General features: G+C 33.9%; 2 protein-coding genes across 4 annotated transcripts; one reads left to right on the forward strand and one right to left on the reverse strand.

The window, feature by feature from the left end:
• Positions 1–5,220: 5,220 nt before the first annotated feature.
• On the forward strand, positions 5,221–10,912 carry LOC138331713 (tereporin-Ca1-like). The gene is made up of 3 exons (XM_069279462.1): positions 5,221–5,634; positions 8,398–8,616; positions 9,793–10,912. Exons 2-3 carry the CDS (start codon positions 8,401–8,403, stop codon positions 10,177–10,179), a joined length of 603 nt encoding a protein of 200 aa, XP_069135563.1. The 5' UTR covers positions 5,221–5,634; positions 8,398–8,400; the 3' UTR covers positions 10,180–10,912.
• A 3,137-nt stretch (positions 10,913–14,049) lies between these two features.
• Positions 14,050–43,504, reverse strand: LOC138331714 (uncharacterized). 3 transcript variants are annotated; one of them, XM_069279463.1, is made up of 4 exons: positions 43,153–43,504; positions 20,758–23,274; positions 16,326–16,382; positions 14,050–15,848 (listed from the first exon to the last, which is right to left on the reverse strand). In XM_069279463.1, exons 2-4 carry the CDS (start codon positions 21,492–21,494, stop codon positions 14,918–14,920), a joined length of 1,725 nt encoding a protein of 574 aa, XP_069135564.1. In that variant the 5' UTR covers positions 21,495–23,274; positions 43,153–43,504; the 3' UTR covers positions 14,050–14,917. The 3 variants fall into 3 exon arrangements, with proteins under 3 accessions (XP_069135564.1, XP_069135565.1, XP_069135566.1); XM_069279464.1 differs by lacking the exon at positions 43,153–43,504 and adding an exon at positions 30,039–30,323; XM_069279465.1 differs by lacking the exon at positions 43,153–43,504 and adding an exon at positions 27,181–27,316.
• Between the last annotated feature and the right edge of the window lie 28,585 nt (positions 43,505–72,089).

Consider the following 72,089-nt stretch of genomic DNA (forward strand, 5'->3'; position numbering starts at 1 on the left):
TAGTATTAGTAAATGGGAGATAAAAACCTATTGAATATATATATATATATATATATAAGATCTAAAAATCCCACGTCATGATGTTAGTCTAAGTACCTTGCTGTATCAGAATATGCTGCTGTCGCTGGCTGAGAAAATCTATCAAGACATTGAAATCGCGCGCTAAGATAAACTTACCAGCGATCACGTGACCGAATCTGACCAATCACCGCTTGTCCGGCGCCGTACAATAATCTCTTCGCCGGACAATAAAATCAATAACATGACAAAATATCCAAATAATTGCCTATCGCTTGTCCGTTTGATCTACGATTAATTTACACATAATAAAGTACTTGAATATGACGGGTCCTTCAGAATTTACACAATAACAATGTTTAGTCACTACGTAAACAAAGATGGCGCCCGCGAATCGGACAACTCTGGTAATCGCGCATCGACTGACGATAATGCCTCAGTTACACCTCACAGGTCGTAGTATAAGGATGAGAATCCAATATCACAAGTATGTATAAGTCCTTCCAACTGACGAAAGTCTATTTTGACGTAAAATTACAAGAATTACTGACTTTGTTACTCCGACTCACTTCAGTTCACGAATCCACGTGGTCCATAAAAATCCATTTAGATGCATCACAGCTGTGATTATCTGTAAACTATTACCATTATGTGAATATATATTCGTAAAAGCTATGTCCTGACTCCCAACTTTTCCCATGTACAATAATTTGGTATCTCGAGCTCTAAATAACAATCAGAATCTCTCATGAAACACACGCACATTGCAAATGGCTAGAGTATAAACATTACTGGGAAATACAAAGTCCTACGTTTATTAAAATACATATTTTTCCCCTTATCCGTATACAAAAATCGAAAGACCACTTCTTTGGATCCCTCAATTCTGTATGCTCTATTATAAAGCAGCAAGCTCCGTTTACTCAAAATGAATAATCAAGAATAAACAAACGCAACAAGGATTTTTGGTAGAAAACTGGCTCACCTTTTATGAAGGCGGCCGAAAATATTTATTTTGACTTAACCCAAATTATTCATCGAAAAGAATTTTGAGTGAAGGTGCGGCCTAAAGGGCGCCAAAAAGTTACTTATGTATTACCTTAATACATATGGAACTGCCGCCACCCTTGTTTTTTTTAATATATTTTTATGTATATATGATTATGGAAAAAAAAATATCTGCAATTACTCATTAATTCCATACTGATATGTATCACAGCAAAAGTAGGCTAACTACAGGTGTTTTGGGCTGCAATATATATTTAGTTGTAAACTATATGTAGGCTTAGTGATAATAGATCTCATTCCGTGTAAAGGGAAGTAACCCCGAAATAAATCTCTGACGACAGGAAATTGTCAAAGGGAGGTAACTTCTACCGAAACAGGGAAATTTGTAAAAAAATTATTGGGCAAGAGCATAGATAATACCACCTTTTACTGAGCGATAATAAGGTTTTAAGCAATGAAAGTGCACACCATCTGATCCTAACAAGTCATGTTCATCCCAGATCTCCCTGGTATGACGCCAGAAGGTAACATCTTGGAAATTATTAAGTCTATGAAGCAATAGCTCATTGGTTTCGGCCACAAGAGTTCCTCGGTGAAAGACATAATAGCGTCAACCACACGATCAGGCAAACCTCGTGGCCTACTTAGGTCATTTCCGCCGCATTGTAAACAAATGACGTCGTAAAAAGATGTCGAACCGGGAAGCTCAAAACGAGAAGCGATACGTTGCATATTAGCCCCTGGGATACCCACGAAATCCACAAGATCACGAGATAAACCAAAATTAGCCCGCGATGGGGAGTCATTGATATATGAAGCGAGACGCGCAATGAAACTGTGGCCGATAACCAAAACTGGAACAGGGTCTGACATTTGTGTGATAACTGAACCGTAAAATAACACAAAAACTTACCCAATTTGTAATTGACCAATCAGTGATATGAATCTCGTTACTGGTAGTGGTATAACGTCTTCAACGCCGATATAAACGAACGAAATTCCAAAATTTCTTGTCTTACAAAATGGCGTATTACAATTTTTTTCTGTCAGCAAAGAATGACATATGCGCATGTCCGTTACGTATATGACGATCACGTGATATAAACTGACCAATCAAAGAACAAAAACATAAAACCTAAAGCGGGAAATACGAATTGTGAAAAAATTCGTCTATTGCATAGACTTTTTATATATTACCTGACCCCACATATGAAATGCCAATAAGATTTACCAGTATACCTAGATGATTGACAAAATGAAATTTCTTCGAGTATGTGAGAGTCGTAATGACTTTACAAATATTGTTAATTTTTATCTAATTATTGATCCTCTATTGAAGAGGACATATCTTACATACAACTATGAAGAATAATTTAAATGAAAAATGATTCATCCCTGATCAACATTTGTATAACTTTGTTACTTTTGTTTTAAGTCATTAGATATATAGTAAACTACATGTATTGACCAGTTGATTCCTTGCGGTATTCGTACCTTCTCTGCTTTAATGTTAAATGCTATGAAAATACATCATAAAAAGCAAATTCTGACCTTAGACAACAGTGATCATCGCTGGTCATGTTTTGATTCATACAGTAACATTATAATCTAACACTTTATTTCGATCTCAACCTTAAAGGCATAGTGACCTTTATATCATAGTTACATGTAAGAATACACATCAAAGCAATTGAAAGCTGAAAAGTATAAATATTTAGATCTGTGATACAAAAACCAGGTTCAATAAATATGTCCTGTTGTACTATCACATAAGATAACAATGTTTGGTATGCTATATAAAATAGAAACCAGGCCGACGTCACGACGTAATCACTACAATAAGGCTAATGCTTTAACGGTGAGAGTAACAGTTATAGAACCCAACTGTACGGGGGAGGCCTTAAAATATATAGGCCGAGGTTGAAAGTCTGCATTTTAGAAACGATGTTGACACAGTTTCTAAACAAGTAGAAATGTTATAATTTAACATTACAAAATGCGTGTGATCAGAATTTCATTATTATTCAATTTAAAACGTCTTTATCTGATTGGTTACAGTGCCCTTATCGAGATAAAAACCAAACGATGGATAATAAGTCGATGGTTTTTATTTAAGTGATTCCGTTTGTTCCCTCCCGCCTAACCCGTCACAGCTCAAACGACGCTTACTTCCAACCAAGAAGAAAGGAACAAAACAAAAACGGTGTTCCTAAATGACAATAGCTGTTGAGAAGGACTTTAATCATAATGAACTAACGAACCAAAGTAACCGATATAACTACTGCATGTTATATATGTTGAACGTCTCTGATTGGTTTATTAAGTTTAAGGTTCTATCGAAGGCCATGATCATTTAAGGACGACCTCTCCTCATCCTCGATACTCCAGGTGTTCCGATCACATACAGTCTCTACACCCGTGGATTACCTCATAGTAAAACTGGAGGCAACGGAACAGAACAGGTATTTTAATCCTTCCATGTACATCAAAAGAGCCGTACAACAGTACACTGTGGTTGACTGTGTGGCTTTGAAGTTGGGCGTCGCTCTCACTGTAGTCTTCAAAGAAAATTTTTTGCAGGCCTGTGATTGCTTCAGATTTGTTCCCTTGAGCTGCATTCAGTTTTACTATAAAAATAGTCCAGGGGTGTATAGATCGTAAGTGATCAGAACCCCTAGAGTTTCGAGGATTGCCTCGCCTGTGTGCATTACGTTGCGTAAATGAGTGTTAAAGGTAGATTGAACAAATGTGTCTTGAATACAAAATTGAAGGATATTCTTGATTTATTACGATCGTCAGACTGACAGGATTGTATGCAAATGAAGCTGCGATGGAGTATGTTGTCGAAGTTTCGCGCATGCGCATTGTTACGCACTAAAAGTAAACAACATGGCTGAATGAAAGCGTGTAAGAAAAAAAATCTATCAGAATCGGCATCAAAGAGTAGGAAATAAGAATGGATCGGTAGCATCCTAGGATATCTCTATCGAATGAAACTCAGAGATGACATGTAGCAATAGAAGAAACAGAAGCCACATCTCAAGAGGAACTCTCCCGGATTCTGTTGGGTCGTGTTCATGTTGCACGTGGAGAGTTAAATTTCAACACAAATGCCAGCGTACATACAGCGACAGACTAACTGTTTGATGTACTAACCTAGCTAGCGTATGTCAGTAACTTGAAGTGGTATATATTGTATGGCATATAGGGTATAAACAATCCATCGTACTTCGATTTGTTGTGGTTTTTTAACTAAACATGCCGTGGCAAGACTGTCACTTCTATCTGACATTTTGTTGCACCTCTCCGTTTGTTGATGCGGCTTCGCTTTGGGGGAAAATACGTCATGTTCTATGGAAAGCTTGACTTCGCTCTATTTTTAGAGGAGTATTTTCCTGGTCAAGCTAGACAACTGAACACTAATATTGTTCGATGTATGCATCGAAAATGATCTGAACATAATGTCTATGAACAGGATAAATTTCAATTTCGTAAAAATTTATTTTTCATTGGGCGAAACCTGCCTTTAAAATACTTCATGAGGCTGCGGTATATTTAGTGTTGTGTCTCCTTGTGATAACAAAATTATTGTCCCTTTTTAAAGCTATCTCACTATGCCATGCCGACGTTATAGGCATTTATTAACCAAATACATATGCACCAAAATCTATACAGTAGTTAATTAACACATTGCTTGATATTATTTTTAAGAACATTAAGTGTAATAGTATAATTCGATTGCTACTACTTGTTTAGGATATATGTGCTGCACTACGATAAAAGAATACTGTAATAAACACCGCCGGGACCGACCACAGGACACTATTAGATATAGGAGCATTTACTTGTACATAAATATAAACCACGATACAAGTAGATAAATGTCAGATTTAACAACGATACTACAGACCCAATTACACAGAATGACAGTTTGACATTTTTATAAATCTTGACAGCCTGTGTTTAAATACGGCAAGCAGTAAAAAAAAAATTGGTGAGTAAAGGGTGCTTGTTTTGTTTGTTTGTTTGTTTGTTTTGTTTTGTTTCTTTTTTATATTTGTAAATCAACAAATAACAGAAATTATTTCTTGACATCATTAGAAATGTATATGATGTTTTATCTAATTCGTGAATCTTGATAAAACAAAATGCATTGGGTAGTAATATAATTATGACAATGTTGCAAGAGAAAGTGGAACAATTTTTAAATTTATACAAATAAACTTTTAGAACATTTTTTTCTAATAAAGTATGTTAAGCTTTACCAAATTCCAACCAAATAAATGTATTTCTAATTCCGCTTTCCGCAGTCAGCGATCGGAGACATAAAACGAGTATAGCTCAGTCCCCAAAACGTGTATCAAGCTGATAACCTAACTATTCCCTGTTTCACTTTTGTCTGCGCTTGATTCATCATTTAATACAGTGCTTGTAGGTTACACTTATAATGTTCCAGAAAACAATACACAGCCAATGAACGCGATGGTCATCTACTTAACTGACATGTTGGGTGTATATACAGTATCCTCAGCTCCACTTTCACTTAACTTTACAAGAGGGAAAATATATACACCAACGAATAAGTTGGAAACACTCTAGGACAAATCAGTGAGTATTTTGCTTTAAGTCTTATAATCAGTCTTATTATTAGGTGAAGATATCTTTTTTGGTTTTTTTTTTCTTTTTTTTTGTTTTTTTTTTTTGTTTTTTTTTTTGTTTTTTTTTGTATTTCATAGTTATTTTGTTTTAACTGGAAATTATTTTTCTATTTCAATTTCCAACCCTAAACGACCGTTTAAACAACGATTGTTTTTTAGAATGCTGCCTATTTTTGATATTAATATGTTGTAAATGTTTATATTATTATTGTAGTTAAACCTTTCATTTCGGCCTTAAATGCCCTTGACTGTCGATGGACCGTAAGACACAAACAAACATGATTAATATTATTGAAACTATGGTGCATTATTGTTTCATAGTGATGATATCTAATAATATATTAGTAATATTTGAAAGGGTGTACTCTTAATGATACTGAGAAGCCAATAATTTAAAAAAACATGGATATTGTTTGTGTTTTTCTATGTTCAAAATCAAATTATATTCGAAAATCATAATAAATTACATAAGATTCATTCAACACACAATCATATGGTTTTCATACATTTAAATTCCTTTAACATTAGTTTTGTTCAATGAAATGACAAACATACGTATTGTACATATAAATACCTCTCAACTCCAGGAGCATTCCAGATCCCCCCACCTTATCTTTTCATTCACTCATGTGTAACAAAACAAGGTACTAATCAATGAGGATAACTTAAATTATGATAACTCAATCAAATAATCAATTTGCCGAAATGTGTTGAATATAAATTGATCGAATTATTATCATATTTGCATCATGTACATTATATCTGGACTGAAACATAGCTATAGTATACATAAAACACAGCTGTCCCGTCAACGTGTCCTACGTTATGATGGATATGTATGTCCTCCTAGACACACAGGCTAACAAACGTGATGTCAAAAGGTGAAGATGTCGTGAGATTCAGGTACAGGTCACAACGCTAAAACTTGATACTACGTCAAATTAGTTCCACGGTATGAAACAAAACGGGACAAACTTCGAGCAGGTGCATCGTGACAGCGTATGGACACTGGTCAAAACGTAATGTCTAACAGAGGTCAGACGGCTGACAAGGTACGATTTTGTTAACGCTCTTCATAAACTATTGTCTATCTAATTATTCATCTTGTCGGGAGAGTTAGGTCAGGAGAGCAAAGGCGACATCAGCCAACGACCAGACAATTTTTATGATGTTCGCTCATCTAATGGCTCTGCTAGCTCGCTATTCGTACACTGCAAACTAAAACGTTTTGATAAATTATATTCAATACTCAACGCCCTGGTCAGCATTTCGTATAAGAGTTTATCACAGGAGGGAAATTCTGATGCCCAGAAGACTGTACAGTAAATCTGGATATCGGAACCTTGGTTGTTAATTTTTTTGACTTCATAGACTAAAAGATATATGTTGATAATGTCACTTAAAATCTAACTGCAGTGTATTACTCATAGACTTGCGTCCCATCCGTAGTGAGAGGTAATTTTATGTATGCTGCTACATAAGAGAAAATACCCGCAAATGTCGTTATAATATGATGATATTACAAAAATCACACTCTCCCGCGCATACAATAAACTTCACTCTTAAAAATAATATATTTTTCCCGTTTCCAGCTCCATATATTATATATCTATGTACGTTTCCAGCTGCTAAATTTTAGCATAATAAAACATTATAATAATAGTTTAAAATTGCACTTGGCTTGCGAAAAAAATGTTAAAGAACACAATATTAAAGAGCGATGTCCCATTATTGAGGCGGCCTTTGTCCTCCGTCTACATTATACCGTCAAATGTTGTTAAATGAAATACTATAGTTTGATTACCTTATTATGAAGGGAAGTATTTAGGCCGTAGCTGCTTGTTTTCGCCATGTGCTGGTATAAGAACTGACTATTTGAAGACGTGTGCAAAAATGAAAATACGAATGCGTTCAACCACCTTCAAAGATGTAAAATATTTAAAAATAAAATTGTTTTCAAAATTTAATATATTACAAGAAAATCATTTCTTTTTAGAGATATGTGCATAACCTGTACAAATTTGAAGGTCTGAATAGCTTGTGGTTTAGGAAAAGTTTGTGTTTTTATATAAGTCAAAAGGACGCAAAACAAATATACACACAAAAGTGGCCTTATTCAGCTTGACCTATAATGCCCCGACATAGTTAATTTGAGCGTAAGCTGATACTATTACCATTGTTTTTGTCCCTATAAAATGCATTTGGGCAATAACTGGCATGTTTATGTGGCTATTATGCAGAACGATTTTGATCCAGATATTTCGAATTCAAAGTACAGTTTGAACTTAATTCAAAATGTACGAGCATTTGGACAATAATTAATAATGTAATCGTATATCTACATATGTATATGTATGTCTGATAATCCACAAAAACACATAAAATAGATTGGTTTGCTTTTGCTGTCTGCACAATTTCTACCCTTTACATATGACATAGTGTCATTATATATTTTTTTTCGGGATGCAATTAATTTTTATGAACTTTTATTTTGTAAAATAAATGTAAGAAGTTTAAACTTTGACATATGGTATTAATGTAAGAAAACTTTTTACAATTCTATCGGCGATATAACATCTTTAAGAATTAGTGAGTTGTTTATTCAATACAAAGAATTATCTACATTTATATTAAAAATGACAAAAAAGAATCATATAGTATGGGTCCGTATTATGTTTTTAATTGTTTTAATTCTAATTCTGTTATGATACAGACAATGATCGCGGGCGTGGCAGCTGCTGTTACCGCTGGAGCCTCTCTGGCCGGTTCGACAGTGAGTGCCCTGACAGCTGCCGGTGGTTACAGCGTATCCTGTGGTATCGAGACCTCCAACTGGACCAAATACATCATGGAACGTCCAATGGCCATCAACAATGGTGGTCTGATTAAGACACCACCTAAAGATATACTTCCGGGGGTAAAAGAGGTCATGGTACGTAGTGACACTATCATTACATGACCATAAGATGCGACTAAATACTGCATTTAATATGGTTAGTTCTTCCTAATTTCAATTATTCTTTCTTACGCCTCCATTGGCACTGCGTAACTTTTGACTTTGAATTTTGCGTTCGGAACTGAACGAATAATTCTGGTTTTATTTTCTAGCCGGGATACATCATAGTTTCACATTGGAAAGCTTATCACTTACTTACCTAGGTACATATTATAATAGTTAAGCTGGCATGTATTACGAATAACTAACAATTAGTTAGCAAACTAACATGTTTGGTCCACTCTGTACATCTAAAAAAGAAAATTGGGCTGCTGATTTTCCTATTGTGAGTATAATGTGACTGAAAGTGCAAGACGAACGAAACAGCCAAATCCTAATTCTCTTTACTGAGTCTTTTTGTCCGTATCGTATTCTACATTATTTGTATTTCTATATATCAAGTTGGTTCGCTTTGACAAAATAGAACGAAAAATATGGTTTATTTGGGGTATTATTCTTATTTTATCATGCATTTCGTTTTTGCACTCACTTTGAAATAGACAAAGGGGCAAACTAAATACAGAGAGAAAATACTTAAATCTACGGCAGATATAAATCTATAAAGTTTGCGTATAAATCCCTCAACAACACCCCTCGGTTGCCGTCATCAGGAATATCGGGTACCTTTTTCAGTCAACTTGAATTTGAATCAACTTATTATATGTGTTGATTGTTTATGTCTCAGCTGATCTTACTGCTTGCTTCGTGTTTGGTTTTGAAAGACTACTTGGATAGGGTTTTTTTTCATGTTGAATTTAGTTTATAATGCAATTATATATATGCACATGTATATTTGCTGAATCTTTGTATTTGTATGTTGTTTTTTGTTTGTTTGTTTGTTTGTTTGTTGTTGATGTTTTTGGTGGTTTTTTCGGGGCTTTTTTTACAATTCATTTTTCATCGTTCAACATTTGTTCTAATTATTTTGGTTTGGTATTAAACGAAGGTAGTTTCTCACGAGTAGGAATACCATTCACCCTAAATTAACCGACCAAAATGCAGAGTATAATCAATAAAATTTATAAAATGGTTTTATTGAATAGGAATAAATGGACATATTAAAGACTCATATTGCATTAAACAGAGAAAAAAAATTAAATATACATTTTGCAGGTAACACACAAGACAGGCGGAACCGCTTCTGGAACGTATGGTTCAGTTTCCTGGCTTGTCAAGGACAGGCGCGCGGTAGTCATGTGGTCAGTACCATTCAACCATGACTACCATACCAACTGGCTTGCTGTAGGTTTCACCAAACGTGGCCACAAAGACCATGACGAGAACTGGTATAACACCATGTATTACGAATCCAATACGCCTGTTTTGGCGTTCAAGAGAAAAGATTTCTACAACGATGTCAATCCCGTCATATTCTCTGATGGAGAATATGAAATCGAAGGAAACATGGGATCTACCCATATCGCGACTGTGAATATCATTGTCCGACCGTGCGATTCCAAGAGCTATGCTCCATCTCTTTTAAAAGCTTTGAACAATTAAAAAAGTAACATTACTTCTATTGTGGTGCTTAAATCAATTTAAAATAGCGTTGCATTGTAATATTACTTTTTTATTATCCATCGTTTAATGCATTTGTTTACTGCTTTTTGTGTCTGCCAGAAATCAAGTTTGACATTATACGGCTATTTGCGAAAAAAAATAGGAATTTCATGCTTGTGTTTATAATTATTTGTTTTGCTATGTCAGTGTAACATTTTCTATTAAAACTAGATATGAATTCCTACTCCAAAACGATTTGCTTGTCTCCGAATTCATTAAAACAGTTCAAATAAAACTTAGTACGGTTAACATGAACCGGTGACAAGCGTCTGATTGAAGACAAGAGACAGACATAATATCACATTGGTACTTATGTTACAGGAGAAAGAAGATGTCAAAAAAGTGCTAAATATGTTTTGTAGATAGCGTAGCCATGGTTAAATCGATTAAACTGGAGTATATGGAATGTATCCAATATTGTTTACAGTAGATACAGGCTATATAAGAATAACATGTCAATGGGGTTATGATCTGTTTGATTTACTTCCCTTTGTTTAGTGACTGCATGAAACGAGAATAAATAACTCTAATAGACCAAAATACTCACGGAAAACTTTAAAGATCCAATTACAAAAATACAGATATCCATGAACGATATACCGATATTTACATTAGATGTTGTGCTTGTCTTTAAGTCAATTAACTTTTATAAATACATATATACAAAGCAAGATCGAAACGGTTTTGTTTTCTTTTAAATCATTTCTATGGAAAAGTCTACAATTTTCTGCTTAACTTGATACGATAAAGAAATAAATAGTCGGCGATTGCAATATAAGTATAATATAAGAGTAAGTGTAAATAAATGCGACTGCAGGTATTTTCTTGTGATACATTTATTCAAGTGTATATTTTTTCTTTGTAAAAATTAAAAAAAAAAAACCAGTAAAGTATAATGACACCAAAAACTCTTACATTCTAAATACACTATCTTTTGGTGTAGTATATGCAGTAGCAAATGTAAACCATTTTTCGTCTATAACAAAATTGCAAAAACAAAAAAAAAAAAAAAAAGGTTTACAGGTTTATTGAAAAATATTTCGATTTCCATCCCTTTAACCTACTCTTTCATTGTATTTTCTGTATAATTTACCGGTAATAATGGTAAGCATTTCGGTCCAAGATGTTATTGTCTCAATGGCAATACGTCAGGTTCCATTACCCAGAGTCATGTGCGGGATATGATCAGTTTGATTCAAGGTGGTGCACTTATTAAAGTAAATTAAATATTTTATGTAATGAATTGATATCGAGCTCAGAATCCGGAACAATAATTAATATTATTTGTTAAGCAAATGAAATAGAAGACATGTTAATATATCGTTTGAAATCCATTGAGAAATATAATACTACATGTAAATTTGCACTCAGTTGTCACAATTACTATAAACTAATCTAGCCAAGATGAAGTCTATCTGGATACATGTATAAACGGCACCCAAATCGTCACCAATGCTGCCATGGTAACATCAGTTGTTCACCTTCCATTTCAGTATGTCGTTGTTTATAGCTAACACAATCTGAATTCAGAGGCCCCAAGATGATTTGATAATGTAAATAAAAGTCAGAACGCTAGTAGCTATATAGACGATGTCTAATGTTTCTTCTTTTTTATGTATATATACCTTCGTAAGGTACATTTGTTTCGTATAAATATAGGGATATAGGTTCGTCGGGAGGTAAAACGTTTAGAAACAATGAAATGGCATTATCTTTATCTTGATCAATTTTTCATATAAATAGAACTACGATTGCATATTCTGTTGATTTACCTTCATCATTTAAGATAGAAAAATAATTGTTTAAGCGCAATTTGGTATAATTAAGAGGTTTTGTATTTTTTACTATGGCTTTATTTTTACTTAATACATATTTTTTTGTATTTTTTATAAATATTACTATCTCGAGTGAAATAATTATCATAAAGAACTATATCAACTCTTTGTAGCTTATATAATTCAATTAATTAAAGTAAATCGACCATGAGTATGTATTAATATAAAGTGCGGATGTCAAACTGATACGAATACCACAATATATAAATAACGGGAAATAACTCTACCTCGCTAACAGCAACTAGAGCAAACCTTAATTATAGCACGGATGATTCTCTCCTATGTATTTTTCGAGTTACAAGAATGTTTATGATACAAACATATATTGAATAAGATTTTGATTTGATATGAGAGTAATCATGTAGTCTAGCTAAAATTTGGTGACTGAAGACTTTTAGACCGATTTTGATTAGATGTTTAGACCTATATAATGTATAGTTAGTGCCTACAGTATTCTGCTAGTGGAACAAAGAAAAAAGGTTATGTGTACTATGAATCAAATTTATATATGCATTTATCTAGATGCATAAAATAAATATGAAACTTAAAAATACCATAGAACATTGTGCCTAAGTGATTTACTGGGGTAGTGCTCTTCACCTCTCTTCATACCAGGCCGAAAAATATTGTAGGCACTCCCATGCATAAAAGGGTTTAACTATTCTTCTGTCAGCAATAGTTATAATACCGTTCAAATATTTCAACTGCTTCTGTCAAATTAATGTTATTTTTTATATTTATATTGGTATTTGTGATATCTATTTTCTATGATACTTTCTATTTTGGCGACGGAGTGGAGAGTAAGTAAGGTAGAAATTAGGGCTGGTATTTTATCAGAAACATTAGTGAATTAATTGAGAAAATTACCTCACAGCATGATTTACAGTGTACAAGCAGAATTATTTATTAGCCTATATGTACATGTCTCTATCGAATTAATATATGTACAACTAGAGGGAAAACATGATGTTGCCATTTAATACGTCGCTTCTGATTGGATGATACAATGGCGTAATGATTTCCGAGAAAACAAGTCCCTCAATAAATCTGGAATTTTGAAGATATTATTTTTTAATGATAGTAGATTGAATTGAACTAGATTCAAGTTCATATTTAATTGTGATTGAATTACCAAAATCAACATGCTGCATAATTCTTGATTTTCTCGTGCTGACAGGATTTTAGTGGTCTGCGTTACGGCAAAATTGTGGTAGATGTTACACTGTTGTTTTCTAAATATATTCAAATGGTGTTAACATGTTTCATGTTTACGTCGCATAATGGTTTAAATATTTATTATATCATTTTCATTTATCGGCTGATGATAAAGAATAAATTCCTTAACTCTATTTGACGTCACAGGAAAACAATACCAACATATGATTGACGAAGTTCACATTATTGTTATTTCGATGACTATGTATCTCAAATGGTCTGAATAATTTTATGTAATGTATTATAAACTTTATTTATTTTACATCGATTACGAAACAAGTTATACATTTTATGTAAATCACTCTCGATGACCTAGATATAAGCGCGCGAGAGATCTTAGTGAGGAAACCGGAGTGCCCGGAGAAAACCCACGTGATCGGGCAGGTGACCCCTAACTTTTTCACGTCCGTGCCGGGGGTCGAACCCCGGCTGGCTAGGTGAAAGGCGAGTGGGTTAACCACTACACCACCCGATCACCCATGTAACGTTTGCCCGGCCCATTACAATAAACAATATCGTTGTTATTGTTGTTGTTGTTTTGTTCAGGGACTTATAAGTTCTTGTTTTGTCGTTCCGCCAGCTAGTCTTAGTTCTGCCGATATTGAAACGTGTTCAGGTTTTGAACAGAGACGATTTTGTCTTTCAGTTAGTTTCAGTCAATAATGTTAATGTCTTTGTTTTTGTTCATTTCTTTTGTAAAATCAGCTCTATTGCGACAATGCCGTTCCTATACTTTAAGAAAGTAAGCAACACGATGAGATATCAGTAAAAATAATTTAATCTTAATTCAACAAAAACAATATTGTCTTGCGTTAGCTTTATTTGTGCTGGTCCACTCGACAAACATCCGGGAATTTAGTTTGTATTATTTCACAGGGCACACAACACACACGTACATCTAAATAAATAGGTCAAATCTTCCAAACAAATACTCATGCACAGTTTGTTTTCGTTTTGTTTATCGATGTAAACAATCAGGTCACGATATTAGCTTGTAATATTAAAATATTCAAAATAATTTTTGTTCTACATATTTAAGATTGTTCAAAAAAATTGCTTCGGAATTATTTACGTAAACAAATTGAATGCGGAAAATAAAAAAAAAACTTGTAATATTACTTTTATTTTCATCCTGATTTTCGGTAACAGTCGTACATAAGATTTACTAAAATTGTGTTAAAGAAGTTTCCTAGAAAAAATACATCTCAAATAAACTAAACACTGTAGGCTTATCAATAGAATGAGAAATCTATCAAACGGTACTTTTACACTACATGTATTATGGAGATTAAGTACCTTTTCACTGTAATGACTTCCAACAACAATTTAGCATCTGAAATACAAATTTAGCCAAATTTTTTTTTTCTTTTTTTAAATCAGACTTGAAAGTGATATTCAGGAGTATATTCATGTATCAGATTTTTCTCCTATCGAAAGAAATCAAGCATCTGACGTACGTCACTGTAAATACGTTTCACAATATCGTTGCTCTTATAACTTTCTTTTATAAAACAAATTACGTTATTAATTATATTTTATAAGTATTTAATTTTTACAGTTTATTAATTCAACGCCATTCGCTCATCACATTATTCATAAACAAAATGACTTAATTTTGAATTTTTCTTTCATGTTACGGCGGACAGACCGATACGTCTTTCCCTGTCTCTCTTGAGTCTGTAACCAATGGTTACACGATCTTCACCATTGCACGTGCGACCTCTGATCCCAAACGATCCTAACGGCACTGGAATAACGGTGTCGTTTTTTACGCTATCACTACTAATTCGGTCACCTCCTTCCCACACTTTTTGGGCCTGGGGACGAGGAAAAGGTGTCATCTGGTACGGACCTCCGGTTGCGCTTCCATTGAATACGGACTTTCCGTTAACTTTATTATACACATCGTTGGGAAAGCTCGGCAGTATAGTATTTATTCTATCACAACCTTTAGAGTGACGTCCCTTTGTTGGACTAACACTTTGAGATGACCCCCGACTCGCTGCTGGTTCACGTGGACCATGACCATGTCCCGGAGTTGGAGCAGAGTTGATATGGAAAGTATTTGTACGGGAGATTTTTAGTTCGGTGGGACGATGCACAGGAGAACTATCCCGCCCTGTTGACGGTTGCGTGTTTTGCACAGAATCAGCACTTCCGGTTCTGATAAATGTATTTTTACTAGAACCACTTGTTACACGCCGGGTATCAAACCGTGCAGCATATGTGTCCTTCACTGGCTGCACGTTCAGCTGAAGGTCCTTCCGGTGTAGTGTTGTTTTAGGTATCACCAGATTGAGATACTGACTATGTGTTGACCTAGATGTCTTTTTAGGAGTCATCCTCATATTGGATTTACACAGTTTCGGTCTAAATGTAGTAGATTTTCTAACTGGAGCTAGATTGAGTTTTTTACCCCTATCAGAGACAGACAAGTTCTTTTCTGCGTCTTCACAGATTTCTTCCTCGGAGTTGAGGTCGTGTCCAGACTGGTGGTGTCCATGGTGATGGCCCATATTTGAGTTACTATGATACATGTGTTGATTCGTCATGACGTCACTGCAACAAACAATGTGGTGGTATTTATAATGATTGATAAAACACATGTATTTTCAAATATTACTCACATGATGAGAGTTCAAAAGTGTCAAATTGTCAATAATATTATTTTGCTCTAGTTCTGTGTCTTGAGCAGTTAACTACAATATACAATGATAAAGTCGAAATTCCATTTGGTTTGCACCATCTTTGAGGGACAAATCACATCATATTCAAATATTGTGTTCATCACACAAAAATCGACATAAAAGCGTCATTTGAATAAAATGAATTCTCGTCATTCATGATAACCATTATTAAAATGTAAAATCATCATAATTCACTATATAGGTGTGCAGATGCATGGGCATTAAACGTTTTGACTTTCCAAAAAAAAAACACCCGCCTGCTTACATTTAAAATAATTTAACTAATCAATTACAAAATGTGAAAATATCTTTTTGGGACAAACAGAACAAGCTATGCATATGTACTTACCCGTTTTCTCTGTCTACTGACAGTATAGCTAGAAAATCACAGTTCTCAGCAATAGAGCTGTAAAGAAATGGACATCGGCTTTAATAACAAACCACTACTATTTGACATATATATTATGACAAATAATGTTTTATCATATTAATACCAATACTCCAACACAGATTGAATTTGCTTTTAATTCAGACATTATAGGTTTTCGTTCGGTTTCTTTTCTATTAGCTTAAAAATGTACTCTCCTTTAAGGTTATACCCGAGTGTGATATATATATAGATATTTAATGCAGTACTCTAAATAAAATTATTTTAACATAGTCGAAAACAGATCGTACTTTCACATCTTGATTAGCGTACAACATTACAAGGTATGGAACGACTGGTTTGTCCGTTATCAGTAGCATGTGACAGGATTTGTTGTTTTATATCTTTGGCGGCAAACAAGATTACAATATCAGGCGGGCCAGTTATATATATATATATATATATACTGCAGCCACCCAAACCATACAGACATTCACACACGCATCACCTTGCATACAGGGAAGGTAACGTCATAGCCTTAGATAGGGTGTTAAAACTAGTCAACTAAATAAATGACTTATTTAAGTGCAATTTAAGTTTAGAGGAAATCAAAGTGTATGCAAATATACTGCCAGGTTGATAAATATGGCGCTATTTACAATTTCTGAAAATTACACATATGCTTCTGATTTCTTGGATAATAATATATGGATTTACAATCTGCCATGTTTAATCGACGCGTTCAAATATACGCACTTCCTTGTAATGTAATCGATCGACAGACTATTTCGTATACTAAACGTAATATACTTCATTTTCTGTTACATAGAAATGATATATATTGTATTAGAGATCGATGCTCTCATACTGCTATGCCACTTACGAATGCATTATAAGGAGGAGACATCAAACATCATTTGTCATGTCCCTCATTGTCCTGTTACAAGTACAAATGTAATCTCGTCAGCGGTGATAATGTAATGTGCAATCGATTATTCGATTTTTATCATACAAATAAGCGTTTGTCAAAATATTTCTTTAGTCAAATTAACTATGATATAATGCTTTGATATCACATCGTCCATATTGACAGGAAACAACGTCATTAGCACTCCGAAACACCGCTTTATATGACTTGAGTCAAATGTAGGAAACAAACAACCGACAGTTGGTTTCAGCGTTATTAAACGAACATAAACGGCAAAAGGTTTAGGGCCGTCTTCACCCATGTGTTCTGAACGGTACTTACTTCACATTCAAACTAATTTTCAAGTGTCATCAACCTGCTCAATGTTATTAAGATTATACCGACATTGTCTCGTTAATTTTGTGATTGTTTCAAACTTGTCATTATTGGTTCTAGCAAATATAAGTTAATGATAGTTTCGTATTTTTCCTAAGTGTACTTTTAACTATTATTTCCGTAACCATATGCTTTATATTTAACGACTTATTTCATGCATCAGATGCACATTTGTACAATGTAGACTTATGGTCATAACTGTCATTTGGGACTCTTGTTTGTAAAAAGTCGTTATTTTGACTTTCTACGAATTTAGAAGAGCAATTGTGCTATTTTGTAAATTAGTCGTACAAATTAAGCTTTGTAAATGGCAATACAATTTGTAATAAATAGTGTTGGTTTAATATTTTCGCCTGATTTGATTACAACAAAAGGTATGTTTTTCTCGTGTAAATACGATCTAAGGAGTAATATCTCATTGAGGCGTATTATTAAACGGCTGACGTTTCATAAAATTACAATACAGGTACATGCATGACTGAATCAATCGGAGAGGATTAGTAGGGATTATATAAGTTAACCCCTTTAATCTCTATAATTAAACCTGGCATTTATATATATCTATATATTTGTGTATGTTAAAGTTGGAATTAACAAATCATTGATAAATCAAGCACAATATTATGTACATGGATTATGAGTAGACAGTTGAGAGAAAGATATATCTTGTGAAGGTAAACAAATCACATTATAACGAAACGTGTCGTGAAAATCAGTTCAATTCGTGTCGATGATATATTCTGGGTTTTTTTTTCTTATTTTATTAAAATATTTAAACGTCTAGAGACAATTAATAAAATAAATCTACGACTGATTGTCGCTTACACTTCACATAAACTTTTAATTAGCATGTGATACGTGCATCACAATATCGTCTCATATTGTAAGTTTTCGTTTCCTATTTTGTAATGTTGATAATCTTGTATATATGTATGTTGTGGAAATGTTGAACTTCAACGCAGATTGAGTGGATGGTACGATACGTTTTTTGGAGTCTTAGAAGTCGACTCTGTACAGAGATTACTGGCGAGTTAATATAGCAGTACACCGGGATAACAAATGTCAATATTTGGGTATGATACCCCATACCTGGAACATTTGATACCAATGTAGCTGCTGTATAACATAGGGAAACATGGCTAATCATTAGGACTTATCCTGTATCATAATTAACAACATGGCTATGTAATAAGTAGTCATACAATGACCATAACAGAAGTTGGTTTCCAATAGACTTTACATGTAAAGGTGTACGTACATATACTATTGTAAATATGAAACACATGTGCTTGACCTACACAATGTAACATATTTGAAAGCCGCGAATGTAAATGTAGACAATTATATATTAGTCCAAATTTCAAACTCTAAATTTTTTATCATTAATATATTATACCACAGTTTTAATACTAATACATTTCAATAAAATACTACACATGATAGAAATTGATAATTAGTTATTAACTTCATTATGAGCACATAATGTATCAGTAAATGATACCTATATACCTAAACTTTCGCTTGGACTAATTTTAATTCAAATCTAATTCGACGTTTTGAATACAACGCGTTCAGTAGACGAGTTCACCAATCGGTTAATCCCTAGTATATCAAAATAAGAATTAAAAATTGTCAGTTTCGTCTACTACAGAACTTGTTCGGTAAATGTGGAGTTTTAACAATGACCATAAAGATACGGAGCCCTATAATTATACGCCCACTGTTTTAGCGTTTGCCACTATGAGGAAGGCTTTAGAAGGATGGCCGACACTTTTTATCCATGCTTAAAGTTATATGTGCCGTATTTTTCATACTCACGAATCAATATGAGCTGTTATTCATCACCAAAAATTACCAACTTTTTGAAAATTACAGTACTTTCAATGCATAGGTTTTAACTCTACATGTACAAATAAGAGCTGAAAATGATTTTTGGCAGTACAGCCTAAAACATTTATTTACATCAATAGTGAAGTGAAATGAGTACATACGGTCAGACCATAAATCCAAATTGTGGTCTACAATTTCATTACACATTTTTAAAATGTTATTATTAATTGTAAAAGTGATTTCTGCAGGTATGTTTCCATGTAAACATATTTAAGGCATAAAAACAACAATTTTACAGTACAAAATTTCTGTGTTATAACTAACGTTTATAAGTCATCTGAAGCCATTTGAATGATTTTTACAGATTTATTCATCAAACCTTATGGTTTTTAATAGATTAACGATGAAAAAATAATATGTCAAAATTTTCGCCAAGTTACGGCACATATAACTTTAAGACTCTGTATCAAAAGAAATGTGGTAACTGGTTTGTGAATTGTTACTATATTGTGACCGGTGGCTGTGCTGTTCGGTATCAATGACAGCATGGTCAAGTTACACTGCATGTAATCCAGAGATACATCACGAGCATATCACACCTCCCAAATACACGTTCACGCACTCACTATACATAACGCATCGCGTACACGTGAGATCGTCTTGAAGATTAATGTAGTTCGGGTTGATAGGATGATAACCATGACCAACCAACAAGTCATTGTTATACTAAAATACCCACAGTACGAATATCTTACCATGAAGATAAATCAGTAGAAATTGAATTGTACATTGTACCTGCTGCCCATTGCATGATATCGTAAAAAGGCGACTAAGTTTGGAATTGTATATTTTCTTAAAACTTATCAATGTTATGGGGGTCTTAGTCCATATGTACTTGGGTTGTTTTCAAGTGGACTTAAGTTTTACGATGTGTGTACTTGAACATATCCATTATAGTCTTATAGAGAACTGACAGTTGCAAAGTAACAATGAAATAAAAGAATTTCAAGGTACACACTTATCAAAAGCGAATGAAGATTTATAGTTTTCTGATACCGTAATGTATTTAAGTTTAACAACTATATGTTTATACAGCAACGCCATTGAATACAGCCAACCAGATATCTTGATATTCCTATGACGTCGTCTTTGACACCTTTGAATAATCCATTATTCGGACCGCTTATCACTGTAATTGCAATCTTACCCATATTTCCCATGTTAACTGATGTTTTAGACAATTTAAAAAATCATAACCCTTCAAATCATCAAATAACTTACCAGATATTACCCTTGACCCTGGACGCGTAGGGATCAGTCATTGTGACGTCATCACCTTGGTAGTATGACACCTTACATACATCACCCACAGTATGATTATGTCGATACTGCTCCATATACTGTGACGTCTCCTCGTAATGATGGAAGTCGAATCCAGTATCTCGCTCCGGAAGTATCCTTTGGTACGCATGCGGAATGTTATGATTCTGTGTCTTCCGTTTCACTTTTACGGGTCTGTAATATTTCCCAGTTTGATATTTAGACTCCCATCCACAAACTAAATCCTCGTTTTCTGGCACGGTGGCTGAGCACCGACATTCTCTCCGTGAGGCAATATTGTGTTTGACTTGCAGATTTTTTACAATACGTCGTTTGGAAAGTCTTCCAAAACTACAGCGCGTGCTACCGTCCTCTAACCCTTCATCACTTAATCCAAATATGGAATCGTCGTCGTCAGATTCGTCGTCCGCCATTGTTGGTTTCGCTATTTTTGAAGCAGACGCTCGCTTTGAAGATTTCCGTTTTGAATATTTCGCTCTTCTACGAACATAGTTCTCTAATGTATGATTAAAATGGCGATTATTTTCAGCACTATCCTCTCCTTCGTCTGATAGATAAGCATACTGTTTGTTTACTCGGAAACTAGATGGCCGCGACGTCGAGATCCGAGATCTACCGAATTCCTGAAGGTCCGGATCTGAATGTTTCACACCTCGATCTGGCATTGTTCCGAACATATTTGTATATTATGGTATATTACACATGGGGATTCGCCTAATTCACTACATTGTGTATATAACAACTGTATATACCGGCCGTAATTAGTCTAATCCCCGTGTCGAGGAGGTTTAAATGGACTTGTAACAATAGTCAGGTCTCAAACGTGGAAACAGCACGAAATTAATATTCTCACAAAATTAGTAAATTCGTGTTAATGCCATCCAGTAATTTCACTTTCACGCGTAACAATAGCGGGTTCAACGCCCTGAATAAAGCGACATTCCAGGTTGTAATTTCCAAATAATGTTCATCATTTAAATGTGTGCTTTAGTCTTCCTTGACAAGGACTTAGATTGTTTTGAAATCCGATCTATTATACACATTTCACGTAAAATCAATATATATATACTGGTATCGGAAACGCGAAAAAAATAGTCAAACAAGCAATGAAATATGATTTCAATGTAAATATTATATCATGAACCGCATTTTATGTTACATTTGATAAATCCATATAAAGCTGGTGAGTACATTATAGCGAGTGATTGATGTTGAAATCGCGGCAGCGGATAGTGTTACACTGGGTTGTAAAATAACACACATGAATATAGAACAGTAATCACATCATCACTCATCACAATAGTCGGCAGTAGTCATTCATAATTTAAGGATGTAATAAAAGAATGTATAAGTACTTAATCCAAAGTCTTCGATCCCTTTCTGTACCATTCTTTGTCAGAATAAACACCATCGGTCCATTGCACGTGGCTGTACTATAAAATGATTGACAGGAGATATATGATAGTATAATATTAGAGTAATGTTTACTGAGGTGAGGAATTGTATTATTAAAAGCTCCGGAATAATTTGTTTAAGTGATGTATAATTTCCATGTACAACGATCGGAATAAGATTATCCAAAATCACTGTGATAATCCGTGGGATATTTGGTCTTTCGCACATCACACACAAAGGTTATTGCTGTAATATTGTTTATTTCTTTGTCATAAATATTTGTAACATTGCAGTACAGGTAATCCAGAATTAATTGTATTCAGTCTGTCGTTAAAACGTATAGACACACCTGTTAATCCCGCGTCGGCCGCTCTCGTTAATCCGCTCCCAGACAAATTCATTTTGTGCAGATAAATTAAAGTATGTAAATAAATTCGTCTTCCGCATTTGTTTGGATTAAAGCGAATTTGCAGAAAATTGTGCTGTTTACGTGCAGGTAAGAAGACATATGTAAATCCAGACACAAACTGTCATACACATGTGCATATTAGATAGTCCGTGCACGGCAGCACGCATGTCTATATATGGCGTGTACACGTGTGATGTACTCTAGGCATAATCGATAAAATGAAGACATCTCTGGGTCATGTACTTCCCGTTCCTTACCTGGGTAGGGCTATCTCTTAGTGCAAAACGGTACAGATTAGCCGAGCGATCGATAATATCAGGTGATATACATGTAAATATACAAAGTATCCTCAACATCCCGAGTCTAAAAACTGGTTCATGTGTTTAAAATTGTTCTCTGGGAAACTGTAAAATAGCTATCGACTCTTTATAAATCAAACTTCTTCACACGTAATAAATTCTTCAGAGAGTAATTAATACAGTCATATCGTCTTTCCGGTTGTAGCGTCCTCGTGGATCATTAATTTTCCGATAATTGACGATTATATTCTCCGAACGTGACATTGCACTTGGTGACCTACTTCTGTGAATATTCTAGGACCCGGATGCACGGCCATAATTGCAAGGCGAGGGCACAGTTAATTGTTGTCTTGTCTGAAAGTAGATAAATGAAGCAGAGTTAAACTAAACATCTGAAAAGGTGAAAAGTTTTATAATGAAAACATTACATACAACAAATGAAAATAAAATGAATAATTGCTTCAAAATGTACATAAAACTATAATAAACACGTCAGGATACTAGTTGAATGCAATCAACTTGAGCATTCATGAGCGGAAACACTTTTGTTCATATATGTCTATCATCCACAGTTTTACTATTCAGCACATATTATCGAATCTGTATAAAAACCAAATCACCGGTAATGTATTGCACTGCATCAATAACGCATTTCTTACTTGATTTATTACAATTGGGCGGTTTCTATTTGCTTCAATGAGTTCGACATTGAAATCCAGTACATGCCCTGTGCAGTTCAAGTCTTCTGTTATTTGGGACCACACCTGAACATGAATGTATTGCAATAACATTTCATTGAATACCACACGCCTCGGGAAATGGTACATTTCCCTGATTAGAGATCATTTGAATTCAAGACAGCACGTGCTTAATGCACATGAATATATGACAGATATGTAGTCAGCATCATTACTTTTAGGGCTACTTAACAAACATGTTAGTTTCAATTTTTTTGTTAGAATTACCATATTTATCGAAGGGACCCTATTACTGTACATAAAAAAGACACAATAACAAAATCAATTTCGTTTGGACGATATTGTCCGCTCGGTCGGCTCCATTTACGTCTTAAGTATATATTCAGTAAGAGGGACTCCGAAGTATCATTTATAGTGCATTTACCATCTTGGGGGTCTGAGGTCGTAAACAAAAGACACTTTTGTGTAAATTGTCCAGTTGTTGACAGCTGGAAACGCTTCATTAACGAGTATGATTTGGCCCGTTATGTCTCTGCTCCACGCCGGTATGGTTTATTACCCTGTGTCACGATATGGACTGGGACATTACAGTGTACCACGGAAACGTACGACCGGACTACAAACATTAGAACTAATGGACAAGATATGTCGGCCATCAATGACATTATAGTGTAAATTTTGTACATTTTAAAAGGATGGTAAAGGTTTTATAAGAAAATTAAATCGTCCAGACATGGACTCTCATATTGTAATTTAGTTTTTCGATACTGAACATGAAAATATTAATATGTAAGGGCATCAGTCCGTTTGTTGAAAATATTCACACCCAAGTATCAAGATGAAATACAATAATGTAGTCTTAACCACATGTATATAGCTACCGGTACAAACATATAATGAAGTTACACGTAAACATGTAATATACCACAGTACTATACATCAAAATATGGTCATAAATAAGTCAATACCCGTGTCTTAACAACTACAATATCATTTTAGTTAATCTTTTTAGACGTACACATTTTACTTAATATGCTGAATGCACTGCAACGTGCAAATGTGGCTTTAAAAAGAAGATGATTGCGGACAGGCAGTAGACAACTTCTGTGAAGTTCTATGGCGGTTTTATGAGCTTTTATGCGTAAACATCGACATTCGTAAACATCGATGGAAGGTTTGCTGGTTTATAAAGCAGATATTACAACATATTTCTGGATGGCAAGTACAAAGATATTCTGATTTAAGAACAAAAGGAACGGTTTTTTGTGGCTTGTATATAGATACAATGTCGTATTAAATAGGTCTCAAACATGTGCAACATTTGATGAGGAGGAGAAGCGACCAGGAGGATGAGGAAGGGGTATACTTCAAGGTATTTTACATGTATCATGATTTTCCCTCTCCAGGTATACCTGTTATCCGGCAAGGGGAAGGCATGATGATATGAAGGTACAAGATATCCGTACTTTAGTGTTAGCGACTGATAAGGAACGAATTCCTATTAGTACTTATTTAAGCATTAGGTGCACTACTACTGGGGTCATGGTAACCGCATATGTACAGGCAGATTACGACAAGCCCTCCACCCTTAATAAAATCATATTGTTTAGCTTGTACCAAATCACCAAGTGCAAAAATGTCACGGAATAATTGGTACATGATGGAGCTTATTGCATGTAACAAATCGGATAATCTTGTTCAAACCTCGGTGATCATTATAATGTCTGAGAAAGAAGATGACATCCATGTCTCTTGCCGTGGTGTAATACCTGGATTCATTATTAAGGAACATTCTTCAACTAAAGGAAACCCATCAACTTCAAAACTTATAGAATTTTTTAATTTTTTATTATTTCCTTAACTTCTGTTATGCTTCTTTTTTCGCGTCAATTTTAACACCATTTCAAATTGACCGATCGCCAGTCATTATTATGTAGCCAAGCCTTTTGCTTGCTTACACACGTGCTGAGCAATATCCAATACAAAATGCAGAATCACAGCTTGCGATCCGTCAATTATAAAAGGCTATAAACACATACTGTGCTAGAATTATTACATTATTTCAAAAAAATAAAAAATAAAAACTTGTCTCTGTACACAGATCACATTGCTTCATGAACTACAAAGGAACATAATATGACTCTTAACTCCTTAAATGTAAATATAATTACACTGATAACTGAAATTCTGATTACTTGAACTGACATGAAACCTGGGTAATATGATGACCCGGCGGGTATATCGAGTTCTAAAATGTCTAAGACACGAGTCACCCCGGGCTGACCAGGTGCGACAGGCGTCAAAGAAAGACGGCGACAACCTTAGGTCTATCGTGGTGTAGTATCCGGTACCTAACTAACCAACAAGTACAGTAATGTTAGAACAGGGCGAAGGTGCTCATTACTAATTCATCAAGCTTTCTCATTCAGACTGGTTACTATAGGCCAGCTCCACTAATGCCGAAATGTTTACAGCACGCTTTCTTTACCTTTTATCAAAAATAATAATAACCGGTACTAAATTTTCTAATAAGATTGACACTATTATGGAAATGCCATAGTCAAATTAATCAAACTTGATGCTATCAACACGGCAAATGCAAGTTTATATTGAATTTTGAATCAATCGTATTAAATGCTAGAAATAAAATATATTCAGAAATGCATAAGGCCAATATTTTAATCCCTTTATGATTTCAATAAACTGGAGATGACGAAGTTGATAATTTTCATATGAAATATATTTGCACAACCTTTTGCAATTTTTCAATTTCATTTTTTTTCTTATTTTATTTTATTTTATTTTTTTAAATGTAACGAAACCATCATTTAACATATAGATACGTTAACAGCCAAGGTGTATGTGATATTCAATATATGACCCATAACTGTTATCATACAAAATTGTTACGGCAGAACTATAATGTAATATCCTTTTATCTTTGTTCCCACCTGAACACAGACATGTTAACCTCTAATTAACAAATGCATATATTCACACCTCAAAAGAATTAGTATTACATGCAACAATTTTGAGGATATTTTGTGTTGATTCTTTTACAATTGAACCATCTTTTAATAATTTGATTTGAAAATTTGAAAATAATATATGAATACACAATAACGTGGTGACAATAATTCTCTTGAACTACCTTATTATTTTGTTTTGTTTGCAATTGCGTCCTTTGTCTAAATCAAAAGTCTCAAGTAATTCAATCAATTGATTTATTTCACTTACAATAGAAATTAATGCTACAACCATACTATGTTATATGTAAAAATAAAAACAGTATTTGGGTACTAAATTTCAAATAAGATATTAGATAATATAAATGTTGGAATTTTCGTACTTTTTCATACACGTGCGGGAGAAAACGGGATACTTTTTTTTAATTCAGGACCAGCATGGGTCAATTTTTAAAATTGTAGAATTCATGTTTTTATATTTAACAAACAATTATACATTGTATTTATGTATAGTCTAAGTCCAATTCGTGGAAACTTGACCGGTGTGAAACAATATTTCGTGAAATTTCCATTGTATATTAAGTTAAGTAACTTACCTTCACATGTGAATAAATCTGACTTACTTCCGATAGAGAAATGATAATTATCGTTCAGTCATGTGACACTTTCCAAGTGAGATACTCATGTTTGTTATTGACTATCGCTGTATGTGCCATCAATGGTAAAGTGTCCTCTACTACAAGAGACCGATCTAACGTGGTTAGTATATTGTTAATCTATTGTTCAATAGCACACCCCCAGATCACTTAAATGTCTTGTATGAATATGCGTCGGACGAGCGATTAAACAAATATTATTTTAAAAGACAAATCCTATTTTGATCCCGAAACAATGGGTTGACGAAAATAAACAACACTAATTCAACTGTATTGCTAACAACATGTTAAGGTCATTCTTGATATATACAGCGTTCTTTGATCTCAAGCTAGACTCTTTACTTTGAAGCAGTCAAACCTGGTCAACAAACGAAAACTGTTCAATGAATAGACGCTTTGTTCCTCCGATCTTTACCAGTCTTTTCAGACTATAGGAATTACTGGTATGGTATCTTATACACTAAGACCTACAATGTAGTTACGTATTAGTGAGAGGCCATGAACATTGTCTGAAGCGATTAAAACTGGGGCCTTTTGTATTTACAATCATGCTGGCTTGAATCGGTATAATAGATTTCAAACATTGTTAGCTGTCTTCACTTTTACAATTCACAAGGAAACTCGTTTTACTTACAATAAAAATACTAAACTTGGCTCATCGATTTTTATTGTAATAATTAAAGTCAATTATAATGTTTATCTAAACTTTGTCCTACTTTGATTTGCGTAGTTGACATACTTTTTCTTTACTTTTCAAAACAATTTCTTTCCGTAATATTTTATGTTTGTTTTTCTTATTCATTCTTTTGCCTGGCAAAATAAGCTTATAAGGTATATATAGCGCACAAAGTCCATCATCAGTATTTTTACTTCAATAGGTATTATTTATGTTTATTGATTATGAATTTGTCAATGTCACCATTTGTTCATAAACGGACCGTGTGTGCACATATTTAAATATACTCGTACATGTATATATATATAATGTTAATTTAGGAGGTTACCTTATCTTGTTAACAAAGTTATCAATCTATCTTCATGTAACGGGAATACATGTATTAACATCATTGCATTGTCTAAAGTATTGAGACCTAATTGTGATGTACATTTCCTTCTATAAACAAGCCAAAATATAAATATCTATGATAGGTCGGAATGACCACATTAAAACAAATGAAATAGTACTCCGTATATGTGTCCTTATCATATTACGGACTAATTGGAGGTGCTAGGAAGAAAAGTTCAAGCATTTAACAATTTACAATGAAATTAAATAAATAAAGTAAATATTAGTGTTACAATTAAGCCAAAATCCATTTTACCAGAGTTATTGATCATTTTGATTTTTTCTACATTTATCTCAAATCTACATAACTTAAATCAGCTTGTGCTAAAAATGTCGTCATCAAAACATATCATAGCATCTCCTTGAATATAAAATCCTCATAATTATTACATAGATGTATATTGAATGGAAAATCAGTTCAACTGAAAGGAACAAATGTAATTAAATAGTATTTTTCTTTTAATTTTTAAGGCTGTCATAAGTGTGATCGGTTTCTCCGTCACTTGTCATTCAAGTGTCACTAAATATCTTTCCAAGGTCTTGTTATTATTTTTGCAAGAATCAAAACAAAACACTGTACTGTAGTGGGAACTGATGATAAACACAGTAACTGTAACTATTTTGATGACAATGGGATCCAAACAGAGGCCTGAAGGTTAGAAGAAAACAATACCCAAATGTGTTGATATCGATCAGTTTATTGGAGACATTCCTTTACAACGAACATATTTTACAAGGTCACAAAGCAGTCTCAAGCAACCTTCATATTGGCAGAAGTGTCTATCGGGAAAACTCACTGTGCTACTTATATCATCTATTGATTCTGTCTTAGTTCCGTAGTTAGAAGTGTTCCAGCAACCAAGGGCATAGAAAGGATGGAATTTATAAAGATTTACATATTCACATGAAGAATAATGAATATATATCCCCTCAATCTCTTACAATGAAATAGGTATGTCCTTTACCTAAATCAATATGTAAAAGAGTTAAACGGCGCTTCAAGTGTTGTGGCATGACCTTAATTCCCTAACTGTAGATACTTTACAATGTAGCTTTTATTGCACAAATTAGGTGAGATCAAAATATGAAAGGCTGTTATTCATTCCCTTAGCTCGACAGAAAGAGGTCTCATAGCAAGCAATTGACACATGCAATGTACCCAGGTACTACAGTTAATTATAAATGTATCTAAAGGAATGAATTTAAGGTTGAACGATGTTTCTAAAACCAACAATTGATGTATCTTTATAACAAATTAACCAAAATATTTTGGGTAAAAAACTGATGTCCAAGTACACTACCTTGAAAGTCTTTACATGGCGAAATTAAACTAGATCAAATTGAACTGAAAATGACATTTGTATCGCATTGTCAAGTGTCAATCACATTTCCTTATGGCATCTGTGATGTATGATATACTATTAGAATCGTAATTAGATAGGTTTTTGTTACGATATATGTTACAAAACCAGTGGAAATTCCATGTTTGACGTTTTGACATTCATTAGAAACGCATAGGTCTAATTATACAAATAGAGAATCCTGAAATATAACATAGCATCATTTGAGATATATATTTACATCACATTACATTTACCTGTTCATACTACCAAAGTTTAAGAATTGAATATTAACTGACTATACAAGTCACTTAACATTAGTATAATTTGTACATGTATTATTGTAAGCACAAATCCTGAGAGATAATAATTATGCGTTGCCATAAGCTTACCTGCATTATTGCAATTAGAGATAAATATCCAATTGTTACGCATCACAATATATAATGTACATAGAGCCACAGTAAGAGTTATTGATCTCGCACTGAACCTTCTGTTGCCTTCAATGTTATCTGTTTAATAAAACAACCATGCAGACTGGAACAGGAAGAGTTAAATTTTAATCATTTACCCACAATGCAGTGGATTACATTCTGTACGCAAATGCATTCCCTTGATGTTGAATTCCACTTGATTTCACAACATATACGGTCCATTCACTTTCTCATTAATGTTAACTATGTGTCTTTTCAAACTGATATCGATATAAATTATCCAGAGACCTTTTTGAAATCTACGCCTCAATGCATTCTGATACACGTCGAACCTGGTACAACATACACCATCAGGTGGTCTTGTTAACGCTTCATGCTTAGTACACAGGTACATCTGTATTATGATTAGCATAGTAAATGTAATTAATTGTACTGTGCTTGTTAATGCGAAGTTGTTCTAAACGTTCCATATATAGATCAGGGACAAAACAATACTTAAGCTATAATAGGAATCATATATAACTTTATATCATTTTGCATGCCTGTTACTTTTAATCTAAACGTAGACTAAACAATAAAAGTAAAGTCAACATTGAATTTTTTTTACCAATTTTTCTCCAATTTATGTTTTACAATATGATATCCGGATTGATTGTCAATTTTCTTCTTTGCATTGGAAGATAGATGAAAGTTAATCGCGTGATATTGAAGTGAATCGCGAAACTAGTTTACCGAAATATTACGTTTGATGTTTTTTACACAGTCACATTGTATCTTAGCCTTTAAGGTGGTAAACAATTTGGCCCCGACGCCTTATATTCATTTAAAGGTCACCAACACAAGAAAGCCATTTGCCTTAGAATAGTGGCAAATCAGAACTAATCAGGCTTTACCACCTCGGACCGAAACCGAAAACTTGAAAATAGATTTTAATTATTCTTACTGAGATTTTGACGAGTTTTGATTTTCTTTCTATGTATATTGCGTTCAATTCATCGCAGTTCTTTGAAGTTAAAACGTGTAAATCTATTCATCAACTCTTGACATATGACATATCCGATAAGTTAAATACACTTATACAGACGCGTGATTAAGTTTTTGAGGTTTAAAATCAATTTATTGAAGTGTTCTCAATGCACTGGTCATGTGGTTTGAAGAGAAATATCACCAGCGTTAAATATACACGTGGATTGTAAACGGATCGCGTGTATATGTTAACTGTATGATCTATACTAATGATCAACTCTAGACTCAAATTGAAAATGAAATTACTTTTAGACAGGAATAGTGACTATACTGCGATGCTATCTTCGGAAAATTATTCAAATTATCGCAATGCATATGTTTGATCCCTAAAACTGAAATAATTATTATGGTTATCTCATGAAATGAATACCTATAAGAAAGTGTGTAAAATTAATTTCATTATATATTTAAATTTTCCTTGAACCCGCGGACGTCATGTTTGTGTATAGCTGTCGACATGGCTTGAAATAGTGTGTAATGTGTTTGGCATGTCGTCTTTTAGACCATCGACCCATACTCTTGCTGACCACGTTTGCGTTGTATATAACAAATCCTCATTTAAAGATGCTCCACCGCCGACAGAGCATAAATGATATTCATCATTTGAACAATAATTGGTTTTTATTCGTATAGATATATGTCTACTTAACACAAAAAATAATATAAAATAATTCGTTTCGCCTTTGGTGCATGCGCAATCAGTACTTCATTCTATATAGGATATAGTGACACGGAATTTTTTCGGGATGCAATTAATTTTTTATATTTTTAACTTGAAGTAAAATTAGAAGCTCAAACTTTACAATGGTGGTAATGGTGTAAAGTAAGTAACTTTTGTAACTGAAGAAAAATACTAAATCGTCTGCTCCTATTTTTGAAAGTGAAAAAATACCATTTGTCAGCGGTGGAGCATCTTTAAGCATTGAACTACATTCAATTCGCCATCATGGGAATGCCAACTGGACAACGGTAAATTTAATTAAACGCCTTTATGCTTCATGTTGAATTTGTCGTTATCTAGTTGACATTAATACGCCTATAAGGCAAAAATATATATATTCGTTTAGGGTTACCCGATCGACCCTAATTTTTTACCCCCGACCCTAATTTTTGTTCCAATTTTCTACGAAAAAAAAGAAATAAAAGTCGGGATTTCGATCACGGACCCCGGTTCCGGCCATTATTTTAGAGTGAAGACAATTAAAAAAAAAAAAAAAATCCCGAACTACCGACCCTATTTTTTTGCCAATGTAACCCTAAACAGACATGTTTGGCCTAATTGCGAACTGACTACAATTAAATGCATACACTTACATTTTGATAACAATTTTAGTATAACATCTCTATAAAATTTGCACCCTGAATGAATAAGCAGTTTATCATCTCCAGGAACGAAACGGTCATTTGAACACCAATCTTCCGGGATTGCTAGAACGACAATTATGATGTTACAATGATGATGACGTAAATTGTGCGGATGGCAGTTCATGCACTTGTAAACGCAAACTGCGTTTAGTAAGGTAACATAGTGAACCGAGGTTATTGTGAAACTATAAGTAGTTTAGTTGATGCTATCTGAAGGTCATTTTAAGCACAGCAATAAGCGAAAAGAAATTGTCAATATACTGACACTATGATGTATTACAATGTGAAGTGTCCGCTCGTGAATAACTTAACATTCGTGTGGAGCCTAGAAACTTTAGAGTGGTTCATTTTAATAAAATACACACCGCTTAAACATCGCAATGTTGACTTCAATATGCCAAAGTAAACAAATAGTCAGTTAGCTGACGGACGCCATAGAGAGGTACAGAATGCATCATACTGCTAAGATAAATTAAGTTCAATATGCCAAGTTATATACATGTATGTATAAACACACTTTAAAGTAACATTATTATTAGTATCAAAGAAGGTACGCCTTAGGTTCTTTGGTATTAATCAGCAACAGTATACAATTATGTTACCGTTCAGTAAATATTAGATATAATATACGCATGCACAGTGGCTAGATCACATGGATGTTATGGGTCATTAAATTTCACTCGACGAAAAGAGTTCATTAAACAATCCGAATGTCACGGGATGAAATTGAATAATTAGGATCAATTTGGATATCATATAGGATAAAGGGTAATATGTTGGAAAAACTGTGTATTCCGTCTTTGCATATTACAGAGTTAGCTCCCTTGCGGATGGTTATCGTTTGTTACGTCATTATTTTGTGAGCGCAATTCACGTCGTTTTCTCCGAAGAGTATGACATTACGCTCGCAAACACATGACGTCACAATCAATACCTAATTGCAAGGGTCGATAACTCTGTAATATGTAAATACGTAATAATATGTTTAAAATATTATATCAAATACAACATGTTTGCTAATGTATCAATAAACTTCTTCTTGTTCAATATCACACTCAGCCTTTTGACAAAACGAACGGTTCTACTATAATTGTAAGTCTCTCGCAAGTAAATCAGCTACTATCTTCTAGTATTAATTATTTGGGTATATAACTAATTAATTTGAAGATTAAACAATGCCAAACATGACTAGAATCATAGTTACAAACCTGATACACAGTATAAACCAAATAACCGACAGGTGTGACCGAGTTGTCACCTGTGACACCTGATGAAAAGCCGCCTTAGTTACTTGTTAGTTACTAGTTACTAAGATTTTACTTACATTTTAATGACAATGTTGAAGACAGGTGCCACATTTCATGTCGTAGACAGTTATAACCTTGAGTTAAAGGCCGTAAGGTCTGCAAACACCGTGTTACAAAGACAGGAAACTACTGACGTCTGTCGTTAGAAGGCTATAGATATTGTCTTGTCAATTTTTAATTAAACTAACAGTTCCTTTGACTTGCCAATGGGTTTTTTTTATTGAAACTAACATGCAAATTTATTTCAATGACGAAATTGCATGTCAAATTTAAACCAAGGCCTTCTTCAATATCAAACAAATGAAAATGTCAATTTTATTTGTGAATTATCATTTGTTGCTAGAGCTATAATATGTGCTCTTCATAGTCCACTCAACAGTCTCGTGCTCCGCGTTAGAACGTGAGATGTACGTGCTACTTGCCAAGTGGACAGGGTTTGAACACTCAAGTAGAAAGATAAATCGTAAGTCTAAATATTATCCATATTAACAATCACCTGGAAACACACCAAGCGTCTCGTATATACAAGGCTATCAGAGCACATGCGATACGAGGATGTCGGTTTTCAATGATGTCTTGATGTGACAGTCGATGTACTTAATTATATGACTAACGATTCCACTATAACCAATAAAGTATGATTTAATCCTTTTGCACTTTTGAGCGTTCAAAAAAATACAATTCATTTTTATTTAACATTGCATTTGTAATATTACTAATATGCATTTGTAATATCACTAATATATAGACCTAATTTCATTTTTTATGAAAAAAAATATATAAAGAGAATTTGTGTTTCTTTCTTTTCTTTTTTTTTTTTTTTTTTTTTGAAAAAAATGGACTTCAGTTAGTAATATATGGTGTCTTCATCATAGCAATGCTCAGATTAACGTTATTAATTTTATAGCGAAAAGTGGTGAGAAAAGTAGAATTACTAAATATTAAAATGCATATCTTATTCATCGTGTAACTGCGGCAGCCCTGCTATTTAACCTAAGAGTAGAACGAGCATGTCAGTTATTATTCAATTATGTACACAAAACTACTTTTGTACGATTTTATTTATAAAGTACCTCAAACCAATTATGTCAAATACCTGTCGAAATCTCAGTTTGAAGATGCTGCAAACAGATGCTTTTATAATTCAAAAGAAGAATACATACAACTATCTCGTTCTCTCGTGTTTCGTGAAATATGTTAAACCAGTTTTAAAAATTTGATACGCCTCTCTTACATGTAAACAACCCGTGTAATTAACTGTCATGCGGTCATTCATCTTAAAACACATTTACTTAGATCAGTTTAGACATTACATGGTTGTTTGTCATTGTAATATACGGTATCAGAGTTATTTCCCCTTCTTACTTTCCACCAGAACTTCGGAGTGAAGCAAAAGGAGGTAACTAGAATAGTTTGTCCAATACATAAAACATGAAACAGTGGAGAGAAAATGTGAAAAACCTTGGTCATAATTCGACTTTCAAAATCTTGGAACATATTGTAAGGCACATGGTAATGCTTACATAAATATATTCCAGTTTACGTTTCATAACAAAATCTTGTAGATTGGTATCCCTGTATACATTACTTTAATCAAATACTGTAGTGTTATTAGTTCCTTCTACAATTTGTGTATTCTAATCCAACTCTATTTGCCTTAAGCTTTTGAAATGTTATGCCTGCATTCGCCGATGAATCAACAAAGGATATCCATCATAATTAATGTTTTACATACAGGAGGGTATATTAATTCCACATTACACCATTGTCAGTTTGATTATATCAAATCACAAATAAAAGAGTCATTATCTTCAATGCATTAATCAGTTAATACGCTCATTAATATTCACACCGATATCTGTGTTACTATGTATATACGTTTTTTACAAAACACAAATGCCATCAACTGACAAAAAGTGTTTTAATGCTTTTCCGAATGTTATGAAACTAAGATCCAGATGTAATCTATGTGTTCTTTGCTACAGAGCATATTGTTCATGCTTCCTGAACCGTTCGGAATAATATGAATTTAAAAGATTTATGCTTCATATGTTGCGATAAAACCTTTTAACTGAATATGACTTATTTTTGCCTTTTGATATACTGATTTCGATAATTCGATTTAATTTGAATTTATCAGAATAATTCGCCTGATATGTTTATCTGTCTTATTGGTTTTCTCTTTAAAAAATATGTATTCCTTTTTTATTTTCCTGTCGAATTTGGTGCTTTTAAAATTGCACCTAAACCATGCTATAAGTGAAATAAAGACTTTCACACTGTTCTCGTGAACTGTGTTATTACTAACTATATGTTTATACATATAATATAGCACATTCAATTTCAGATAAACATTCGTTACGCTAATATATGCCAATTTCTGGGAGTTCAAGGGAAATTAAGAGAATCAAAGTTCCTGTGATTTTTTTTATAATTAATTGGAAATTTACCATAGAATGAAGTTTTATTTGTATATGCAGTGAGCATTTTTCCCAGTCGTTTTCATTTTCATTTATTGTTGTATTCAGCGAAATATAATTTTTGTACCTACGTAAATCGCGAAGTTAACATCTCACGAAAAATACATACAGCTAATAATACCCACGTCACAGTATATGTTCATGTTCCTCTGCACAGTCTGATATCAGTGTAGGAGTGTAAGGCGATATACTAATTATATCGGATAGCGATCAGCACATCTCTTATCACCAGTAAGGCGATATCGATACTGCCATAAAACCACCAATCAGAGATCAGTAGTGTGACAACATTTGATGCTTATTAACAACCATTAAAAAATTGACAAAGATGTATTCATAAAAGCTGATGACTGATAAATAAAATCGCCAAGGTTATGGATATTTTGATACCACCACTACCAGCATTTTAGAAGTTGATTAGTTATTCTTAACGTACTATAAATATCTCCTGTCTGTACAATATGTCGTGTTTTACGGCGGCAGGTGTGTTTTTGGAAGCTGCACTAGGTTCATGTGGTACAAAATTAAACTCTTTTCCATTTGATCTCACTGAAGCATAGTGCTTAAACACAGCTCCCCCACCCGATCAGATATACATACAACGAACAGGATATTGGCTTCACTCTAATTACTCTGAAATATAAACAATACCATAAACTATCATTACATAAATAATCCGATTCCGTTAGAATGTACAAATGAAACTGGTGTCATAAATTGTCTTTAAATGAGTTATGATCAACACAAACTTTTTTTCTTTTTTTAACATCATCCACCCAAAAACAGATAGGATTTTAGCGAGTATATCTAAGAATGTAACAATATAACGGATTTATATTTTTGACATCAGCACGACGTAATGCATTATGGGTATATTTACTCGCCATAGGATACTCAAACAGCGAATCATCATTGTAAACAAACGTATAACTGATCATGTAGGCCAAGTGACAAAAAATGTGTGCGGTAGACAATCGTTCAAAAAATGGATTTAAAAAATGAAATGCAATTACTTGTAATCCACTATTATTGTATTTTTTATTTGAGCATACTTTTTATGACAAATCAATTTTGCCTTATTTTTGCAGTCATAAATTAAACTTCAAGTAGTTGAAGAACGAGTTATGCACGTGGTTGGAAATCCGAGATGATACTATCAGGTAAAACCAGAATAGATAAAATTAGTGTACAATATATTCAGTTATTGAATACCAGAATAGATGTAACTGAAGATAGGTCCCGAGATATCTATCTTATGTTATTGTATAGTAGATATTAACGTCCTCGCGGCAGTCAATGGCCATACCTAGAATTAGAATAGATCTCGTGTCATTGGGGAATATGATACAGCATGCCTTATTCTGTATACGAATTTTTTAACTGGTACATATCTACCAACGGTGATCCAAGGGTGCATGTTATATTGTTTTTTCTTGTATAAATACGTTTGTGATTGGCCTTATGGCATGATAGTATTTTTTTAATTGGAGTGCATTTGCTTTAGTGGTTTTTGATAATAAGTGAATTTAGATTAAATGTATTTACGGCACACGACTGAAAAATTGTGAATATTGATCACACGAGACTTCATCTCAGGCAACCTTAAAAAACTAGTTAAAAACTCATAAATTGCCTTGTTACTGTTACTTTCCATCGCAAAGTTTGAGTTAGATCAACTAAAGGAAACCTGCCAATTACATGTACGTGATTCACGGAACTTTTTAATTCGCCATTCTTAATCATTTTAGATTGATATATCAAAGTACTTCAAGTCCACGATTTTGAAACCGTGCTGAAATTCGTTATTCCCAGAGACTGATACTGCCACTTTTCAGTTCTGATTCCAAATTTGATTTTGAAGACCTGATAGTGGTCACTACAATACACAGGTGTCTAGTAGTACCTTTAACTTATAACATTATACTATAATCATACAACAATACCATACTCGATAGTACCACTGTGACGAAGCAAATCTTCTCATACAATAACTGTCGAATTTTGCCCTGCAATAGATATTTATGTACATAGTATAATTATAGACAATTAAAGATAAGTATATAATAAGTGGATAGTTTGTTGAAATTAACTTCCACCTCGATACAATACGTGTATGTCTCAAGCAGAAATAGAAAGGTTCAAATCATTTACTATATTTGAAAGTGACAAAATCTTCTGGTAAACGTTAGTTAGGTCAATCGATAATAATTCTGATATAAGATGTTGATATAGTTGGAGTTAGAATACTAATATAGTTATAAAAGAAGTAAAATGTTTACACTAACTTTGCAAATATTTATCAATATTGGTTATTCACGTAATACTTCGATATCGATACAAGACTAGTGAAAGTAAAATGTTTACACGTGTATACAAACAAATTGAAGTTAATCTTCAACAGAAAGGAACGGACTCTGACGCAGGTTATACATATAGACGGTTAATTATTATTGTACTGACATCGGACGTGTCAATATCGTAATCTCGGAAATGAATGAATCTGAATCTTTAAAACTTGTTTTTAAAGCCCATACTATATTGAAAGTCCTCAAGTTATAAAGTTTGCATTAATTTATTGTCGAAATCATATTCTTGACAACGTCCGAATTCATGATATTTTATTCAGATTTTGTTATTTAATTATAAATATATATTGTTTGAATTGAATTAAAAATGTATTTTCATAACAAAGTCAATTTTTTGCACGATTCGCAATGATTCAATAAACGTCACATTTTTTTCTATATTCACTGTAGCTCATTTTATTTCTTACAATACGGTTTTATGTTATATAACTTTTCGAAAGTCATAAGTTGATAGAAATACATGTACATAGCACTATCTTACGGTCTGTTTTGTTTTATTCCTTAAGAGGTGATTGTCATTTGCACTTTGATATTTTTAATTTTTCGTCTGTACAAATGCCTACAATGTAAATATAATTGTCAACCTTACGAGGAAGATCGCCACTCTATTAAGCCATACAGAAACAAAGCTTGAAACACAACAAGACACAAACATCCGTATCCTACAGACATACGTTGATAAGGATCCAGTATATTTAACTTTTGATTACTTCATTGACCCAATATATCTAGCTGGTAATATTGAATCCCTTAAAATGGCAAGTCATGATAATTTCTGTTTTGTATTCATTCCACGTTACAGTACATTTGACATTTCATAACAAAAATCGGTCGTTGAGTCCTCCTTTAACTTAAATACCTATGGCCGGATGATCGTCAATAAGCTAAAACCTAACACTCCCCGTATGTTTACGTATAGACGAACGTTTATATTAAATATTTCATGGTAAATACAAGCGTTTGACATCTGTTAAGCCATGTCTATCTGTTCTACTTCACAGATAAACTCTATACTAATTTCACACTCCATCTAACTTGGATGTGATGATGACATTTAAAGTAAACACCTCAACTAATCCCATTTTACGAACGGATTTCCACAAATCTATTAAATCTGCATTGGTTAGCTTAAAAAGATCACAAACACGTATCTTCTATGATATCCATAACGGGACTTGTGTGAATTTAAATAAATACATATAAATTGTAGACAAATTCTGAATCCTGTTTTGATATGTATCATGTGATAACTATTAATATCGTTAAATCCGCATTCAAGAGAACATTTCTAGCTAGTTAAACCCTTGACGTATTAACCATCTTAATGATTTTTTTTTCTGATATTGCGAATTTGTTTTTATTTACATGCATGGCTTTGCATTGATTAATACTATACTCGACAATCATAACTTCCTTGATCAATTAAAATGTAATATTATATACCATTTAACAATATATAACACATTAGGCTATCAATCAAATGGCAAACCATAAATATAATCCTTTAGCCAAATTGAAGAAGATGAGCAAACAATTGCTCAACTTCCTAGAAATCCTCTTGAGACCTGGGACCAGAAATCCATTGCGTAAAGGATCAATATCCTAACTAATTAACATAAAGGTAGGTAGCAGACCAAACTCAATTATTACTAGTCAAAATATACCTCAGTATACCTCAGGATCCAGTTTTATCAACATTCTTCAACTCTTTTGAAGTTGTTAACTTAAAATTCTCCAAAACCCACTACAGATGTTGATGAAAATTCCTTCAATTAAAATGGGTTTCCTTAATTTCTGCCTCTCGCTTTCTCGTCAAACTAAATGACGAAAGTGGGGAGCAATGCAAAAAAGGAAACAATCTGAAAAAAGACACTATGGATCAAGTACAATTAAAACAAATGTCACTTCACATTAATTTTGATAACTCATTTTATCGTTAATACGTATATATTCGTCTACTTACTAGTAAAGCCAACTCTATCCTCAGTGACATGTTGGGTAGGATAAATATTCCTATACATTTTTGTCGCCGAAATTACCGACCCGTACAGATACAGTATAAAACACTTAGCTTTATCATCCAGATATACAGTGTACCAGTATTACTTGTCACGGTTAATCCAACACCAAAGACGTTTTGTAGATTTGATTTTACAAACTTGCTTGCACCTATTATAATTACAGTTCCATTGTAAAGTCATTATGCCGTAATTATGAATTCAAAATATCGACAATTTCAGCAACTATACTTCGATATCACTGAACAGTGACCTGCTGTTGTGCTTTTAGTGTATAGTTTGTATACATACTATGTACTAGCGCTGAAATGTATTACGTTATTGTAACACCTTTTGGTGACTCTGAACTGTGAATGAAAGTTTTATCAAAGGGAGATGCTTATTGACTATATTTGAAATATAAATAAGAAGATTTGAAGTAAAAAATCACAGAAATCTTCCTCTGAAAGTCCTGAGGATTTTAACCTATTTTGTACTACCTATCAATCGATTCCAAAACTTCCAATGCTGTTATAAATACGGACTGTGTCGTCTGCTTTTAGTTGGCTTTCGATTTGATAAATCAAATGAAAGCGAAACAAATGTAATAGGAGAGGAGAAAATGTAGCGGCCAGACCGAGGTTCGAAACCCGGGACCCTCCGAAACCTAGCCGAGTACTCTACCTACTGAGCTACCTTACAGGGACTTGTCACGTAGGTTGTGAGAAAGTCTGCTGTGTATACATGTGTGTACGATATACTATATAAAAGGACAAGGGAACCAACGGCTCGCTTGGAAGAGGTACACCTGTCTCTACAAAAGTCGCCCGTATTCCGTCAAACATTGATAAATATGTACATATTTAATACCAATATATTCTTAAATAAATTTTCGACATGGAAAACACAACTTCAAACACGAAATAATATATTAACATACCTTTATTTCACTATGAACGTGGAAAATGCAGTCAGATATCACCGATGTCGTTTTGCCTGTCCACTGAAATCTAGGTTAAACACGTTTGTGTGGATATTGTGTACCCCATACCCGGACCCGGACTGGAAACACCATATACCCGGTGTCTGTACACTAAACGCTACAATATCAATGTGGTAACGGTCAAGTACAACATTAGAGTCTCCATTTAAGTTAGATTCTTCAATTAATGATATATGCATCTCAAATAAAGGTTCTTCTAAGAACCTAAACCGTGAAACTTAATTTATACAAAGTCTGAGTACAGAATTTCAGTGTAGTATCGGGTAAGGGCGAGTACACCAAAAAGGCACCCATCATCAATTACAATATGGCGGATTATACGAACAAGAGTCGAGTGTTGGATAAAAAAGTGTGATTCCTCGCTTAGCTGTTGGATTGGATTAATGAAAGGGTTATCAGAGATAGCCTATTTGTATTTGCAATGGGAAAATATCACCAGAAAGTGAAATGAATGCATACAAAATTTGTTACAAGGGAATATGAGTGCTTTTGACCTAGAATTTACTGGACAGGCAAAAACGACATCGGTGATATCTGACTGCATTTTCCACGTTTATAGTGAAATAAAGGTATGTTAATATATTATTTCGTGTTTAAAGTTGTGTTTTCCATGTCGAAAATTTATGTAAGAATATATTGGTATTGAATATGTACATATTTATCAATGTTTGACGGAATACGGGCGACTTTTGTAGAGGCAGGTGTACCTCTTCCAAGCGAGCCGTTGGTTCCCTTGTCCTTTTATATAGTATATAGTACACATGTATACACAGCAGACTTTCTCACAACCTACATTACAAGTCCCTGTGAGCTACCTCGTCATCGATAATTGACCCAGTCCAATCCCGCTACACTCCTCCCTCCTTTCTCGAAGTTTTCGCCCTCGAAGACATACGAGACCATTCCAAACACCACCACCGTGTGTTATTTAGTTGGGCGCCAATTCTGTAAGAGGAGAGAAAATGTAGCGGCCAGACCGGGATCCGAACTCGGGACCCTCCGAACATTAACCGAGTGCTTTACCGACTGAGCTACCTTGTCACCGATGTTCAACCCAGTCCAATCCCGCTACATAAAATTAATTTTCTGAATCATTTATTCAGAATTGCAAACTACATATCTCTGTCACCTCACCGTACAATATGTTTTATTCGATGTTCCCGTCTTCATTTACTGTATAAACGGTAACAGAGCAGCAAAACCGCTCAATATTTATACAAATAACCAACATTTAAATCAAAAGTATACGCCATGTAGGTAGGTAGGAAAACGTCCAGGTATTGTGATTCATCAGTGACACTTTGATTCAGCCACCATCACTTGGTATACATTCACCATTGCAAATCAGACGTAAACCACAATCAAACTAATTACATCGAGAATCATCCGATTTACGGGACATTATACGGTATGGAAAGACAATATTATCAAATATTATAGAATTCAATCAAAACTAAAGGTATACAGAATAAATATATTTCATTATACCTTGCAATATAACAATACGATAAGAACAAACAATACTCACGCATGATATAGTCCACTTTCCAGAGATACGAACATTACATTGATCGCACTGACTTTTAAAGATGTCCCTGTCGTTTAAATACTTTCCACGCGGGATATAATACCAGTCACACGAAGCCAGGTGTCTGTAAATTGATAATTAAATTAAATTAATCAGATCTGAATTCCGCAGTGATATCAATATTCCGTGTGTGATTGTTAATTTTAAATGTCCTCCCGGTATGTTGTAATATTAAAGCATGCCTTTTCCATGTTCCTGCTGTTTAATCGGCTACCAGTAAGTAACCAATGAATTCCTATATACCTGTGTGTGAATATTTGTGTTGTATGACCAGGTTTGTAGCGCCACTCCATTAAGGTATGGTAAGCTTACGACAGACCTATACACACACAATAAAGTTTTTAAAACATCATAATACAATATACATGCAATATACAGTGATACACAAAAGAGTTAGATATATTCATTTCTAGATATGAAAATTTTATATGTTCCTGAAAGACGTATGAAACAACATGACAAAAGCATTATGGTATATGGAATTAAGCATGGAATACACCATCACGACTGGCCAGGTGTCCAATTTCTCCTATAGACCAGCTATTGTATCGGTGATTGGGTATAACGGGCGTGGTCTTTGTTTCTACTCAGCGACCCGGAACAAGACCTGTATCATCTTTAGCCCGACAGGGTGACGTCACGTGTCGATAAGTAACGATATTTTTTGTTCAATAAACAATAAAGGGATTGATTTTATACCGTATGTTTAGATACTTTTATAACACGTGTTTTGAACTTTTGATTGATTAGATATAATGAAAATTATAGTTAATAAACGATGAAAATAAAAAGATTATGAAAATTAATTATACATAACCGCTTATGCTTTCACTACAAGCTATTTCATTCAATGTTCGTCACGTTTAGATAATTTTCAACGTTCACAAAAGTATATTGAATTTTTATGATGTTATTTCGTTTTGTGTCTTATCAACAGTTAACGGCATTTAATGGCATGCCCAGTTTAACATGTGGAAGGAAGTCAGAGTATCAGGAGAATCACTGCCCCTGGTAAGTACATGTCAACTGTCCAGCGTTTGGATCTCGTAACTAACACTTTAAACATGAATGTATGCTTCAAAACATATCATTAATTCAATGAATTGTGCATTTCTATAAAGTTAAAGAAAATCACAGATCGTCTTAGCTGGAATCAACAGATATATCAACTTCCCAAAAGCTGTTACTGATGTCAAGACGAACTTTAATTTAGAGGGGATTCATATTAAAGAACTACCTATTATGTTCTCAAATGTAGTCTCCGTGAACTGAACTGAACTTAAATGTGGGAATAATACCAATTCAAATAAATCGAACCTCCGAAATAGTCTATCCCCCTTTTCCATTTCAAAATGTTTCATATATTTGTGCGGATGACCCAACAAACAACCAATCTATACTTGCATCCGTTACCTTCTGTATCTCCAGTCTAAGAGAAAATCTTACTATGATCAATAATTTGGTTTCTTTCAATTAGTGTTCAGACTGGATAATTGCTATCCTCATTTTGTCGGTGTTGTTGTTTGTTATGAAAACAGAAAATGAATAACATAGTGATTGTTATCGTCAAAGAATTAATTAATGTCTATGATATCATGTCAGGATATTACCGCACACCGAACTTAGATTTTTTATATATTTTTAATTAAAAATAGTCAATGTTGATCTTCGTTAAGCATAACGGTTTCGTCGCCAATAAGTCAAGCAATTTCTGATTTAACTGCGTCTTTCTGTAATTAAGATATGCAGATATCGCGTGATGTCAGACATTAACGCACAAAACCATCACCAATTATTGTTTACAATGTTAACATGACATGACCTGTCATCAATATGCATTTTACATACACCTCGCTCATTACACCGTTCCCAACTCATTTAATGTTGACAGTTGCAAAGAAAAATTTCAAGGTCGTTTACGATATGAAACGAACAAAAAGAAATATATTATATTTTATTGGTATTTGCGAGGCTGTATATATTATTTGCAGTTGTGTTGGTTTCATTTCAAAAGTACTTTATCTTGTGCCAAGTATTCCGACCTTTACTTGTTTATAAAATACCGAAACAATCATGTTTAGTCAATTTATCTTTTCATGCACATGTATCTTTATATCTATTAATTAAATTGCAGTCAGTGTTGAAGAAATGGCACACAATATAAACAACTTTAAACCACACAACTGCGTCGACATACTCCTGTTAACCAACTGAGTTTGGTATCAACTGCCTAACTATATTTTTCGCTGCATGTTATTTAATTTGATTATTGCCAGTTTAAAGGATCCTTTAGCGAAATTTTTTGCGGTAACCTCTTTCCTCGAATTCAAATCGCCCGCACAATTTCGAAATTAAACCTAACCCAAAATAAATTGATAAACAGTATCACTTCTCTGAAATGTATAGATATGTAAAAGGTATATTTGCTTATGAGACACCCGGACACGAAACCCGAAAGGACAGTCAAAATACCTTGAATTAGTATGGATATAGGTGGAAACGGTCAAAGGGTTTCTAAACTAATCAAATAATAATCAACATCCTTAATGCCACATTGTTATTTTTGTATTTTGGTGTAAAATACCTAAACCTGTTATTTTCATTGTTTCCCAATGCATTTTTTATAGATCATAAATTCATCATCCGCATTATTAAATGACAAACAGTACTGGAGTATATAGAACCTTGTCGGACCGTGATAGTTTTCCGATGATCTGCCTCAATAGTATTTTTCTTGTATAATGGATAATATTTGATTATTTTATTTTTATTTTCATTATTAACAAACACAAAATGTGCTTAGGTTGATCTTATGTGTTAAAAGAAGCTTATTAAAGATTAAGAACTAAAAAAAAAGACAACAAATAAACAATACAACTATTTGTATTGTGGCTGGGAAGTAAACAACGGCAGACGACCTTTCTGTTAATTGAAATGGTGTTTACAATCTTATTCAATTTAATTTACTGATTTGGAATTACAACGACCCCGGTCTCTAGTTGTCAATAAGGCGCTATTGTTTATGAAAAGTACGACGACCCCGGTCTCTAGTTGTCAATAAGGCGCTATTGTTTATGAAAAGTAAATCATATCATTACACAGTAGATTAAATTGAGATTTTAACCAACACACGACTGGATTTTATCATTTGTTAAATCAACTCCATTGATTACTATACGTGAATAACATTGCATTGCAAATAGACAAAAGAAATAACAGGCCTTATCGACTTTATACAGTTTTTGTGTCCGTTTTCAAAACAACAGCTAGCCGCTTGTCAAAATGGATGTTATGAAACAATTACAAGTGCTTGATATCGCTGGATATAGACGAATGTCAATTAGAACGTTTGTTTAATAATGACTACTGAAAGCAAGTAGTAAAATAGTGATGCATGAAATGAAACATATCGAATTATCTTATGTATATTGCAAGAATTTGTTTTTCTTTCAACTCATTAATTGCATACTATCTACAACAATATATTCCGTTCTGGAATTTCAAGGTTATTGATGGTAATGAAAATATCATGATGTAATACTATTGTTCAAAAGTTAAATATGCTATTTCATTTTTGGGGTTTATTTATTTGAAAGTTACCCATATTGATATTGAGTATATACATTAGTTTACAATTGTTTTTATAACACTTCCTGTTGAAAATTTCATGGCAAGTTAATTTGTGTTTATTGTTGAGAGTCTGTCGCATTCTGTGTGACGTTCCCTAGCTATTCACTCTCAGACTATAAACACGACTTTGTATGCATGTTTGTTTAATATAAAGTATATTGATACAAAGTATCTTTCTCTCAGTCACGACGTATCTTTGTTAGGTATAACAAACATTATTAATGTCATACATTTATTTTATAGGTTTAATACAATATATATTATTGCATTTTTAATAATCCAACGGTTTCCCACTTACATGCAATGTTTTTTATTTGCTTAGAAATCTGTAAACTTGATTTCATTGCTTTATAAATTCTGATTATCTAGTAAATTATGAATCTATTGTATTTTCATCTACTGTTTTCTTGCGTTGTGTTACGTTATACTGTATAAGAATAATGTAAGTTTATTAATAAATGAGATAAATATTTGATTAAAAAATCGATGAAGCTAACAATGCTTTTATAACCGTGGCCTTGATAAAATCTATTGTGATCAATGATTATCCCATTCGTGTCATTTAAACAACTTAACCAACCTTATGCTTGCGTCTACACACTTCGGACAGGTGGTTAAATTTAACGCTCGGGTAGATGCTGACGTTTGTTTATTTTACTTCTTTAAATGTTTTTCAATTTTTCAATTTTAATTCATGAAATGACATACGACTTTTGGCTAGAGATCACATCTAGTGACGTCTGATGCTAATCGTTTCAAGTGGTTTATTTTCAATATCAAACGAAACTTAAAGGATACACTACGTTTTACGTTATGTATGTATCATAGGAGAGTGAACCTTTAGGGTTATTATAAATGTTATTTTACCATTGAGGTCTTCAAATATTTTTATTTGAGATATCGCCGTGTCAGTAACCTCCATGCACTAACTATGTTGTGTACGACTTTATATGTCGATGAAACTGTTCAAACGACAAGTACTTGGCAGGATGGAATTGATCGCTGAACGTTACATTCCACATCTATAGAAATAATGTAAGAGAGGAATTATTCGTGGAGGGGATATTTTCATTATTTCGTTTCCATTGAACTCCGTGGATAAATCGAAATGTAAACATATCAACAAGTGCAAATTGTTACATCGTGCATGTAAATATGTTCATTATTGACATAGATCGTAACATTATCACATTATCACAATTCTAATGCTCCCTCAGCACCAATATCCGTATCGAATAATAAAAACAACTTACAGATCGACACAAATAACGTATGCTTATATCAATTAATAAGATTTAGAATGTCAAGAGGGATTAATTGCTTAAATCATACATATCGAATGCTGACAATTAGAAATGTAATGTATTTAATTTTACAAATAAAAACATATTTCTTTATCAATGCATTATAAAGGTATAGCTATAACAGAAACCATGGATTATGTAATTTATTTGAGTTATAAATGCTACCATAAAATTCAATTTTAGTACAGAATTAAAAAAATGTCATATGTTAAAATATAGAATGATGTAATAAAAAAGTATCATAACCAACTAATGGTATACAGAGATAGAGATAAACTTGCACACCGATTGCAAAAACAATTTATTTAAGTTATACAAGTCACTTTTGATGGCCTAGACGTCAGTGCGTGAGGGGCGCTAGAGTGGAAAGAAACATGAGACAACAAACGTGATAAAGAGAACAACCAACTAAATAATTTTACATTGACCACAGTGTTAAACTTTGTTAAAGTTTTGTACTGTATTATTAAAACAAAGAAATATTAGTTAGGTATTGTGTTCTATAATTAAAGTCTAGGTTCTCATATAACACTAGATAGACAAAAAAGTTTGGGTCCTTCTGCTCAAACTCCAACCAGGGTAGCTTTATTGAAATCAAGCGCATTTTGCACTAAAAAATCCTGAAATTCTAATGTTTTTACCTATTCATTATCAAAATTGATATTTTGAACCTAAATCTCAATATGAATTTCCAAATTGATATCATGGTTATCTAGGAATAATTACCTGTCAGAAAACATTTTTACTTTTGAAACTCATAATTAGCCAGCCAATTAGCGGCCGGGTTAAAATTCTATCCTGGGCTCAATCTTGTATACACAGGGGCCATTTCGAAGGTCTTTTTTTATTTAGTTGGTTGATCCCTAAAGCGGATGGCCTTTTCACTGTCATGCCGAGGATCGAACCCCGGTCGGCTAGGAAAAGGCGATTTTCTTAACCAACTACGCCACTCGATTTATAATGAAGATATCAGTGGATCATATATCGTTTTAGATCTGTTAAGTGTATGATCTGTTAAAACTATGTTATTTTGAACGTTACTATCGATAACTCGTATTAAGTCAAGTGCTAGAAAATAATTAAAAGATAAATAAACATTCTCGTTAAAAAATACAAGTGTATATGACTATAGATTTAATTTGAATCGCAATCATTAAACAGAAAAGGTAAAGGTCAAGGTCAAATGCATGCTAACCATACAACGTAAACCTTTGTAAGTAAAGATAACAAACAGTAACTTCATTAGAACCCGTTATGTTTATTTTACATGTCTGAACTCTACAGACAATCTTCATAATGCGTGCTAGATTTACAATTGTAGAAAGTAACCCCAGGAAAACCGTTTATTAACGATGATTATTCCATATGATTAAATAGCCATTTTGACGGTGATCAGTTGACGTTTCCATGTCAACATTTGTGGCGTTAAAGTCGTCAAAGTCGGTTTGGAAGTCAATTATTGTACTATAGACTACTAGTTAATTATTTTATAAATGAACAGACGAAGAATGACCATAACGTTAGCATTATGATGGTATATAATGGTTCAAAATCTAAACGTTGGAAGTAAATATATTAGTGACGGATACTTTGGACAAAGCTGTAGCAAGGAGTAACCTCAATATACTGTATAGTAGTTTTTATTCGCGGGAGATTCAATTTTACGATATTTACAGTTAATCAGTTTCTGTGAACTCAATTTCTCTTTCTCGCCAATAAAATAAAAAGAATGACAAGTAGAATAAACTTATAACATATTATTGTTTGAAATTAAATGCGCGAACATTTCTCTACACGAATAAACATCAATGAGGATATCGCAAAATGTTCTCGACATGAAACTATTTAAGAGTTCTCAGAATCAACTACATCTACTACTGTAATGTAAGTTAGTACATAGTAACAATGTTACAATAAAATCGATATCCAATACAATACAGATCGATACATCGGCAGCAGGACGAGAACCCCCTATGGTAGTGTTATTGATTTATCTGTAGGAAAAGTCGTGTTGACCTGACCTCATTACATATTCTAGTCTAATTACCCTGAAATCAATAGCTGAAATGGACAGGTCAAACAGTCTGACCTACTTGATACAATGCATCTTTTATAGTTCATAATGATTATATTTGCTTCCCTTGTTAATGTTAATTAACGCTGAACGCTCTGACATAGTGAGTTAATTATCTTAACACTACTTTGATGAAAGGATTTTATTCAATATTACTAACGTTTCAATATAGTCAATGTTATATATACATTTATACCTACCTGATACAGAAGGTAATATCACCCTTACTACTTGTATATCGGTAGTAATTTGATATCACATTACATTTTAAGTAAAATAACTAAATGGAAATAATATTTATAATCTGTAAGCTAGCATCAGTGATTAATATTTATGAATATCAATAATCTTGTATCGTATTATATAAATATTGAATATCAATTCTAATTAAGTTTATCCACTTGTTTCTATACATTGTACATAAAGGATATAGTGGTCTATATGTAATTAACAGGTATTTTATAACTACATGTACATGTATATGGTCGTTACCTGACAACTGACCTTTTTGACCTCAAACATAAGTTTCGGAGGAAGCCGGAGACCCCTACACAACTGCACCAACTTATCCTTTTCATTTGCAAGCAAACTTGGCTATACTGGCAATCACTTTCAAATGCTTTGAATTTAACTGATGCGATAAATGATGTGATTTTTTTTTAAAGTAAAGTATTTATTTTTAAATGGTGAAAATAAAATATAGTTCCTGAGATCAAGTGAACTGGCACACGAAAACCACTCCATCAGAATTAAACGAGCATTATATGATCAACCTTCTCACTACATCGCCAAAATTCAGATTACCTTTATTTGGTTTTCTATAGATGGAAGCTTGACCTGACATTTAATTTTTTCATTGGTCGAATTTCCAATTCAGCCATCATTTTTCAAAATACGCTTTATTGTTGAATACACTAGGTCATGCACTAAATGCAAATAAATGTTAGCAAAAGTATCAATTGAAGATAGATAACTTTAGGTTTTAAAACGTTAGCTGACTCTGAATAACTACTTTATGCAATAGTTCTTGTATCGGAAAACATAAAAAAAAACCAAAGATAATGTCGTAAAACCTATAAAAGTCAACAATAGCATGAATGTAATGTTATATATGATAATAAAACAAATCAGAAAAATACGATATAGACTTAAACTTACCTCCATTCAAAACCAGAAACTGAGTGAACTTTTCACCTGATTTCACCCTAGGTATTCCTACACCGAACGACGGGGATCTTAAGAATAAGTATGCGGGGATTTGGACTCTCCCTTGTCCTGGTATTGTTAGTGTAGATAAACGTTAACATTTAACACTTATAAGTAGCCTCTTACTGCCCTTATCACACACACGACCCAGTAGGATTTACTGTATTATAACTATCTTGTCTACTAGTTGAGGACACGAACCGTTTTAAATGGACGATGTTTAATAATTGGGTCGTCTAACAGTTCAGTGGGTGGATGTATCTAACGAAGAAGTACAGGAAGGAGGCGCTCGGATTAACCGCATAACATACACCATGTCTAGTAGTAATAGTCTGAAATATTTCAGCAGTTTGAGACAAGAACAAGAGCCGGTCCGTTTTAACGTGTTACAGATATTTGTCTATAAGAAAAACATGTTTAAATGTGTATTGACCGTAGTATTTTAATTATTTTATTTTTGCGTGCAACTATTTTCGCGTAAATGGGGATTATCAGACACCGCACAAATTAATCGACATAAAAAAACCTTTCAAGACACAAATGCAGTATAACAATTTGACTGAATATCACTGTAAAAAGTCCATTAGGGCACAGATGCAGTAGAATGATATGACTCAATATCACTGCAAAAAGGCCATTAGGAATGGAAACGAGAAAATATGTCGCCCCAAAATAACATGGTTTACAGTAATTATGACAGAGGAGGAGTGTCAATTTGGGCTCTCTGATGGCCATCCCCGATAAACATTTTTTTTTGTTAACATATACCCAGGGTTGGAAAATTATGATATGACATATAATATAACGAAGTGTCAAATAATAGGTCACTGTCACCTAATTTTGTAAAATATCAATTATGCAATTATAAAGTTCATCTGGTGCCATAATATATATAATAAAGCAAATGTTATATGTATTATATCATATTGCATTAAGCAATATATCTAGATCTGCATATTACAAACAAAGGCAACAGTTTGGATGAGATGGAATTGGGGAGGGGGAGCAAGGGTAGATGGGTGAGGGGATGTTTATCTTTTAAATTTTAATACACCAATACATGTTTTTGCTTATGCTCAGAGGGTCATACACTTGTTAAAGTATTTTACTATCAAATTTTGAAATGTAATAATGATTTTGTTAATGTTTTGAATGCATATAGTAATAAATATACATATTATTTATGTATATATTCTCTTCAATGCGCTTCATTACAGAAAAATAGTAAGATTTGAGCCATTTTATATTATTCTTGACCATAGCAATACACTCCTTCTTTTAATAAAAGTATATATATTGTCAAGTGGTCTAAAATTTCATTGTTAGCTATGATGTCACTATTAACATGTATTTTATTTCGTTGGATTTTGAAAAAAATAATTGTTTGCATCATTCTGTGAGTATCCATACACCATGTGCAAATAGTTGTTTTGTATCCTATATAATTAGAAAGTAGTAGCATCGATTCTTAGATGTAACGTAACAGTGTCTTTTAAAGGTAAAAGGGCATCTTGTACTTGTCTCTTACACCAGACAATTTGGACGATAGATTTATCGAATTCCAGTTTTGGCGCAAGACCTAGTGTACCTTTGGATAAGGCCACATCACATTAATCGTCAGTAAACGGGGGTCCTGTTCACCGCCTGCTGGCCGTGATGTGTGATTGATTATAACAAAGACACATAACTCGTACTTTTCCTGAAAAATAAATATCGGTGTGTTTGCACGAGAAATCTTTTTTTTTTTTCGCATGTATTCCAATTACGCCGGACAATCCTTGGCTCGGGGGAGATAGGCCGAGCTCGGCGACAGTCGGTGATGCGATAAATATCTAGGAGAAAAGGACAAGGCAGACATAAACACAGGATGGAGGTTTTAAAGCCTGCATCATTATCTCTTCAGCGCTTCAATCAATTCACCGATTCTGACAAAACCTCTTTAGTTGAGTGACATCTCACCAGACATACTGCAAAACGATGATATAGCATTCCCCTAAATTTTCACTTGGACGTATCTCTGAATAAGGAATGCAGCAAGATCAGACCCCAGCTTTTCTTTTTCGGATTTAAATAGTCTATCAGTTTGGAAGGAAACCTACTATTCAGCGGTTTTTATACATGCTATAAGCTATCTACTACTAGTTTAATGTTCGACAATGATTTGTTTTTTTGTTTTTGAAATAAAATGAACAAACAAAAAATTGACATTATAATTGAATCGGATAACCACGATAAGGTTTGGCATTAGTTTATCGACATTATTCCTCATCTTTAGGTATGAGAATGGTAGGGGAAACAACTCCTACGTTCTTAGTCCGATATTCGCTCCATCATGTCAAAAAAATAACCAGTCCTTAGTGAGTCGAAATGACACACTTAATACATGTAATATAATTTTCTGGTTTTAGTAGGTCTATATTAACACAGATCTCAGGTTAATGACTATTAACAATTAGTTTTGATTTATTAACAAAAGTCAATGGGATTAGATAGCAGGGATTGTCTATTAAGACCTCTCCCTAAACTCCCCTGTCATTCTGGTTATTTTCATTATTTCGCGATAGCTTCGATAATTTGATATCTGGTTGTATGACTTAAAGGCAATTTGAGACTGTTAATGAGTTTGTCGATAGCATCTCAAGATTTATCTGTACCAATCATGCATTTCCGTTCCATTCAGGATTTTTTTAGCTTCAGGTGAATTTCCGGTCAAACTCTTTTTAGGTCAAATTCACTGTAATATATTTTGTCCGTGTACAGCACCAATATTGATACAATCTTCCCGTCTACAACAATATCATTGAGGCCATTTTTCCAGACTAATATCAGTTACCATTGCCATCTGTGAGATATTGTTAATTTTATTGATATCATCTTTCAGTGAAATCTGTGTAGGCTATTTAGATTTCCACTGCAACAGCAATATGTTACTTTTAAGTTACCAAAGGAGTAAGCGTTGTTCAGTAAATACCTACCAGCCGCTTATTGTGGCGTCATTATCATTGTGACGTCACATTTGTGGTGAAAGCGATCACGAAATATGACTGTTGAAATGCTAATTTTTAGATTTCCTCGTTTATGAAATGTAAATATGTGCAATGAACTGAATTCAGTTAGTAACAACTTTTGAAAGATGAATCCAATAATCGACAACTGGAAATTCATTTATTTTTTCCTTTGTCCAGTTGTCATTCATCCTCCCATAATTGCCAGATAAAAGCAGCTCAATTTTTATTATGACCAAATATAATATTATCGTTTCAAACAGAGCAAAATTGATCTTGAACAGTTTAGCGCAATGCGGAATTCACGCAATCACAATAGTAATGGTTATATAAACTATTATTAGCGTAAATATATTTTATTGCAATTTTGTAGCACTACACTGAAGAAGCGCCACAATAACTGAAAAGCCCAGGGTACTGATATTTCACCTGTAGCATGTTGGGCTAAAGGGCTACCAAGTATCTTCAAATGAATGACCTTGACCTTCATTCAAGGTCACATGGGTTAAAAAGGAAAAAATCATTTTAACAATCATTGTTAATAACTAAGAGGCCTAGAGACCTGATATTGAGCATGTGCCATGCTGGAATGTAGGGCTATCAAGTTTGTTCAAATGATTGACCTTGATCCTCATTCAAGGTCACAGGGGTCAAATAGGCTAAAATATTTTAACGACTTCTTGTGAATAACTAAGAGGCCAAGAGACCTGATATTAGACTGTGTCATGCTGCAACGAATGGCTACCAAATTTGTTCAAATGAATGACCTTGACCTTCATTCAAAGTCACAGGGGTCAAATAGGCTAAAATCTTTAGTCAACGTCTTCTCAATAACCGAAAGCCTTAGGGTACTGATATTTGGCCTGTAGTATGTTTGGATGAAGGGCTACCAAGTTTGTTCAAATGTATGACCTTGGCCTTAATTCAAGATCACAGGAGTCAAAAAGGCTAAAATCCTTTTAAAAACTTCTTGTTAATAACTAAGAGGCCTAGAGACCTGATATTAAGCCTGTGGCATGCTGGGATGAAGGGCTATGAAGCTTGTTCAAATGAATTACCTTGATCTGCATTCAAGGTCACAGGGGTCAAATTGGCTAAACTCTTTAAACGACTTCTTCTTAGGAACCAAAAGGCCCAAAATGACCTTCATTCAAGGTCACAGGGGTCAAATAGGCTAATATCTTCAAACAAATTCTTGTGAATAACTAAGAGGTCTTGAAAACTGATATTGGGTCTGTAGCATCCTAGGAAAAAGAGCTACCTAGTTTGTTGAAGTGAATGACCTTTATGTACTTTTTTATGCCTTATAATATTAGTCAGATGACCGTTAAAGCCCATTGGTCTCTTGTTATAATAATATTTATGTGTATGTATGTGTTGGTATGCGGTGGTTAGACCGGTTGGGCTAGACTTCCGGTCAAGCATGAGGGGTCCGACCAGGGTGACCTAACCGTCGTCATATGCATGTGCAAAAATCGGTGAGTTTTGTTGAGATTTGAGTTTTGGAGAGTGTAACAGCAAGATAAAAGAGCTTCAAGTATCCAAAGAAAATATCTAGGATTGATGAGTGTAACTCATTTTACTTCTATATATATATCTATCAACATATGCCATAATATAATTTTAGGCAAAGCCTATCTGAGAGCGCAGCAGTTAATCAATTATTTCGTTTGGTTTTTTTAAATGTGTAACTAAATAGAAATATGCCAGGTAAATAAAGGATTCCCAACGGTGAAAAAGTAATCTCCCCTGACCCATCAGTCTTATCGATGTTGACATGTGTTTTTGTTTTTATAGCTTATTGGGTGCGCTGAATAACTGTACTGCTAGAAATCATTTATTAATTAGTATAATAAAAGCTCTGCTGGATTACTGGCATTGAGTTTATAACAAGAAAAACAAGGATACTTCTACTTTCACTTTCTGCAAAAATACGTGACTGCGGCTACAAATTATATATCTCAATGTCATTCCCCGTTGCTAGGCGGAAAATTCCGAAGCAACTGCTCACGTAAAACGGCTTTAAGTTAAGATTCAGGATCAAATGTAATTGTTAGATTCAGGTAAGTATAAATTGGAAGGTTTATCTTTCAATTGTTTTCATTTTGAATTTTTTGCAAGCGTTACTTGTTTGTAATTACGCGAGAGTGTGATTTTGTAATCACGCGAGAGTGTGACTTTGGATACTGTCTTGCGCGATGCTGGATCTTGTGTTGACTTCCTGTTTCCGGTTTATCGGAAAGTTTTCCAACTGTACATATATGGATGAATTACATAGAATAACGTTACCGAGACACCTCTATCACAAGAGTTCGCTTCGCGAACGGTTCAAAGAGGCCCGTTCGCTGCGCTCTCTATGGTCAAAACAAACTAACGTTGACACTGTCTATGTCATTGCTTACCGTACATGTAATAAACCGTTATTGAACATAAATACAAGCTGTGTTTCTTGTAGAACCTTGTAGGAAAACAGAAACGAGAAGAAATTCCCGTTACAATATCTTCACTAAAATCAGCAAGTAAACTGTGAATGAAGTTTTTTTTAAGAATTTTGAAATCTTTTGTAAAATTCGTATCACTAGAAAGTAGGCTTATTTGATCTTGATTTGAAAATTGTCGTTAACCTAAAAATCTTTTGAACAATGAGCTCAGGTGTTTATGTTGCCATACATATGTCATGTCACGAAAGGGATGATGGGACGCTAATCGTGAAATCACTCATTTGGATAACTTATTGATGTTGATAGGGTCACGTTTGTGTTATGATTTATGATAACATTTCTATTGACGTAATTAATTTCATGAATGACTTGTTTTATCTATTTACTCATGGTCACCCACCCACTAACACTAAGCGTTCAGCGTTTCACTGCTCACCTTGAGAATACCATCTACCACAGACAAGGTCATTAGTAAACACACAATAATTGATTGTCGTGTTCACTCAGGCCGTAAAACAGTAGTAATTTAAATTGACATTGTTGTTCATTGGAAACATTAATTAAACGTATTAAGACTCCTTCCGGTACATTCTGTTCCGGATTGATAATTAGAGAATGCCCGGTTTCGCGTTTTCCCTGGATAACCAATATAATGACAAACATGGAAAACAAATAGTGTATTAGCCGTGCAGGGATTTCCGCGGTATTAACTTTAATGTCTGGAAGGATTTGTCTGATAGCGTCGGAGCATCACGACGCGTTGAATCAAACTCGACACGGCGAGAGGGAACGTGTTACTGCATATGTTATCAGGCCAATAATTTTCTCCAGAGAAAAACCATTCCGCGTGGTTTTGTTCGTCAATTCAGCGATTGGCCAATCAAATAGCGACCGGTATTTAGACGGTAATAGCGTCACTACCATTGGAATGAGCCTGCGTAGACGATTGAACAAATCGCCACGATTGATTTATAAATGGAGAATGCAATTTCGTACACAACCTGATATAATTCAGATAATGTTTATTAGGGTGATTTAATTAATTTTGGGAGTGGTACTCTCCAAAGCAGAAGGTAAATCACATTTGTAAAATGCCTTAGGTAAGGCGTCACATCACAAGGCAATTAGATTGATGAAATACCTACGTGAGATATCTACAAGACCATAGAATGTAAGGTTAACATGAGGTTTACTAATAAGTAGATCAAACGCGTGCCGTATAATATTCCCGTAATGATATTAGTTAACAAACGACATCCACATCACAACCCGGGAGGGAGGTAATTCGTTTACGTCAAACCCAAGGCTTGTCACTTGAGGGCGTACGATTAATGGCGGTATGCTTTCTTTGCCAAAAATTGAAGGTACAAACTGAATGATGGGATTACTTGTAAATCTTGAAGACGTCATTGACATCACGCCATTGTTACGCAACATTTATTCATAACGTCACATAATTGTTTAGGGGCTGATGCTGTTTGTGGTTGCTATAGAGGCACGAGTGTGTAAAACAGCATAATTTGATCAATTCAGTTGTAAAGTCGTTAGTATAAAATGAATCTGGAGTATTTCAGCAAAATAATTTGGCCATCATCGTCGATAGGCCATGCAGGTGGTATTGTACTTTTGTTTTTGCTATTACCAACGTAGCTTATATAATGACTGTGAAGAAATACGTGTGACAGCAGTAATGCGTAATACCAGTTTCCGGACAATTTCTTTGTACTGAAATATCAATGGTAAAACTAACAATACCATACCTTCAAGATAATCGATGACGTAGGTCTACGTCACATCACATCATGGGCTTATGTACAATACAAGTGTTACGTATGTGGTAGATTATACCAAAGACAGAGGACTTATAGTAATATACATATGTATAACTATACGATAGTCGCACACTGTCCACTATTTAACGATAACCAGATATAGTCAGTGAGCAACAGACACAAATAACCTATAGCTACGTGCTCATCTCTTAGCTGCATCTGCCTATTACCAACGTAGCTTATATAATGACTGTGAAGAAATACGTGTGACAGCAGTAATGCGTAATACCAGTTTCCGGACAATTTCTTTGTACTGAAATATCAATGGTAAAACTAACAATACCATACCTGCAAGATAATCGATGACGTAGGTCTACGTCACATCACATCATGGGCTTAGGTACAATACAAGTGTTACGTATGTGGTAGATTATACCAAAGACAGAGGACTTATAGTAATATACATATGTATAACTATACGATAGTCGCACACTGTCCACTGTTTAACGATAACCAGATATAGTCAGTGAGCAACAGACACAAATAACCTACGTGCTCATCTCTTAGTTGCATCTGCTCTCGACGGGAAAAGGTCATACGGATAGGTCAACGCACTATAAGAAAATCTGGGGGATGAATTGAATTGTGAGGGAATGTAATTTTCAGCATTATTATTCATGATATTTGCCGTCAAAGATACGTATATCTGGACGTTTGTCATTCATGTATATAAAAATTGCAACACGTCATCAGAATACCAGTACATTCGTCATTCTAGATTCTCAGCAACTCACTTGTTGTGGTGTAAAGGATGGGCATCGATTTGCGAGAACGTAAGCAATTAAAATTTCAGTTTTTATTCTTTCATACTTGCAATGTGAAATCCTAATGAACCCAGAAAATAATAATGTTTAAAAAGCATACAATATGTAGCTTACCCATAAGTGTCTTTATGCAAACTAATTTGCGCATCACAGAGGAAACACATAGTGACCTAAAGCAATGTTCCACCTTTGGGTTTTTTTCCAAATTAAAATGAAGTGGAGAGGAATAGTCCTGGAAATCGCTCCAATTTCCTCAGCTATTATTATTTCGTATTTATTTTTATTATTTAGTTTACAAGCTAACCGATATTTACATAATATGTGGAACCGATAATTCATTTTTCGCAGTTTTCTGTCATGTGGACATGACGTACATAGCAATTATTTTACATGATGAATAATTTGCGTGCCCCTGTGCCAAGGTGACCAATATTACTAGGCCGGGATCTAGGGGGGTCTACGTGCCCCCCCCCCCCCCCCCCCACAACTTAACGAACCAATGTTTTTCTGAAGCCTTATGACCCACTGATAACGAAATCGAGAGGTAACATTGTATAAACTGGGATGAACTTCCGGTTATGACGTCATCAAGATGGCCGCCATCTCGAATTTCACTAAAGATTGAAAAATAGTCATAACATTGACATTTTTCAACCGAAGAAGACAAATGAGGCATCAAAATGACCACAATAGAACAACAAATACATATCAGGACCATATAATCCAATATATGTAGTTATTTCTACGCAGGAAATGAAAAAATCGGATTTTAAGCTCAAAAATGGTAATTTTTTAGCAAATTTTTCATATTTGGCTTGACGCAGCAAAAATGTTTGCCAACAGCAAACTATTATTTCTAATCAGTTATTTGACCTCTTATCAATCAGTAAAAACGACACCAACAAAAAAACAATGTTAACATTGTATAAGCTCCGGTTATGACGTCATCAAGATGGCCGCCATCTCGAATTTCACTAACAATTGAAAAATAGTCATAACATTAACATTTTTCAACCGAAGTAGACAAATGAGGTATCAAAATGATCATAATAGAACATCAAATTCATATCGGGACCACATAATTCAATATATGTAGTGATTTCTAGGTAGGAAATGAAAAATTCGGATTTTAAGCTCAAAAATGATAATTTTTAACAAATTTTTCATATTTGGCTTGACGCAGCAAAAATGTTTACCAACAGCAAACTATTATTCGTAAACAGTTATTTGATCTCTAATCACTCAGTAAAGCAATAAAATATATAGAGATACAAAAAGGAATTATTGTTATACCATCATTAAGTTTACAAAACATCACCCGGTGCGTATACTGGGTATATGCTATTTTTCTCCAAACCGCTGACACTACAGTTTCCTGGTGTATTACAAGTTCCTTAAATAAGTTTGACTATTTGCGATTTATAAGTAGGAAACATGAATGTAAAGTTGACAGAATATCTAGCCACGGGTAGGACAAGTCACAGTTTCGTTTATTTCCTATGCATATTATTAGCAAAATGTCAGATAGTTACCACAATGTCACATATTTCTTTCACTGGTTCTCAATTATAACCATTATCATTGTGCGTGCTTTCCCACCTCACTGCACTATCCTCTGACATGACTCGGCATGTCTGGTAGCTGGTACATGCAGTCCAAATCAGAGTAATCGAGATATCAGTATCCAATTCGTCGAAAGCCAGGGCGTCGTCTTCGATGTCGATGAGATGATGTGACACTACATTACCAGTGGTGTCATAGCCTGTCATCTTTCATGGCCCATCCATGGCCAGAGTTTATATCAGGAACAACAGGTTCAGGGATGTGGGATCTCCTTCAGATTCTAACACATCGTATATGCTGTTTCAGACTTCTCAGGAAATTACACCAGATCCAGATTCTTCGAATGGTGGAATGATTCAAGCACCATTCATTAACCTTGTGGACACTCGTGCGACTATAGATGGCACAGGTGATATCCTAGAGGTCTTTAATGAGGTCATAAATGTTAAATGTTTTTCATTGGTCAGACTTTCCCATGTCCCTTGAAGGTACTGATTGTGTCGCATCTGGTGTATGCGTGGATACACCATTGAAGACTCTCCAGAAAAAGTTTTCTACAGTGCTCTCCAGACTTGGCAAAGAGAGGAACTTCACTGTAGACCTCATTTATGACCTCAAATAATTCACCTGTGTCATCTATGGTCACTGAGGGTTCACAAGAATGAGGAATTGTGCTTCATACGAATTAAGGAGATGCAACTCAACCCTTCGCAGAATGTGGCTCTGGTGTCTTTTCCATCCTACCGGAGAGGTCTGGAACATCATATACGATATGTGAATCACTAGGTTGAAAACAGGATGAGCTCCCACATCCGCGAACCCGATGTTCTTGATGTTACCTCTGGCCATGGACGGTTGACAAGTTAGAACCACGATGGTAAACCGGTAATGTAATGTCACATCAGCTCATCAGCTCATCGACACTCTGGCGAGAAAGCACGCACAAAGATAATGCTTATCATTAAGAACTATTGAAAGAAATATGTGATACTGCAGTAACCATCTGACATTTCCTTACGTTATACACAGGAAAAATAAAGTTAACAGTGGATGCGCTATTTCTAAAAGAAACAAATTTCGGAAAGTGTCGTGGTATTAACGGAAACAAATTCTTTCTTCAGTTTTAATTTGATACCCTATTAGTTGGCTTTGTGCTGTAAAAATTCATTTTGAGACGCTACTAGTCTACAAACTTTCGAACATGAAAATGAATTTTGTTAGGAAATTGTCAAGTCCCACTTAGATATTAAGCCAACTTATAATTCAAATAAGTTAAGATATGGATCGTCAATTGCCAATGTTATCTTCAGGAAGTTCTAAGACATCCGGAAACTGTAGTGTCAGCGGTTTGGAAAAAACAGCAATCATATACCCTGTATACGCACCCGGTGATGTTTTGTATACCAAATGATGGTATAACAATAATTCTCTTTTGCATTTCTATATATTTTTGTTGTTGTTGTTTTTACTAATTGATAAGAGGTCAAATAACTGATTACGAATAATAGTTTCTTGTTGGGAAACAATTATAGCTGCGTAAAGCCAAATATGAAAAATTTGCTAAAAAATTATCATTTTTGAGCTTAAAATCCGATTTTTTCATTTCCTGCGTAGAAATCACTACATATATTGGATTATATGGTCCCGATATGAATTTTTTGTTATATTATGATCATTTTGATACCTCATTTGTCTACTTCGGTTGAAAAATGTTAATGCTATGACTATTTTTCAATTGTTAGTGAAATTCGAGATGGCGGCCATCTTGATGACGTCATAACCGGAGCTTATACAATGTTAACATTGTTTTTTTGTTGGTGTCGTTTTTACTGATTGATAAGAGGTCAAATAACTTATTAGAAATAATAGTTTGCTGTTGGCAAACATTTTTGCTGCGTCAAGCCAAATATGAAAAAATTGCTAAAAAATTACCATTTTTGAGCTTAAAATCCGATTTTTTCATTTCCTGCGTAGAAATAACTACATATATTGGATTTTATGGTCCTGATATGTATTTGTTGTTCTATCGTGGTCATTTTGATGCCTCATTTGTCTTCTTCGGTTGAAAAATGTCAAGGTTATGACTATTTTTCAATCTTTAGTGAAATTCGAGATGGCGGCCATCTTGATGACGTCATAACCGGAAGTTCATCCCAGTTTATACAATGTTACCTCTCGATTTCGTTATCAGTGGGTCATAAGGCTTCAGAAAAACATTGGTTCGTTAAGTTGTGGGGGGGGGGTGCACCCCCCCCCCCCCCCCCTAGATCCCGGCCTATACATTTCAGGGTCCCGGAATAGCAGTTGAGATGGATTATTTTATCCTGTACACACGTTCTTTCCACATATTCATAATTCTAAATATAACTGTCGAAGACAGATATATCTGGATCAAATTATCGATGAAAAGTTACATAATATAAGACCACGATCGAGTGCATTGTGAGTAGCGATAGGTTTATGACGTCTTCTTGCAGGCGGTATTTGGAATTTTCAAATTAGTATTTGCCTAGATGAAATAAAGGATTGGATTTAATGTCCAGGATGTCTTTCCGTGTCGACACCAACGTAAAACTAACAGACCTATTCAAGGATACGTCCTTGGCCTACTGTAAGATACTGACCGTGTGTCCGATGTAAATCATCCGATATATAATTATATATTTTGTATTAATAGCTACATGTACATGTAGCCCTCACCAGATTTTGTGAATAGTTTGAATAGGCATGTTTGCATGATATATTTTAAAAAAAAAAAAAAAAAAAAAAAAACGAAAAAAAAATTACCACCGGTGGTGAGAATCGAAAGATCTGCACTAAGCCAGATTCCTGCTTATTGATATATATGTAATTAGTCCAGTAAAACTACGAAAAATAGAGGCCTAACCTCCAAAAAATTGCAACAGAATTTGTTTTCTGGTTTTGGGGTTGGAGGATCTTAGTATTTTACCATGAAAAAAGTCACCAAAAATCATATGTTCGGAAAGTCGTTTTTTCAACACCCGAAAAATAAGAAAATATAAAGAAATCACACTTTTGACCACTTTAAAAGTACAATATCTGCTATTTTTGCAATATTGGAAATATGAAATCGGATATATAGTTAGTAATATATAGAAGGTTAGTACAAATAAGTTAAAATGATACAATAATTTCAGTCAATCCAAGAAATAAAGAAGGATGAAAACGGCTCGAAACCTATTGAACTTAGCTAGCATTACCTTTTTTGTTCTTTTTAGATGCAAACATTTATAAAATATTATTTGATGTTTTATATCTTAATGGATTACTTTTTCTTTGATATTAATGCATGATTGATAAAACATTAGCTTCAAAAAAACTAAATATTAACCTGTCAAGTTGACTGATCGTGCCAATTTGAAGTGTTTTTATACTTAAGACTTTTGGCAAAACACCTATTTGGGTAGCTAATATTTCGGAAAATAAAAAAGCAAATGTTTCCAAATATGTTTTTTTTTGTATATTTTGTACTTGTTATTTTAATCATTTGTTGTAAAAACGGTATACATATGGACATCTTATTTAGTAGTAAAAACTTCCTATCGCGTTAATTTGGCTGAATACCAAAATGTGCCTAAGTCCATAAATCTGCAATACAAAAATCTTAATTTTTCTAATATGCTTTATTCGTTTGTCATAAAATTTTGTCAGTAAATAAATCAGAACTGTGATGATTTTCAGCTATAAAATTGAAATTGAGCTCTTATTTATTTCCTTTATCTCATTGAAAATTTTAATAAAATGACTTTAAAACTTGTTGGAATACAGATTTCCGGGTTGTTTCTGATGATGCTGGCGTTGTTACTGTAATTGGCCGGCATGGTGTCTTTGTTGTGGTTCAATGATGATTGAGACCAATATTGTGTCGACGTTTTATTTTCTTGGTGCATTTTACAATATGCATGCAATATACATTATACATTATATCGGGTGTGTGCTCCAGGATAGCTCCCTCTCTCTCTCTCTCTCTAGCCCTGTCTAGCTATCTCCGTGATATATCACTGGTCAGCTCTATTTAAAATAGTTAGTACATGTGACAAGATCTAGAGAGCAGGTAGGTTTACACATCAGTATTTGGCCATGATATCTAATCCCTGATATCTACTACCGCAACAGCCCACACAATGTATCCATTCCGTGTTATACAAGACTAATCAGGGATTATGATATGACCAACATGTGTGCAGATAACTGACCGTATACATGTACATACACGAGTAGCTTTAGTCTGACACATGCCTAATAGCTTATTTTATGAATTCAAATGAAACTTATCATATTATAAAATTGTGTAACCCCCATCCGGTTCCATTATGGAAAAATGAAAAAATGACCTATTCAAATATTTGATCAAAAAGAAACTTCAATCTCACTTTACGAAGAACGCTCCATTATGGTGGTAATATCTGCCAAAGGATTTTGCAATCTGATAAGTCACAAAATAGATATTCACATTTTTGATATTTAAACTTAAGGACTTAACCAATTTGAGAAGTTTACTCAAATTGGCACTAAATGAGGATTTGATCGACCTCACGTCTTTTATATTTGTGGATATTTTGATATAGTTGTCTCTTTTAGGTGAGAATAGCCTACATAGAATCTAAATTAATAACTATCTTAACACTTGAGTCGGTACTTACTGAATAATTTTTGAATAAAAAAGACATATTATTCAATTTGAACTTTAAAAAATCCTTGGAAAAGGCCAAAAGACTAACTTTGAGCAACCATGTTATCTCAGGTAGTGAAAGTAAAATGTTTTACTTTTAAATCCTTTAATCAGCAAGTTTTATTTTAAAAGATTCCACCAAAATGAGTATCAATGGTATTGTTGATAATAACAAATTTTTATCCTAACAATCCAACAAAAGCATATTTGGCTGTTACAAGGACATAATTATGCAATTTTCTTGTTGTCATACTTTTTCCCGGTGTTGATTTCCACTTATGTTTTTGACATTCTGTGCTATCCTTATAACGTTCTTGCCATACAGTAGATTTTCTAGTATCTCATGATAACCATGTAATTTAATATTTGGCTTCAAAGTTCGCAAATTTTGCAAATATCCTTATTTTTCTGAGTTTTTGGGGGTCAATAAAAATACTTTCCGAAGCTTTTATATGTGGCGACTTTTTTTCTTGTATAAAACAAAGTCAGTTCTGTATGAAAAACACAGAAAAAAATATGTGGCAATTATTTTGGGGTAACACCCTATCTTTACTGGACTAAATGTGCATGTAGCTCTTGTTTCAACATGAAGAAAAATGAAAAAAAAATGATGATAACACATTGATCACAAGTTTTTGTTGTTCTTTGATATACCTGGTATACGATAATTTTTATTTGTTTGTCATTTTATTGTAACAGTTGTGTTTTTTCCGAAATGCTCGATATAATTTGATATAATAATTTATAAAATTTATAAAATCTTGATTTCAGTGATTGTAACACCTGGAGTAATGAGAAAGGTATTTTACGTGTATTGATATCTGTATTTATGCAGATATAAATCAATCCTCTTGTCAACAAAACTTTTTCTATTTCGTTTCGTGCAACATTAGTAGGGTTTGCTGCATTGGTCTGCATATTTTACAATCTTGTAAAAAGTCGTGCAAACAATGATATTCCTGTTAACTTGTGAAAATAATCACGAAATGATTCAACAGTTGTAATTTATATGACTTTGTCCTTGTATTTTTTACACTATTTTTGTTTTTGTGCTATATTGTTATATAACAGCATCTTTAACCTGTATTTCAATGAAAAAAAAATCACAAAAATCGTAAATACCGTAGACGGAACACTATTTGAAGATTCGTTTTGTCCGGGAGCTCCGATTTCTTTTGTGACAGGTCTTTGAGAAGTAAAACAAGCAAACTAAGTTCCTTTAAGTAGTTAAAGAGTGCTGTTGTAAGGCTTGGTCTTACCTATTGGAAGTTAGACCAATACATTACTCTTGATTAATGGGAGTAGTGTGCATTACTACCGCGGCTCCGTGTTAGGTATAGATAGATAACATTGATATACGGTGGGAGGTACCCAGACGAAGAAAATTACTACACATCGTGAACTGATCAGACTTTACAAAAAGGTCAAGGTCATTGATCAGACTTTACAAAAATGTCAAGGTCAATATTAGGAACACCATTAAACCATGATACAAATGTTTAATTCTAATTATATTATATCAACATGTGCATAATCATAAGTTGGCTTGACTTCATCTTCAATATTCCAGGGGTTACTATCACTGGCGTAATATCCACCCCTGGATTATGTCTTAGCAAACCAAATGGTATTGTGTGTGGTATTAGATGGGTATGTAGTTTGATCCTCTGTTGTTTATCAAATGAATCAAATAACAGAATAGTTGAGCGTCTCTCTCTGTGATATTCAAATGAAGTTTTTGCTGGCATATGATTGGACATTCTTTGTTCTCCTCAGTTGTCTTCAGAATTGCAATGAAATTATCCAGGGGTGGATATTACGTAGTAATCGTAACCCTTTGAATATCGAAGATGGCATGACTGTGGATTCTTTTCCCTTATTATTACCTTGACATTACCCCACTTCAGGTCAATATTTTAGTGCAAGATTTCGTGAGGAAGACCATAAGGTCCGTCTCCAAGCTGGGACAAATCTTAGTTTCAAAGGGCAATAGTTTCCAAACAACTTAAGGATGAGTTTTCAAGAGGATATTACTTGTTCGGTATCATCAACACATTCAACATTACGTACATGTATTTATTTTCTCATGTGAGCACGACACAATACCTGAATTAAAACAAACATACAAGCACATAAACAAATAGTAGAGCACTAAATCCGGTGCTTTGTCCACGCCAACGAAATTGTAATATTTATTTAAGGAATAGACTTTTATTTTGAAATAAAAATCAATTCCTTATATTTACAGTTTTTCACGTAAATGATTATTATTTATTATCGCGACATTTGGATATTTTCTATTACAATACGTACCCATATTTTCTTCTCTCCCGTCATTGTCAACGAATCCGATTGAAAAGCTGATTGGAATCGAGTCATTTATATGTTCCCACCAAAAGTGGGGTCATGACGTTGCTACGCCAGCGACTATTCCCGTAACAATAGAATCGCCACACGTGTTGTACTATCATTATGCGCTGATAATGATAATACTAGAAAGCATGGTTATTGAGTCCATTACAGTGCAAACTGTAAATATTCAATTATAAGTTGCTTACATAATGCGCTTCACAATATTAAACTCCTTATTCATCTTTATATAATAAAAATATGGGAAATAATTAAAAAAAAATTGTCAGATAGAAAAATAATTAAATGTATTATCGGCTTTTTGTCATCTTTTAGATATTCTCTTTCGTTTGAAAATAAAAGTACTGTCATATACGAACGTAACATCATGTAATTTATTTGATGCAGTACCATCAGTACGATGGCTGATAAAATTGCAAACATACTTACTTTCCGTGTATATTTTTCATAATTATATACAATATGTTACATCTCTATGGTTACAACTCCTAACTATACCATATTTTTTCAGAAGTTTACATTTCAGCAATATATAAGGAGACAGTGTTGTTAATTGCCTGACTATTTAAATAAAGTAAAGGGAACGTTTTGTTCGACGTTACTGTATACACAATGGCACACCTGACCAAATATTATTTTGATGAACGTCATTCTCAACAGAAATTACAATAAGTTAAAGATTATGGTACAATCATTCGGTGGAATGTCGGACGTTGTTATTCAGTTGAAAGTAGAGTCGTTATAAATACGAAAAACAAATGAAGCTCGAATTATCATGACTATATAAAATGCAGATTTTCAAGTTAGGAAAAGCATCGTACCATGGACGATTGCCGGGCCGAAGTGAAGGAAATATCATTTCCACCTTACATGCTGATGATTGTTAAGACACATTAAAACATCTGCCTAAATAAAGGTCATTTTACGGACAGCACAGGACCGACGGCGCACGACAACGGATCCGGAAGAAGCACATTGACTACGGGTAATCCTAAATTAGGTCAAAGTTGCCTCGTATACAGTGCCGAGTCCTTGAAGTCTACAACTTAATATTATCGGCATAATTTGTTTACAACAAACCAGGCTGACGCTCTTTCTTTACAGTTTCTCATGGTAGTAATGCACATGTTTTACACTCTTAAATGATACTAGGTTTCAGCGAGTTAGAATCTGTGTGGTATGCGGGAGAATTATACAGTAAAAGGCTAAATTGTTTTGTGATAAATGAAAATGACACAATAAACAATATTCATTCGTAGAAACATTGGATTGTTATCCGGGCTCTGCTTGGGAAGATTACGGTGCAAGACTGGTCTCAATATATCGGCACTGATTCAGTCGTCTTCAACGCTGAGGACAAGTTGTCCTGATGATGGGGGCTATTGGTGATGTGGAACAATCTATTAGATCTAAAGGCTACCAGCTCACTGGCATGTGCATGTTCTGTGATGATCATTTAGAAAATTGAAATAAGTACCACCCTTGTAAAAGAAAACAATGACGTACATTATAAATGAAGACATGGGGATAAGATATCTTTCAGTCGATTATTTTGTCAAAATTGTCAAACAATCTAGCTCAAAATAAAAGACTTTGGTTTGATGTGTTTGCTTCCACATCATATTTACAACCAGGGACGTTGCATTATATGTGTATTGGTGATAGGGGAATGCTGGAGCATTCGAAAAAATGCACCGACCTGCGGCCCGGTCATTAACTGACAACTGTCCCACACGAGATTCGAACTCAAATCCGGTGGTGAAGTGATTTGGTAATATAAATGGACATTTTTCCGAATATAATTTTATTCAACAAGATTTATGTACACGGTTTTATAAATACATAATAAAAATTTGAAATATAATATCAAACACTAAACATAAAATATATACACAGATATTAACATTCATCCCCACGCCTCCTAACATTCTTACACATTTATAAGAGTAGAAATTCAGACAAGATTGAACTGGAAACATTTTAACAAAAGCATAGAGACATAATAAATATAGAGGTTACACAATTAGTGGTTGTTGAATGTTGAATTCATTCCACACGAGTGAGTTACAAAAGATACGAGCTTCAGCGAGCGTCTTTTGTAACTTTTAAAAAATAACTTACGAGTGAGGAATAAATTCAATATTCAACCACCACGAGTAGTGTGACCTGTTTCTACCACAATCATATTCGTTTTTAGCCGATAGAAATACGACAGGGATATGGTAACGTCTATTTACCGGAATATGCAAATAAGGTGTACTAATATTTATATCAGCAAAAAGACAATAATTAGTATTCAAAAGTCATCGTTTGATAAAGAATCCGTCGGTATCATTTTGTTTTAATTTGGAACATCTTTAGGGTAAGATAATACTCATTTAACGTATTATTGACTTCAAATCTTCATAGTTGCTTCCAGAAAAGAAAACTCAATGTCGGACTACATAAACTTGTATACATGTAAAAGCATTCGCACGACACGGCATCGTCCATTTCCCGCCAGATAATTATCAAGCCATATTGCCATCAATATCAAGTTCGTTTCATACACGGTAAATCTACGAAACTTACTTATATAATCCTTGTCCGTTAAGATCATTATTAGTACTAAAGGCCAATTTAACATGTATGAAAACGTCACGTAATTTGACAAAACGTTCACGACGCATACGCCTTCCAACAGCAGTTTTGAATGTCAAGTGGCGATCACAACATAGAATGACGTTCTTTGGTTATTGATGACGTTAACAATGATTACGTGACACTGGGAAATAAGTAGTTTGGTCAAAGTTCACCGTGTCAGCCAATCAGAATGCGTACAGAGTTTATACCATGTGTGGTATAAGCAAATTGTTAATCAACAACTGCAGTGTTTATAATGTCCTGAGAGTTAAATAACACCGCCTATTGTGGTAGAAACATGTATATATTAATTTTCATGGATTGACACAGAGACGAATAATGTATAAAGCACCTCTCAATAAAGAGAATATCACTATAAATTCATCGCTACGAGTTTTTCACAGGTACAATTGAATCCTCATGAAAAAGTCATAAGGTTTAATAACGCAAATCAAGTCAATGCGAAAATATATTAAAATAAATTATATATATTGTAGGTATAAAAAGTAAAGGTTGACTACAGGCGTTCAAATCCGAGACTCAATTAGCAAAAATATCGATAGCAATATGTCATAAATCAACATTCAAGATTTGGAAAAAAATCATGTTTCATTTGACAATCAAATCCCTTCATTTCAATTTGCATAATACCCTTTTTTCACTCAGAGGTAGAGAATAGGACTGCTGCAAGCAAATAATTTTTCCCTTCTTCTATTTTTCTTTGATTTTTTTCTAATGAATATTTCTTTGACAAACTTCTTAAACTTGCCTTAAACTTGCACACATACATGCACACAAATACATTAATATGCATACATACATGCATACATACATACATACATACATACATACATACATACATACATACATACATACATACATACATACATACATACATACATACATACATACATACATACATACATACATACATACATACATACATACATACATACATACATACATACATACATACATACATACATACATACATACATTCATCCTCGATAATGCAGGGGTTCCGATCACTTACGATCTCTACACCCCTGGACTATCTCATAGTAAAACTGGAGGCAACAGAATAGAACAGGTAATTTAGTCATTTGATGTACATCAAAAGAGCCGTATAACGGTACACTGTGGTTGACTGTGTGGCTTTGATGTTAGGCGTCGCTCTCTCTGTATTCTTCAAAGGAAATCTTTGCTAGCCTGTGATTGGTCAAATGTTTCCCTCTGAGCTGCCTTCAATTTCACTATGAGATAGTCCAGGGGTGTAGAAATCGAAAGTGATCGGAACCCCTGGAATATCGAGGATGGCATACATTGGAATGGTGTTCCAATCCAAGCTGTCATCCTTCTATCAATTATATTAT

The sequence above is a fragment of the Argopecten irradians genome, chromosome 9 (assembly GCF_041381155.1).
Source record: "Argopecten irradians isolate NY chromosome 9, Ai_NY, whole genome shotgun sequence".
NCBI lineage: Eukaryota > Metazoa > Mollusca > Bivalvia > Pectinida > Pectinidae > Argopecten > Argopecten irradians.

Coding starts and splice junctions, on each gene's coding strand:
- LOC138331713 (XM_069279462.1), top strand. CDS start 8,401: ATGATCGCGGGCGTGGCAGCTGCTGTTACCGCTGGAGCCTCTCTGGCC. Junction 8,617..9,792: donor CGGGGGTAAAAGAGGTCATG/GTACGTAGTGAC, acceptor TACATTTTGCAG/GTAACACACAAGACAGGCGG.
- LOC138331714 (XM_069279463.1), bottom strand. CDS start 21,494: ATGTTCGGAACAATGCCAGATCGAGGTGTGAAACATTCAGATCCGGAC. Junction 16,383..20,757: donor AGGGTCAAGGGTAATATCTG/GTAAGTTATTTG, acceptor ATTTCTTTACAG/CTCTATTGCTGAGAACTGTG. Junction 15,849..16,325: donor TCAGTAGACAGAGAAAACGG/GTAAGTACATAT, acceptor TGTTTGTTGCAG/TGACGTCATGACGAATCAAC.